The sequence below is a fragment of the Nicotiana sylvestris genome, chromosome 1, assembly GCF_000393655.2.
Source record: "Nicotiana sylvestris chromosome 1, ASM39365v2, whole genome shotgun sequence".
Taxonomy (NCBI): Eukaryota; Viridiplantae; Streptophyta; class Magnoliopsida; order Solanales; family Solanaceae; genus Nicotiana; species Nicotiana sylvestris.
Window position 1 is genome coordinate 107,658,210 of NC_091057.1, and position 72,089 is coordinate 107,730,298.

General features: G+C 38.7%; 5 protein-coding genes across 5 annotated transcripts; all 5 read left to right on the forward strand.

The window, feature by feature from the left end:
• Positions 1-18,233: 18,233 nt before the first annotated feature.
• LOC104210397 (uncharacterized) lies at positions 18,234-20,998 on the forward strand. Its single transcript, XM_009759292.2, has one exon. The coding sequence runs from the start codon at positions 18,581-18,583 to the stop codon at positions 20,738-20,740; it is 2,160 nt and encodes a 719-aa protein (XP_009757594.1). The 5' UTR covers positions 18,234-18,580; the 3' UTR covers positions 20,741-20,998.
• A 4,738-nt stretch (positions 20,999-25,736) lies between these two features.
• LOC104210400 (protein PELPK1-like) lies at positions 25,737-26,438 on the forward strand. Its single transcript, XM_070151408.1, has one exon. It carries the CDS (start codon positions 25,737-25,739, stop codon positions 26,436-26,438), a length of 702 nt encoding a protein of 233 aa, XP_070007509.1.
• A 13,747-nt stretch (positions 26,439-40,185) lies between these two features.
• Positions 40,186-43,062, forward strand: LOC104210399 (GDSL esterase/lipase At4g16230-like). The gene is made up of 5 exons (XM_009759296.2): positions 40,186-40,950; positions 41,044-41,171; positions 41,637-41,882; positions 41,976-42,231; positions 42,697-43,062. Exons 1-5 carry the CDS (start codon positions 40,716-40,718, stop codon positions 42,921-42,923), a joined length of 1,092 nt encoding a protein of 363 aa, XP_009757598.1. The 5' UTR covers positions 40,186-40,715; the 3' UTR covers positions 42,924-43,062.
• Positions 43,063-48,134: 5,072 nt separating this feature from the next.
• Positions 48,135-48,959, forward strand: LOC138872989 (protein PELPK1-like). The gene has a single exon (XM_070151413.1). The coding sequence runs from the start codon at positions 48,135-48,137 to the stop codon at positions 48,957-48,959; it is 825 nt and encodes a 274-aa protein (XP_070007514.1).
• Positions 48,960-51,094: 2,135 nt separating this feature from the next.
• Positions 51,095-52,386, forward strand: LOC104210398 (protein PELPK1). Its single transcript, XM_070159976.1, has one exon. The coding sequence runs from the start codon at positions 51,148-51,150 to the stop codon at positions 52,144-52,146; it is 999 nt and encodes a 332-aa protein (XP_070016077.1). The 5' UTR covers positions 51,095-51,147; the 3' UTR covers positions 52,147-52,386.
• The last annotated feature ends 19,703 nt before the right edge of the window (positions 52,387-72,089 follow it).

Sequence of the window (72,089 nt, forward strand, 5' to 3'; positions counted from 1 at the left end):
CTAAGGACACATAAATAGGGATCATCATACTGCCGATCACGGATACGCTCCAATAAGGAAGAACTAGTGACTGTGTAAGATAATACACGACTGGGCTCAGAAATATCTAACCTCACGAACTAATTGGCCAAAGCCTGAACATCCAAACCAAGCGGTCTCTCACCGACCGGAATATAAGCAAGGTTGCCCATACTAGCTGACATCCTACTCAAAGCATCGGCCACCATATTGGCCTTTCCCGGATGATATAAGATGGTGATATCATAATCCTTTAATAGCTCAAACCACCTTTTTTGCCTCAAATTTAGCTCCTTTTGCTTGAACAAATACTGCAGACTCTTGTGATCCGTGAACACCTCACATGCCACGCTAAAAATAATGCCTCTAAATCTTCAACGCGTGAACGATGGCTGCAAACTCCAAATCATGAACCGAATAGTTCTTCTCGTGAATCTTTAACTGTCGTGAAGCTTAGTCAATGACCTTTCCATCCTGCATCAACACCGCACCAAGTTCAATATGAGATCCATCACAATAAACTATATAAGGCCCTGAACCTGTGGGCAAAACCAACACCGGTGCCATAGTCAGAGCTGTCTTGAGCTTCTGAAAGCTCGCTTCAAACTTGTCCGACCATCCGAACTAGGCACCCTTCTGGGTCAACCTGGTCATCAGAGCTGCGATAGACGAGAACCCTTCCACAAACCGATGATAGTAGCCTACCAATCCCAAGAAACTCCGGATCTCTGTAGCTGATACTGGTCTAGGCCAGTTCTTGACTGCCTCAATCATCTTCGGATCAACCTGAATACCCTCTGCTGATACAATATGACCTAGGAATGCAACTGAACTCAGCTAGAACTCACACTTCGAAAACATAGCATACAGCTGACTATCCCTTAAAGTCTGAAGAACCACTCTAAGATGCTGCTCATGCTCGTCCCGGCAAGGGATAACATCAAAACAACAACAATATCCCGGCAAGGGATACATTCTTTTCTTTTTTTCACTTTTACTTCACAACTCACTTTACAACTTGAGCCAATGCTCTAATTGGATTCAATTTACCTCTTACACTTTCACATTTCATTATACGACTTGAGCCAACGCTCCTCAATATTCAAATGCCACAATTACTTCCACAAACTTTGCTAACAATAGAGATCATCACCAAAGCATGAACAATACAACGAAGTTATAAAAATTACAATATAAGACTCACAGGCATACTTGACACCAACGTATAGATACTCGTCACCACGCCTATACGTCGTACTCGACAAACAGCATGTAGCAAATAGGACTCGACTCCTAATACTTTAAGCTAAGGTTAGGACAAACACTTACCTCGATGCTACGAACACAATTCACGTCTTAATTATCGATTTACCCCTTGATTCCACCACCAATTCGCTCGTATCTAGCCACAAGTTACTTAATTACATCAATAAAGTCTAAATGAATCAACTCCAATGCATGAAAATGAGTTTTCCAAAGTTTTACCCAAAAAGTCAAAAATCGCCCTCGGGCCCACATGCTCAAAACCCGAGGTTCAAACCAAAACCCGATTACACATTCCCCCACGAACCCAAATATATAATTTGTTTTGAAACCGGACCTCAAATCGAGGTATAAATCCCCATTTTTTGAAAAATCTAGGTACTACCCAATACACCCAATTTCCCCCATGAAAATCATTGATTTTGAGTTGAAATCATGTTAAAAGATGTTAATGATTGAAGAAAATGAGTTAAAATTGGCTTACAATCGATTTGGAAGAAAAGTTGTCTTTAAAAAATCACCCAAGAGTGTTTTGGTTTTGAAAGAGTGTGAGAAATGGGAGTTTTTCGGCTAAGTAAAAATTGCAGGTTGAAGATATGGGGATTGCGAACCCGACCTCTGTTAGGTTCGCATTTACGAAAAAGGGCTCGCATTTGCGAGCTGGGAATTACTATCCATATGTCGCATTTGCGACAACTGGTCTCAAGCTGGAGGATCGCATTTGCGATCAAAATCCTCGCAATTGCGAAGAAAGGCTGGCCTGGGCTACTTTCGCAATTATGACCACACCCTCTCATTTGCGATATCGCATTTGCGATATCGCATTTGCGAAATGCGATATCGCATTTGCGAGCCAGGCTTCGGAGGCCTGCACAAAAATGGTTGAAGCCTGCAATTCCTTAAGTCCAAAAATTCACCCTGTGGCCTATCCAAAACTCACCCGAGCCCTCAGGGCTCCAAACCAAACATGCACACCAACCTAAAAACATCATACAGCCTCGCTCGTGCATTCAAATAACTAAAATAACATCAAAAACTATGAATTTAGCATCAAAATCATGAAATTTTCTTAAGAACTTCAAATTTTCAATTTTCTAAAAAACGATCTGATTCACGTCGTTTCAAGTCCGTTTCTTACCAAATTTTACAGACTTATCTTAAATCATATATAGGACCTACACCAGGAGCCGGAACCAAAATATGGGCTCGATACCATCAAGTTCTAATCACAATTCATTTCCAAATCTCATAAATAATTTCAGAAAATAATTTTCTTTAAAAATTCATTTCTCAGGCTTAGGACCTCGGAATTCGATTCTGGGCATACGCCCAAGTCCCATATTTTCCTACGGACCCTCCGGGACTGTCAAATCAAGGGTCCGGGTCTGTTTACCCAAAATGTTGACCGAAGTCAAATTAATTCATTTTATAGTCAAAATTTATCATTTTTCACAGATTTTTACATAATGGCTTTCCAGCTACGTGCACGGACTACGCATGCAAATCCAGGTGATGTTGAACGAGGTTTTTTTAAGTCCTTGAAACGCAGAATTTACTTTTAAAACAAGTGATGACCTTTTGGGTCATCACAGTGGAATACTTTACTCTTCTCATGTCTATCTCTTATTACTGATTCTCATATTGTGGTATCATTATTCATGAATAAGGTTGGGTTGTCACGACCCCAAATACCTAGTCGTGTGATGGCACCTATCACATTACCAGGCAAGCCAACCCAAACCATTAACTACAACAAATTCCTTTATAAAACTATTTTTCTAACACAGGTTTAAAGCCTCAATTTTTATACAATGTTAAACCAACACAGCCAACATCTGGTGTCACAAGTCTAGAGCCTCTAACATATACAAATCTGACTGTCTGATACAAAACAAGTCTAAAATGCGAAAAAACAATGATAGAGGAAGAAAACAGGACTGCGGACACCATGCAGCTACCTTGCAATTTTCGGCAAACTCTGGATAAGTTGAGGACCCTCACTCTGCCGCTCGAGCACCTGGATCTGCACACAAGGTGTAGGGAGTAATGTGAGTACGTCAACTCAGTAAGTAACTAAAGTAAATAAGATCTGAAAGCAGTGACGAGTAGTTAAAATCATATAAAGGAGTAAACAACAAGATAATAGATCAAACTCTACAGTTTAAAACAAGTTTTGTAATAAAATCTCCAGTTTCATTTGGAATACTTGAAATCATTTACTTAGCAATTCATCAACAGAGGCTTATTTTAAAAAGATGAGTGAAAGTAGTGAAAATATCATAAATGGGCCCCTCGGGCAAGATATCACTCAGAATATGGCCTCTCGGGTAGCCTCTCAGTCACTCGTGACTCAGCTCTCGCCACTCAGTACTCACACTGAGCACTCAGGCTCATTAATATCTCATAATAGTAATAATCATAGTAACTATTGCGTCGTGCAACTCAATCCATAGTTTATAGTCGACTACGTTCACTGGGGGTGTACAGACTTCGAAGGGGCTCCTACAGCCCAAACGTCATATCGCTGCGGTGCGCAGCCCAATCCAATATATATAACGATGCGGCGTGCAGCCCGATCCATATAAGTATTGCTGCGGCTTGCATCCCGATTCATAATTCATACATATATAAATATCCTCACCTTTAGGTTCTCAACCTCTCTCAGTAATTAACCTCACAGCATCTCGGGCACAACAGTAGAAATTAGGGAACTCAGTCCAAACAATCCTCACATTTAAGAAGTGGAGTGATAAAACCAGTTTTGAACAATAAACAGGTAAAACATGACTGAGGATATGCATTCAAACATTTAGAGTGAGGAAAAATAGTAAAAATGCCCCTAAGGGTCTCAACAGGTCGGCACAAGGCCCCAAACACGGCATACAACCCATAATACAGTATAATGACTAAAGTGTGGAATATCATAAGGTTTCAAATCAAATATGCGGCTTAATAGTCGCTACGGGGTGGACCAAGTCACAATCCCTACCGGTGCACACCCACACGCTCGTCACCTAGCATGTGCGTCACCGCATTTATCAAAACAATTCGAATATCGGGGTTTTGTACCCTCAGTTCCAGATTTACAATGGTTACTTACCTCAAACCGGTCCAAACTCTAGCATGCGATGCCTTTGCCCCTCGAATCGGCCTCCACTCGTGTCGAATCTATCCAAAATTAGAATCACAGCGTCAATATATGCTAAGGGAACAAAGCCCAAGCAAAAATATTCAATTTACAACACAAGTTCCGAAATTACCAAAACTCGACCCCCGAGCCCACGTCTCGGATTCTGGTAAAAATCACATCAATGGATTCCTTATCACTCCCCGAGTTCATTCATACCAAAAGTATCAAAATCCAACCACAAATGGCCCCTCAAATCCCAAACTCTAGGTCTCCAATTTCAAGCCCTAGTTCTTCAATTGTAGGCTTAATTTCCATGATTAGTTAGGTAGATTTCACATTAGAATCGAGTTTTAAGTCCATGAATCTTACCTCCAAGTCATTCCCCTTGAATCCCTCTTCAATCCTCTTCAAAAAGCTCCAAAAACGCTCAAAAATGGTGGAAATAAACCCCAAAATCGCAGACAAGACGACTATTTAAACATTCTGCCCAGGCCTCATTTCCTTCTTCGCGAACGCGGTCAACGCCTCGCGTTCGCGAAGCACAAAATAACTTTTACCAAAAACTCTTCTTTGCGATCGCAACCTGCCCATTGCGAACGTGATGGCTCCTCAGTTTGACCCTTCGCGATCACGTTACCTCTCTCGCGAACGCGATGAATAAAACACCTCAAGCCCAACTGACCAAATTCCTCTACGCGAACACGGAGCTTCCCTCGCGAACGTGATACATAAATATCCAGCCCTTCACGAATGTGGAGCCTTCCTCGCGAACGCAAAGGCCAAAATCTCAACCTTCTCCAGCTAACCCTTCTCGAACGCGAGGACCTACTCGCGAACCCGAAGGTCTAATTCTCTGCAACACTTCAGCAGTTTTTCTGCAATTCCAAACATCATGAAATGGTCCGATTGACCACCCGAAACTCACCCGAGGCCCCCGGGACCTCAACCAAACATACCAACATATCCCATAACCTCATTCAAACTTGTTCCAACCTTCGAAACGCTCAAAACAATATCAAAACACCAAATTCGCATCGGATTCAAGCCTAAGAATTCCAAAATCTTCTAAATTACGCTTTTGATAAAAAAAAAACAAACAAACCACATCCGAATAACCTGAAATTTTGAACAACAATCCCAAATGGTGCAACGGAACAATTGAAACTCACGGAATTCCATTTCGACCCCTAAATCAAAATCTCACCTATCAACTGTAAATTGCCAAAAATCCAATTTCGCCAATTCAAGCCTAAATCTACTCCGGACCTCCAAAACTCATTCTGATCACGCTCCTAAGTCCCAAATCACCTCCCAAAGCTATCTGAACCATCAGAACTCACATCTGAGCCCTCTAACACATAAGTCAACATCCGGTTGATTATTCCAACTTAAGCTTCCTCAAAAGAGACTAAGTGTCTCAAACCTTACCAAATCCTTTTCGAACCTGAGCCAACCAACCCGATCACATATAGAACCGATAAACAAAGCAATAAGAAGCAGAAATTGGGGAAACGGAGCTGTAACTCATGAGACGACTGTCCAACTCGTCACATCCTCCCCAACTTAAACAAATGTTCGTCCTCGAACGAGTCAAGAAACATACCCGAAGCCTCAAACAGGTGAGGATATCTGCTCCGCATCTCTTGCTCCGTCTCCCAGGTAGCCTCCTCCATGGGCCGACCTCTCCATAGTACTTTCACTAAAGCTATATCATTTGATCTCAACTTTCGAACCTGACACTCCAATATAGTTGTTGGCTCCACATCATAAGTCAAATCACCATCCAACTGAACCGTGATGAAATCAGAACATGAGACGGATTCCCAATATACTTTAGGAGCATAGAAACATGAAATACCGGATGCATACTCAACAAGCTGGGTGGCAAAGCAAGCTCATAAGCCACCTCCCCAATCCTCTGAAGCACCTCAAAAGGTCCAATGAACCGAGGACTCAATTTACCCTTCTTTCCAAATCTCATAACACCCTTCATGGGCAAAACCTTCAACAGAACCTTCTCACCAACCATGAAGGACACATCTTGAACCTTCCTGTCAGCATAACTCTTTTATCTCGACTGTGCTGTACGAAGCCTCTCCTAAATTACTTTCACCTTTTCTAGAGAATCTTGTACCAAGTCTGTCCCCAATAGCCTAGCCTTACCCGGCTCGAACCAACCGACTGGAGATCTACACTGCCTCCCATACAGAGCCTCATATGGAGCTATCTGAATACTCGACTAGTAGTTGTTGTTGTAAGCAAACTTTGCAAATGGTAGAAACTGATCCCATGACCCTCCGAAATCAATGACACAAGCACGAAACATGTCCTCCAATATCTGAATAGTGCGCTCGGACTGCCCGTCCGTCAGAGGGTGAAAAGTTGTGCTCAACTCCACCTGAGTACCCAACTCTCGCTGCACAGACCTCCAAAACTGCGAAGTAAGCTGAGTGCCCCTATCTGAAATGATGGAAACTAGGACACCATGCAAACGAACAATCTCTCGGATATAGATCTCTGCCAACTGCTTTGAAGAATAGGTAGTACATACAGGAATGAAGTGTAAGGACTTGGTCAGCCGATCCACAACCACCCAAATAGTATCAAACTTCTTCAAAGTCTATGGAAGTCCAACTACAAAGTCCATAGTGATCCGCTCCCACTTCCACTCTGGAATATCCATCCACTGTAGCAAGCCACCCGGTCTCTGGTGCTCATATTTCACCTGCTAACAATTGAGACACCGAGCTACAAATCCCACAATATCCTTCTTCATTCTTCTCCACCAATAATTCTATCCCAGATCCTGATACATCTTCGCGGCACCCGGATGAATGAAATACCGCGAGCTGTAGGCCTCCTCCAGAATCAACTCCTGAAGCCCATCCATATTGGGCACATATATTTGGCCCTACATCCTCAACACCCCATCATCACCAATAGTCACATCTCTGGCATCATCGTGCTGAACTCTGTCCTTAAGTACAATCAAATACGGATCATCATACTGGCGTTCTCTGATGCAATCATATAAGGAAGACTAAGAAACCACACAAGCCAATACCCGACTGGGATCCGAAATATCTAATCTCATGAACCGATTGGCCAAGGCCTGAACATCAACTGCAAGAGGTTTCTTCCCAACTGGAATATATGCGAAACTCCCCATACTCACCGCATTTCGGCTCAAGGCATCGGCCACCACATTGGCCTTCCCCGGATGGTACAATATAGTGATATCATAATCCTTAAGCAACTCCAACCACCTCTGCTGCCTCAAATTGAGATCCTTCTGTTTGAACAAGTGCTGGAGGCTACGATGATCAGTAAACACCTCACAAAACACACCATACAAGTAATGCCTCCAAATCTACAACGCGTGAACTCTGGCAGCTAACTCTAAATCATGAACGGGGTAGTTCTTCTCATGGGGCTTCAACTGACGAGAAGCATAAGTAATAACTCTACGCTCCTGCATCAATACACAACCAAACCAACTCTCGAAGCATCACAATACACGGTATATGAACCTGAAGCTTATGGAAAAACTAATATTGGAGCTGTGGTCAGAGCTATCTTGAGCTTTTGAAAGATCTCCTCACACTCGTCCGACCATACAAATGAAGCACCCTTCTAAGTCAACTTGGTCAAGGGCGATGCCATAGACGAGAATCCCTAAACAAACCGACAATAATAGCCTGTCAAACCAAGAAAATTGCGAATCTCTATGGCTGAGGACGGTCTGGGCCAACTCTGAATTGCCTCTATCTTCTTCGGATCAACCTGAATACCATCGCTGGACACCACGTGCCCCAAGAAAGCCACTGAACTGAGCCAAACCTCACACTTGGAGAATTTTGCATAAAGTTTCTCCTCCCTCAATCTTTACAACACAACTCTCAAATGCTCCGCGTGCTCCTCTTGACTACGCGAATACACCAAAATATCATCAATGAAGACTATGAAAAACGAGCCGAGATAAGGCCGGAACACGTTGTTCATCAAATGCATGAACGTTGTTGGGGTATTGGTCAGCCCAAAAGACATCACTAAGAACTCATAATGACCATATCGGGTCCTGAAAGTTGTCTTAAGAATATCCGTGTCCTTGATCTTTAACTAGTGATAACCTGAATGGAGATCAATCTTGGAAAACACTCTCGCTCCCTGAAGTTGGTCGAATAAATCATCAATACGAGGCAAAGGATACTTGTTCTTAACTGTTACTTTGTTCAATTGCCTATAATCAATGCATATCCTCATAGTGTCATCCTTCTTCTACACAAATAGGACTCACACACCCCAAGGTGAAACACTGGGCTGAATATCGAGGAGTTCCCGAAGTTGCTTCTTTTACTCCTTCAACTCTGTTGGTGCCATATGATACGGCGGAATAGAAATAGGCTGAGTGCCCAGCACCAGGTCAATACCAAAATCAATATCACTGTCCGGTGGCATGCCCGACAGGTCTGCAGGAAACACATCGGGAAAATCCCTAACAACTGGAACAGAATCAATACTGGGAGTCTCTGCACTGACATCCCTCACAAAAGCTAGATACGAAAGACAACCCTTCCCAACCATACGTTGGGCTTTCAAGAATGAGATTACTCTACTGGGAACATAATTAGTCAAACCTCGACACTCAATCTGTGGCACACCCGGTATAGCCAATGTCACTATCTTAGCATGACAGTCTAGAATAGCATGACACGGAGATAACCAATCCATGCCTAAAATAACATCAAAATCCACCATACATAATAGTAAAAGATCCACTCGTGTCTCCAGACATCCCAATAGTCACCACACATGACTAGTACACACGGTCTACAACAACAGTATCGCCCACTAGGGTAGATACATGAACAGGTGAAACAAAACCCTCACAGGGCGTACCCAAATAACGAGCAAAGGATGATGACACATAAGATAAGGTGGAACCGGATCAAATAATACAGAGGCATCTCTGTGGCAGACTGAAACAATACCTGAAATCACAGCATCTGAAGCAGCAACATCTGGTCTACTTGGGAGGGCATAGAAATGAGCCTGACCACCACCTGATCGACCTTCCCCTCTAGGGCGACCCCTTGATGACTGACCTCCAACCCTAGCTAGTTGGGTGGGTGGTGAAGTGACTAGATCAGAAGTCGAGGGCTAACCCCTCTGCTGAGAAACACCATTATAAAGATGAGGACACTGCCTCCTCATATGCCCAAACTCTCCATACTCATTACAACTCCCCGGTGCTGGAGATGGGGACTGAAGGGAACCCCTGGCACCTGAATGATCAGTAGAAGGACCTGGCATGGAAGAACCCTGAACCGATGGAGCACGGGATGAACTCTGGGCTAGAAGAGCACTGAGTGATGAATGGCTCTGATGAGAACTGTGAGGTCCATGACCCAATGATGCCCACGATAACTGGGCGAGCTGACTGAGCCTACCTGAATGGACGGCCTCTGCCCTGCTAGAACTGACCCCTTGAAGGAGCACTACTAAAGCTACTAGATCCCCGAGGCCTCTTGGCCTCCTTCTCCTCTCGCTCCTGGTGGCGAACCGACTCAATCTCACGGGCGATGTCAACAACCTCCTCGAAAGTAGAATTTGTCACCCTCTCCCTAGTCATGAGAATTCGAAGCTCATATGTGAGGCCATCAACAAACCTCCTGATCCTCTCTCGATTTGTGGGAACCAACCAGGTCGCATGATGAGCTAACTCAGAGAACCGCATCTCATACTGCGTCACAGTCATCTCTCCATGACGCAACTGCTCGAACTGCCTGCGCAGCTCCTCTCAGCGAGACTGTGGCACATACTTCTCCTGAAAGAGAACAGAGAACTGATGTCAGGTAAGGGGCGCTGCACCAACAGGCCTACACCTCTCATATGCCTCCCACCAAGTGAAGGCAGCCCTAGAAAACTGAAAGGTAGTGAATACTACACCACTGGTCTCTAGAATACCCGTTGTACGAAGCATCCTCTGACACTTATCCAAGAAACTCTAGGCATTCTCGCCTTCTGCACTGCTGAAAGTCAGAGGCTGAAGTTAGTCAAACCTCTCTAGTCAACGCTACTCGTCATCCGGCATAATTGGAACCACATACTCCTGATCTGGTGCAATCGGCTGGACTGGAGGTGCCACCGGTGTCTGAAGTCCCTTCACAACCTGCTAAGGTATGCGAGCAACGGGAGTCTGGGTGCCTCCCTCGGCCTGAGAAGTAGCTGCGACCATAGTAACTGAGATCGCCTGAGCCAGACCGGTACACACTGATAAAATCTGAGCTAAAGCCTCATGAAGGCCTGGAATCACAATGGGCACAACTGGTGCCTGAACTGGTGTTGTTGTAGCGTCCAGAACTGGGACCAGATCCTGAACTGGGGCAGCTGGTGGATCTGCAGGTGATGCCCTAGATACTCTACCCCTACCTCGGCCTCGACCGCGTCCTCGGCCTCTAGTGGCCCCTGCTGGTGGTACTGGTGGTCGTCCATCCTGCATTAGCATGTGTCCTCACCATCTGTGAGAGAATGGAATAACAGAAATTTAGTACTCGGATCAACAGATTCGCACGACAAGAATTCCAAGAATGTGAAGTTTTTCCTAAAGGTTCTGCAGCCTCCCGAGGATAAGTACAGACGTCTCCATACCAATCCGCGAGACTCTACTAAACCGGCTCATGACTCGCGAGAACTATGTAATCTAGGATCTGATACCAACTTGTCACGACCCCAAATACTCGGTCGTGATGGCGCCTATCACATTACTAGGCAAGCCAACCCAAACCATTAACTACAACAAATTCCTTTTATAAAACCATTTTTCTAACACAAGTTTAAAGCCTCAATGTTTCATAAAAAGTGCATAAACAGCCAAAAGGTGTGGAAATCAATACAATGTTAAACCAACACAGCCTAAACATCTAGTGTTATAAGTCTAGAGCCTCTAACATATACAAATATGACTGTCTGATACAAAAAAAGTCTAAAATGCGGTAAAACAAGGATAGAGGAAGAAAGCAGGGCTGCGAACGCCATGCAGTTACCTTGCAATCTCCGGCAAACTCTAGATAAGCTGAGGACCCTCACTCTGTTGCTCGGGCACCTGGATCTACACACAAGGTGCAGGGAGTAACGTGAGTATGACAACTCAGTAAGTAACTAAAGTAAATAAGGTGTGAAAGTAGTGACGAGCAGATAAAATCATATAAAGGAGTAAACAACAGGATAATGGATCAAACTCTATAGTTTAAAACAAGTTTCGTCATAAAATCTCCAGTTTCATTTGGAATACTTGAAATCATTTACTTAGCAATTCATCAACAGAGGCTTATTTTAAAAAGATGAGTGAAAGTAGTGAAAATATCATAAATGGGCCCCTCGGGCAAGATATCACTCAGAATATGGCCTCTCGGATAGCCTTTTAGTCACTTATGACTCAGCTCTCGCCATTCAGTACTCACACTCAGCACTCAGGCTCATTAATATCTCATAATAGTAATAAGCATAGTAACCGTTGCGGCATGTAGCCCAATCTATAGTTTATAGTCGAATCCGCTCACTGGGGTGTACATACTCCGGAGGGGCTCCTATAGCCCAAGCATCAGATCGCTGTGGCGCGTATCCCGATCCAATATATATATCGCTACGGCGTGCTGCTCGATCCATATAAGTATCGCTAGCCCGATCCATAATTCATACATATATAAATATCCTCACCTTTAGGTTCTCAACCTCTCTCAGTCATTAACCTCACAGTCTCTCGGGCATAACAGTAGAAATTAGGGAACTCAGTCCAAACAATCCTCACATTTAAGAAGTAGAGTGATAAAACCAGTTTTGAACAATAAACAGGTAAAACATGACTGAGGATATGCTTTCAAACAAGTAAAGTGAGGAAAAACAGTAAAAATTCCCCTAAGGGTTTCAACATGTCGGCACAAGGCCCCAAACATGGCATACAGCCCATAATGCAGTATAATGACTAAAGTACTGAATATCATAAGGTTTCAAATCAAATACGTAGCTTAATAGTTGCTACGGGATGGACCAAGTCACAATACCTATCGGTACACGCCCACACGCTCGTCACCTAGCATGTGCGTCACCGCATTTATCAAAACAATTCGAATACCGGGGTTTTGTACCCTCAGTTCCAGATTTACAATGGTTAGTTACCTCAAACGAGTCCAAACTCTAGCCTGCGATGCCTTTGCCCTCGAATCGGCCTCCACTCGCGTCAAATCTATCCAAAATCAGAATCACAACGTCAAAATATGCTAAGGGAACGAAGTCCAATCAAAAATATTCAATTTAAAACACAAATTCCGAAATTACCAAAACCTGACCCCAGGCCCACGTATCGGATTCTGGTAAAAATCACATCATTGGATTCCTTATAACTCCCCGAGTTCATTCATACCAAAAGCATCAAAATCCAACCACAAATGACCCCTAAAATCCCAAACTCTAAGTCTCCAATTTTAAGCCCTAGTTCTTCAATTTTAGGCTTAATTTCAATGATTAGTTAGGTAGATTTCACATTAGAATCGAGTTTTAAGTCCATGAATCTTACCTCCAAGTCATTCCCCTTGAATCCCTCTTCAATCCTTTTCAAAAATCTCCAAAACGCTCAAAAATGGTGGAAATAAACCCCAAAATCGCGGACAAGAGGACTATTTAAACATTTTGCCCAGGCCTCATTTCCTTCTTCGTGAACGCGGTCAACGCCTCGCGTTTGCGAAGCACAAAATAACTTTGACCAGAAATTCTTCTTCGCGATCGTGACCTGCCCATCGCGAATGCGATGGCTCCTCAGCTTGACCCTTCACGATCATGTTACCTCTCTCGCGAACACAATGAATAAAACACCTCAAGCCCAGCTAACCAAATTCCTCTACGTGAACGCGGAGCTTCCCTCGCGAACGTGATGCATAAACATCCAGCCCTTCGCAAATGCGGAGCCTTCCTCACGAACGCGAAGGCTAAAATCTCATCCTTCTCCAGCTAACCCTTCGCGAACGTGAGGACCTACTCGAGAATGCGAAGGTCTAATTCTCTGCAACACTTCAGCAGTTTTTCTGCAATTCCAAACATCATGAAATGGTTCGATTGACCACCCGAAACTCACCCGAGGCCCCAAGGACCTCAACCAAACATACCAACATATCCCATAACCTCATTCAAACTTGTTCCAACCTTCAGAATGCTCAAAACAACATCAAAACACCAAATTCGCATAAGTCAATATTCAGTTTATGTTTCCAACTTAAGCTTCCTCAAAAGAGACTAAGTGTCTCAAACCTTACCAAATCCTTTCCGAACCCGAGCCAACCAACCCGATCACATATAGAACCGATAAACAAAGCAATAAGAAGCATAAATGGAGGAAATAGAATGGTAACTCATGATACAATTGGTCGGGTCGTCACATGGGTAGAAGACATCAAGTAGGCTTGCTTGACCGGAGTATCTCGGTTGAGCGCCGGTCGCGCTCCCCGAGGTTGATGCGTGACAAGTTCCCAAAGTATCCTAGGATTTGATGGGATATTTGGAAAATTCTATCATAGTTGTTAGGATATTATCAAGGATGATTTATTGTTAATGGTTATTGATTTTTTTGCAAGGTACTCAAATTCTAAGATCAATCACTCATACTAACTTGGTCTTAATTCCTAAAGTGGACTATCATCAAACTTTCACTGAATTAAGACTAATTAGTTTGAGTAATTTCTTAGTAAAATTTATCTCCAAACCGATGAACTAAAGACTTTGTCATTTTATGTACAAATTGGTGTCTCCTAATCAAACATGCTTAATCAAAGGAAGATCAATCACTAAGAATATTATGTTGACTCAAGACATGGTCAATAATATCACAAGACCTTCCCCACATGGAAATGTAGTTATTAAACTGGATATGACTAAAGCCTATGATAGAGTATCATGGGAATATCTGTGCAAAATTCTCAAACATTTTGGATTTTCTGAAAAATGGATTAACGGTGTTTGCAGTCTCATCAACAATATCTGGTACTCAGTTAATATTAATGGAGTCATACATGGATTTTTTAACTCCAGCAGAGGCATAAAACAGGGAGATCCCCTTTTTCCTTCTTTATTTGTCATAGGAGCTGAACTTTTCACAAAAATGATGAATTCTCTAATACATAATAACTTTGTCCCTTTCACAATTGATATTAATGGACCTAACATATCTCATTTATATTATGCAGATGATATTATTTTGTTCTCCTCATGTGATCCTCAGTCAATTAGACTCTTGATGTATAAGCTTGGAAAGTATAAATAAATCTCTCGACAACTGATTAACAAAAGCAAGTCTGACTTTTATGTTCCCTGTGGAGATGATGATCCTAGGATATCCTCGATCAGAGATATCACTAGCTTTAACCAGTCTCAATTTCCTATGCAATATCTAAGATGCCCATTTACTTTGGGATGAAAAAATTATTTATTTCAATAATATGGTGACTAAGGTAGCTAAGAGACTACAAGGATGGCAATGAAGATTGTTGTCCTATGGTGGAAAAGTTGTCCTGATTAAACCTGTCCTTCATGCTTTACCTATCCACCTACTATCATTTATCCATCTGACAAAGACTACTCTAGAACAAATAAAAAAGAGGCTTTAAACCTTCATCGATGCGAACACACTGGCAGGGGGAGCAGCAGGGAAAGCGAGACTCCACACCCTTCTCCGGAGGAAGGCATTTTTTACGTGAAGTTGGCGAATGGGCCAATTTTGTGAGATGGCAACTGCTAGATAATTGTTGATTTCTTCTAGGATATAGATGGGGATAGAAAGAAGAAACATTGGTGTGCCTAGTCTGATCTGTGCTTACCAACTAATGAGGGTGGTGCTGATTTCAGGTCCCTAAATGACATTTGTAATACTTTATCTGCTAAATTATGATGGAATTTTAGAGCTTAAAGCTCTTCTTGGAAGCCAAATATTGTAAGAGGTACCATCCGGTTGCAAAGAAGTGGTCCTCTAGCCCATCACATATATGAAAACGGTTGATGGACAACAAACACATTGTCGAGACTTGTATTCTATGGAATATTAGAAAAGGATATGTCTCCTTCTTGTGGGACAACTGGACGGGTCTTGGCCCTATTTCTAACCTTGTGCAGAACTAAAAAACTCCTAAGAAAGTTTCAGTAAATGACTTCTACATAAGTAATAATTGAAAGCAGTATAAACTTAGAAGAACCCTCCCTCGGAATGTGGTCAATTATATTTTGAATATTGACTTCTCCCCAGATAAGAGAGACTAACCTATTTGGACCCCTGAGGCATCAGGAAAATTCAGTACCATCTAGTAAGAAAGAAGGACATTAGTACTTTATCTTACTCTAAGAATTGGCACAAAAAAGTTCCTTTTAAGATCTCTTTCTTTATGACGAGGGCTCTTTAGAACAAAATCCCCACTGATGATGCAGTTAAGAGAGTTGGGATCTATCTTTCATCTATTTGTAGTTGTTGCACTAGTCACAAGATTGAAACCACAGTACATCTCTTGATTGAAGGGCAGATTCCTTCATAGGTTTGGAACTTCTTTTGTAATACTTGTGGTATAAAATATGTTCATGGCCAGCTTAGGATGTCTACTATGAACTGGTAAACTACTAAAGGAAAACAAATGAGAATCACACTTGCATGTTACAGTGTCTACCAACTGCTATTTGTTGGAAAATTTGGAAAAACAGATGAAAGACTAGGTTTGATGATAAAAGGATGTCATCCTCGTATATCATTAATCAAGTCAATAATCTCATCTCTTTGATCTTCAAAGTTTAATTTTCTTACTTACAACTTCCCAATTCTTGGCTAGCAAAGCGTAATCTGATTGAGAATGGCTTAAACTATTTGGTAGTTTAGACATGTCCAAAATTTATTTAACTAAATATCGATGGATGCAGTTAAAGTAATCGTGGATCCTCTGGTGGTGGTGGAATTATCAGAGATCATAGTGGATCTATGATTCACGCCTTTGTAGAATATGATAGGGCAGTGTAGTAACAACACTGTTGAAGCCAATGCTATGCTGAAAGAAATGAAAATTTGCTTAAGTGCTGGCCTATCTAATATAGTGGTAGAATATGACTCTCTTTTGCTCATAAATATCATCAATGAAAAGCTTGATCCACCATGGCAAATCAATCAAATCATTGAGCAGATTATTAATATATATAATGCTGGAAATTTTACCTTCATGCATTTCTTTAGAGAAGGTAATTGTACCGGTGACTTACTAGCCAATATGAGAGAAGAATCCAAAACTTTTTCTATCATCAATGAAGCTACTTTCCTGCCTCCTAAAGTTAGAGCTTCAATGAAGCTTGAATTTGATGAGCTCCCAAATTTCAGATACAGGAAGATGAAGAACATGTTCATTTATGATGTTAGCTGATTTTTTGATCTTGTTTTGCTGGTTCCTAATATGTATATAATATACTGTTGCCTTGATGTTTTTCAATCCATCCGTAACGGTGATACTCAATAGCTAACATATCATTTTTATGTGCAAATGACTACTAAGGTGAAAATATCCAACCTTCAGAATATTTAGGAGGCTAAGGTCTATGTCCTCCTCCATGTAATTATTATTTTTGATAAATATACATATTAGGAGTCTTTCCTAAATTCCTCCATCATGTGAATGAACCTATATTTAAAAAAAAAACAACTAGGGAAAAGAAGAGAGGAAAAGGAAATAATTTTCTCTTTCTTTCTTTTGGTTTGCAAATGAAAGAGGAAGGATAATTGGAACAAGAAACAATTCTCTTCATAAACACAGAATCTCAATGCTTATTTGATCACGTGGAGAATTTAAAATTGATAGATTACATAATTCAAAAGAAAAATACTTTTGACATGAAACTATGAAAGACAAACCTATGCAAAGTATTAAAATTACTCTTTTGAAATGAGTGGTTGTGAGAGCTACACACATCTTAATTTTTTCTTTTAATATATAACAATTAGCTTTTATATCAAGAAAGTTCAACAAGTGATATCCTTAAGATACAGCAGGAAGCAGAGATTAAGGACCTGTTTGGTCATAAATTTTGTCAAAATTTATTTGGATTTTTTTGGCAAATACATATTTGTTTATAAATATTATCCATATTTTGGCAAATTCCCAAAACCCAAATCCCAAAACCAACTGAAGAGCGGGTTTTGACCCAAAATATTACTATTACATTTTTAAAAAATTGCCCAAACTTTTGTATTTTATAAAAGAGCCCACCATTTATTATTTTGTAACAATATTGTTTTGTCTTCTCGATCATCTAATAGTGCATTATGTAGTTCATTATAAAAATAATAATTTTGCACCAAATTTATTTATGTTCAGAACTATGGTTTGCTATAATATAATGAATGTTATTGATGAAAGTAGTATTGAGTATTTGTGATAGTTTTTAGAACTTGTGGGTATAAGTCATGTTTCATGTTTTTCCAAAACAAAAATAGTGAAATATGTTTAGAAAATTATGTTCAAAATAATTTTCAAACCAAATTTTACCCAAATTAAACTTTTTTAAATAAATTTGTAAATTTATGACCAAACGCTAGGTAAATTCAAAAAAGAGAAATGAAGTACATATTTTTAAGACATTATTAAAAAGGGAAGTACTGTATATCTTACGAAATGAGAGGGATGGAGTAAAAAATTGTCCTTTTTGCTTCGACTCTTTAGCTGCCAAGTGTACAACGCTCATAGTTGAAGTGTAATTATGTTGTAAGACAAAACTTCATCAAACTCACTTTACTTTTCAACAGTAACTATCTAGTGCATGAATGCCAAGTGCGAATCTTACAAAGAAATCTTGTAACTATACTTCTCATTTCCATGAATCTAAACAGTTATCCCCGAAATCCCATTCAAAAATATCATAACAGATTAGCTACTATGAGGAACAAACAAATCCACGTTTTACCACAGTAATATCATTAAAGTTACCTTCTTACCCCCTCATCTACCCCAAATTTCCTCCTTAAAACACGTGCTATTATGTCATTTTACATCTAACTCCTGTCCTTCTTCGTCGGAGTTTGTAGTACAACACTTCCCTTTCTCTCTCTTCACTTCATTTTCTTCTTTCCAAAAAAAACTAAGTTGAAAAAAATAATCCAAAATGGAACATCCATTTTTCATCAACGGCGCCGGAAACACGCCGAGAGCGGAGGCGTTACGGTGGCTATCAATAGCCGAGAAGCTATTAACTAACCGTGACCTAGTCGGGTCCAAATCATTCGCGACCCGAGCACGTGAATCCGACCCGACCCTTTTACCCGCTGACCAAGTCCTCGCCATAGTCGATACCCTAATCGCCGGCGACAAGCGGATCAACAACCAGCACCTTGATTACTACTCCATTCTCCAAATCCCTTTAAACCAAACACATGATTCTGAGCTCGTAGCTAATCAGTACCGTCGGCTCGCTCTCCTTTTAAACCCTCAGAAGAATAGTTTCCCTTTCTCAGATCATGCTTTCCGGCTCGTACTTGATGCTTGGTCTGTTCTTTCGAATGCGTTCAGGAGAAGTGTTTATGATAAAGAAATTGGGTTTTTTATTAACCTTAATCCTGTTGCTACTTCTCCTCCGCCTAATAATAACCCCATTGGTTTCATGCAGCAACCAAGTTCTGTGCTTTTTCAACAGGCACAGTCACATCCAGTGAGTTCAAGCAGAGAGCAGCAGCGGACAGTGGCATTTCTTCAAGACCCACAAATGCAGCAGCAGTCAGTGAGTTCTGTGTCCAGCTTGAGTAGTAGAGAGCAGCAACAGACTGTAACATTTCTGGGCAGAAACCAAACACAGCAGCCAGTAGTAAGCTCTACTATGCTAAGTCCAGACAGAGAACAACAAAACCCTTTTACCTTTGGGTCAAGAGGGCAACAGCAGCAAGTAGCTTCTGTGGAGTCAAAAAGAGGGCAACAGCAGCAAGCAGCTTCTGTAGAGTCAAGAAGAGGGCAACAGCAACAAGTAGCTTCTGTAGAGTCAAGAAGAGGGCAGCAGCAGCAAGTAGCTTCTGTAGAACAGCAGCAAGGTAATAAACAGGCGCCACAAAGAAATGAGGGTTTGATGGGTAACAACCAAAATTACTCTGCTACTACTACAAGTAAAAATGTGAACTTTGAGGCTTTGTTTGGGAATAGTCAAAATAATTCTGCTAGTACTAGTAATGTGAACAATGAGGGTTTGTTTGGGAACAATCAGAATCAGCCTGCTAGTAATAGTAACAATGTGAACAATGACGGTTTGTTTGGGAATAATCAAAATCACTCTGCTAGTACTAGTAAAAATGTGAACTTTGAGGGTTTGTTTGGGAACAATCAAAATCATTCTGTTAGTACTAGTAACAACAATGTGAACACTGAGAGTTTGTTAGGGAACAATCAAAATCGTTCTGCTAGTACTAGTAACAACAATGTGAAGGGAAAAGAGGGGGGTGTAGGTGCGTCGAGTCATGTTGTTCCTAGTTTCTGGACTGCATGTCCTTATTGTTATGTGATGTATGAGTATCCTTTAGAGTATGTGGATTGTACTTTGAGGTGTCAAAAGTGCAAGAGGGCGTTTCAGGCTGTAAAGATTGCGTCGCCTCCGCCAATTATAGAGGGAAAAGAAGCTTATTTCTGTTGTTGGGGATTTATGCCTTTAGGATTTTCCTTGGACACTTTTAAGAAATATAAAGGTAATATCTCGAGCTGGACTCCTTTTGCACCTGTGTTTAATAAACATGGGGGTGTAAGAAAGCCCCCCGCTCCGAGGGTTTATATCGATGATGTTGTTGAGGATGTGTTTTTGGAATTATCTGAGTCGAGCGAGGAGTCAGATGAGGATTGGAGGGGTGATAAGAAGAAGAAGAAGGCGAACAGTGGGAAGAAAAAGAGTAGAAGGACGAGGAGAAAAAAAGCCAAGATACAGCAATCTGATAAGGGAAAGAATGTTGTAGGGAATGCTGGTGACAATGTGCAAGATATTTCAGCAGCTCAAGGGTGTGCAGAAAAGCCCAATGTTACGGCAGCTCAGTCGAGCAAGAGAAGTATTGCAAGTAACACAAGAAGGCAAGCTGGGAGGGTTACAAAAGACGTTGGAAAGTTGGATTTGAATGTGGAGTTCAGTAATGAGGTTGAAGAGCCTCCTGCACCTGGGGTGGGCCAAGGGAATGGAGATGGAACGGGAGAGGATGGCAACATTGAAGGAATTGAGTTTTTTGAAGGTCTTGATGAATTCCTAAGCAGTCTTCCTATACTCAATGCTGTGGGTGATGATAAGGTCAAGGCTGCCTAGCGAAGTAAGGCACTTCTTTTGTTCTAGTTGTAGCTTCCTTTTGTTTTTTGTATGTTCTAGTAAGAATGAAAAGCTACTTGGGCATTGGCCTTGATGTTTTCGTTGTAATGTTAATGTATTGCTAGTTTGCTGAAGTAGCTGCAATAATTAGCTTATTGCTCCGATCTCCATGCTGCATCACAGCATCAGTAATCTTGGTTTTCTTTTCGTACAGCTAAATCATTTGTCTTCAACGTCCTACATTTCTATCTTTTAAGATATCGAATGGGTCCTCCAGAGGGAGCCTTGTTTACCTGCTTCTTCTTTTTTTCCGGTTTTGCAGCACAAGTTTTACTGTCTTGAAGTCTGTTAACTTGAAACCAAGTATTTATCTACTTATTTCAGGAAACTGATAGCTGTTAAGTTCCCTTGTTGCTTGTTTGGAGCAAAAAGTCCAGGATCTTAACCTTGGCTACGATTCAGGGATTCTTATAGTTTTGATTTTTTTTCCCTTGTTAAAAATACGTTAACAAATTTAAATCGGTTAAGAGGATTATTGATTTTCAAATGCTAAGCTTCCATTTAAATAAAAGAACTCTTATTTTCCGCATACACTTTTATAAGTTTTTGCCCCTCTCTTCATACATGATTACTAGTCTTGATTTGAGATCTTTTAAAAGCTTTGACAACAAAAAAAGGTTAGGCAAAAATGGCCATGGGGATAGATCTGGAAAACTAAGGCTCCATTCAAAGTGCAATATTTCTCTTGGTTGGCAGCAAATGAGGTTTTTTTGACACATGACAATTTACAAAGAAGAGGGTTTCACATAACTAACAGGTGCTATCTGTGTGAGAAGGAATGAAGAAAATTCTCATACCTTCATACGTTCTTCACTCACCTCCCAAGTGTCGCACATGTTCCTAAATATATATTCAAGGTAAGGACTAAAAAGGACTTGCTGACTAGCTGGAGTATAAGGGTTTGAGCACGAAGAAGAAGAAGAAGATATGGTCAATAGTACCTGCTAGTATCTGGTGGACTGTGTTGGAAAAATGTTTTGAAAACAGATAAGAGCCTATTAGCATAATTAAGACAATTCTTTTATGTTTGTTATGTTGCTGGTGTATATAGACAATGCTGAAACCTGACAGCATGTGAGTCTTTATTAGCTCCCTTCAGGATTTGTGGGAGACTGGCTCATAAAGCTTTTGTTTTATATATGTCAGCACTCTCTTAATACTGGTTTTAAGTTAATGTGATCTTTTAGTAGCTAGTTCATCTTATTGTTTTCATTCTCCACTGCATTTTAAACCATGTTCGAGATTGACTTGTGGTTTTGAAATTTGTTTCAAGTTCTTGATTTCATTCTTCTTTCCATCCAAACTTTGGTTCTTGAAGTGGGTAACATGAGGTTGAGCTGAATGATAGTCCCCAACCACCATTAGATAACTTCAACCTAAATTACAAACACTTCAAATTAGCATTTCTTTGAAGAGAATGCACAGAGGGAAGGTAGTATTGTATTTTCCACATCCAGTTCACTCCTCTCTGCCGTGCTTTTATTTCTTAGAAACAAGAATAAAGGAAACTTCAGTCTAACTTATCAGTTTAAAATGCCAGCATTTGAGGATAGTTAAAGGGATCCTTTAACTACTAATATTGCTGCAATTTTTGCTTATGCAGTAATAGTGTTTTCATGTATTCATCCAAAAAAAGAAAAAAAGGTGTTGATGTGTGTGAGAGGCGGTGTCTCCTTCTACTGAGCTAGGTCCAATCATATCCTTCTTCCTTCTCCTAACCATAAGTCATTGCTGCAGAGGTTATTGAAGCCACTGAATTGTTTTACAGCCATATCGAATGCAGAGGTGTAAGTTGTCTACCGTCTGACTGTTTGAATGTCTGTTCTTAGCAGTAGCCTTCTTGATTTGGGTTTTTTCCAAAACTCTGCATCTGCTTCATTACTTGTGAGCTAACAGTGACAGTACAGATTTTATTTCTTGCCTAGCTTGGGGTAACTCCTTTGCAGAGATGGCGGGTTTCTTGGTACTAGGTAAAAGCTGATCAATTCAAGCTACAATCATCTAGCTACGGATGTGGCTCTGGCAATGAATCCTATTTCACTAAATGCTGCTTCATATACAGCATAGGATTAGCCTTTTATGAATTCTGAATGACTTGGTATTATTCCTTGTTTACGTCGGGATGAATTATGCAGGGTTCCCAGTAAAATTCTTCGTAGCTCACGAGGAAATGATGATCTTGAACTTCCATAGATGTGTTTTTGAGCTTCTGTCATTTTCTGCCCTGGAAGGCATTCCTTGGTGTGATACATTTTCATTGCATAATTGATGGTGTTGCTTGAATAAGTTTATCAGGTACCTTTTTGTTTTGTTACTTTTGACACTTGAAACTTTGTATGTTCTGTATGTGCTCATACTGGTGCATGGTAACGTTGATGTCTTCCAACGTTTGAATGCCATTCTTCTAAAGCTTTGGAATCTTTTAAAATGGTTGGTTGTATTTCAGGAATTGATTTGGCCCAAATTTTTTTGTATATGCTGGGGAACTTTGTGAATAATTGTCCTCTATTGGGAAGGTCTCTTTTTGATGAGTGGCCGTCGCTTGCCAGAATTTGTATTAGGTGCCAGTATTCATTTGCATCTGACATTATATTATGCCAGCTCTTGTAGTTTCACCCTTTATCAACAACAGCAATAAAAAATCCAGTGTAATCCCACAAATGGCGTTTGGGAAGAGTAGTGTGTGTATGCAGACTTTATCCCTACCTTGTGAAGATGTTCCTGATCCCCTCGGCTCAAGGTGTTTCACCCTTTACCACAAAAAAAATAAAATTGAATTGGTTAGTTCTGCCAGCATATTCAACTTGAGGCCAATATATTCATGTTATTTTAAGTTTACGTCCTATTGACAAGGGTTACGTTTTTGTGATTTTTAAATATTGACTGGCTTTACAATTACCTAAAATTTCAAGGAGTGCAAATTGCTTCTGATCTGTAATGGAGGTGCTTAAGTCTTTAGGTGTGGTTTGGTAGTTCAAGTGATTGGTCGGAATAGGCACATCAAAATTCTAGTTGAATCTTTTTGCATTCAACCCAAAACCTTAACGCATTAGGTGGAGTATGCTAGGTCATCATAAACATCATTGTAAATCCTGACGCAACCAATGAATGACAAGTGTAATTTAACACAATCCCGCATATGTAACTTGATTCTACTCTATGGTTTAAAGGTGGATTAAAGATCTTTTTGGCTGCTTTTTATAAGTTCTTCTGCGAAGGCTGAAGAGTAGATCTGAAGCGGAGAGAGAGATGAGGGAAGCCTAGAGTGGCTTGACGGGCCGATGTTAGAAGGATATATGTCCAAAACGATAGAGTAGATAGAGAAACAAATATGAAGACGAATTTACAAAAGGTCACCAGAGTTTGGATATGATGCCATATGAAAGAATGTGAGTTTCCAACCCAAAATTTTAAGTCAATGAGGTGAAGTGGTCCAAGACATTATATATTTTTATTTACATAATTATATCTTCAACACATCTCCTCACATATGGGCTTGATTCTTTTTTAAGGAGCCAAATATGTGAACTTTTTCTTACAATAGGTAGCAATGAGACTTGAACCAAGGGCCTCTCCTAGTTTTGATATCATATTAAATAGGGTAATCATCTGATCTAAAAGCATAAGCATGATGCACTTTTATTTACTTAATTATATTTTAATAACCGTTACCTTTTGAATTATTTCCCCCCTTTTTCATTTCTTTGACTACTGAAGCAGCATACATATTTCTATTTCCAGGAAAGAATCAACTGTTTGTTGGTGAAGTTGTTAATAGTCCCATGGCTTAAATGTCAAAGGCCTGAAGGGGAGTTGATACTTGAGAGTGGCTAAAATGAATATATAGACTGTATCTTTGAGGATGGGGATAAATTAAAATCCGGTAACTTTGGAGCTGAATCTCTTCGAATACCCTGTTTATGTTTTTTGTATCAAATTGTAATACTCTCACTGTTCCCTTTGCTGAAAGGCTAAATGTAATATGTCTGTCAAGTGTGAGCTTTCTATTTGCCAACTGTAAGAAACAAGAGAATTTTCTGCTATCTATTTTTACCCGTCTCAATGTCGAGGCTAATTTTTATATGCAATGCAACTTTCCCTTGATCATGATTAATATGCTATTATTTCAGCTATTGCATTTTTTTTTTCATTTCCTGGAAACATGTATAAACTTTCAAAGTGTTTGATTTGAACTCAACCAGTAATTTTATGCGGAGTAAGAAAGAATAATTTATGCCAAGTTTACACTGTTATGGTAAGTTTGTGTTTGTAAAACCAAGTTCCTTTGTCCCTTTGCTTTAGATTTGTTAGGCTTGAAGTGTTTATAATACTTACAATTCTAATAGCTGGTAGGGAAAACAATAACAGGTAATATGTGACTAATCTGGCAAGTATTCGATTTCCCCCCATAGTACTTGTCATCCATTTCCTCATGTTGGATCCTCTAATGGTCATATTAACTGTTACAAAGTTACTCCTTTAGCTGGATAAAACAAGCTGAAGCAGTTTCTTTCTGTTTTGACATTTGTAATTTCCGTCCATGTCCTCCATTGATAGAGCCATTAGGTTCATACCAAGATGAAAAATTGGCAGTAAATGTGAGCCCAGGACATTTCTCTTTTTAACGAAATGAAAACAGCTAAGCTGAGAGATGTTATCAGGTTGCCAGCTTACTATATGTGTTTGTGACAGGTTCAGGCTATTAGTATGTTATTAGGTAATCCAATAAATTGACTTTTTAAAGTACCAGACCTGAAGCCAAGTGGATGGGAAGTTCAACTACTTAGGTCCTTACGTAACAAACAAATTCTTGAAACTATTGTTATGCATGTATTTAAAACCTATATATAGCAATAGACTTAAAGTGAATAGCACATATCCGAGTTTCATTGATTCCATACACATTTCTCTTTAAGCTTCTAGGATTTGCAGAAATATGGCTCACCATTACCAGCTATCCTCCCTCTTACTGCTTGCATTTCTCAACTTGTGCTTCATCCATGGCCCGATAACTGGAGCAACCGCACGTCGTCTTCTAGAGACGCCCCTCCCCGAGATTCCTAAACTAGAGTTCCCTAAAGTTCCAACCTTGCCAAAGCTTGAGATCCCAACTGTGCCGAAGCCTGAGCTTCCAACCATACCAAAGCCTGAAATACCAGCTGTTCCAAAGCCTGAGATTCCTATTATGCCAAAACCTGAAGTACCAACTGTGCCAAAGCCCGAGCTACCATCTATCCCTAAGCCTGAGTTACCAACTTTACCAAAGCCTGAGATCCCAGCTGTGCCCAAGCCTAAGTTACCAGTTGCCCCAAAACCTGAGCTTCCTGCTGTGCCAAAGCCTGAGATCCCAGCAATGCCAAAACCCGAGCTTCCTCCCCTGAAAAAGCCAGAAATCCCAACAGTGCCAAAGACCGAGGTTCCTCCAGCTATGAAAAATCCTGAAGTTCCAACTTTGCCAAAGCCCGAGGCACCAATTGTGCCAAAGCCAGAAATCCCGGAACTACCAAAGCCAAAACTACCAGAGCTTCCAAAGCCAGAAGTCCCAGCTATGCCAAAGCCTGAAATCCCAGAAATTCCTAAACCAAAAGAGATATCTTTTCCTTCACTTTCTCCACCACACAAACCCGCTACTCCTTGAGTAATTATAATACTGCTCGCTCTATTAGAAGGTACCCAACTGTGTTTTGAGATTTCCATCTTGGTCTATGAAGTTTGCTGCGTGGGCATGGCATGGAGATAGTTTGGCAGAACATATTGGATGCTTTCTCTAGGAGTAGAAATTATGATTCTTTTATAGTAGTATTTCAATTGGATGTACCATGTTAGTCGTGTTATTATGCTATATGAGTGTTTTATGTACTTTCTATGCAGTGAAATAAACCTATGATATATATCACTTTCTAGAGTTACTTTGATTTAGTTCCTATCGCTGGCCATATCTGATTTTGCTCATTCCTTTTTTTTTTCCCCCCGACTCTTTTCCTCTTCGTTTTTCTTACAACATATTACCACTTTCTTCCATCACATTTCAAGAGATGGAAAGGATGAATACGCATACTTAAGCACCGGTAGAATAATCTGTTCTACAAATAGCTCACATTTTAGTGTATTTTAGAACAAAATTGAAGATTTAACTATTTGTTGCTTTCTGTTTCATTCATCCTAATGCACATTGGATTCTGTTACCACAATCTCGCCTGCTATAAAAGAAACATAAAAATAATGGGAGTGCTTGGTTCCTCTCAAGAGGGAGATTGTGCTTTTGGATCGATTGATAGTTTTGAACATATGAACTAGCTAAAATTTCTCTTAACACTTGTATTGCGTGACCATCTCATGCTCTAACACCATGTTGAATTGTGTGACCATCAATTCCTACTTAAACTATTTCGTATCTCCAAAATATGCCCTAAATTATATTGTCCTTCATATTAAAAACTCGTCATTGCTTATTTTTAGAGGTGCGTCTAGTACACACTCATATTTATCTAAAAAACGTGCCACCTAGCATTACACATTGCTCATTAACTTAACTTAAAACCTGCCTAAACTATTACTTTTTTATCGGTTACCTACTTAAACTATCTGGTGTCTCCCTTGAACTATTCCCCTATATATTAAAATCATATTTTGGACTCTTAAAGGTGGGTCTGTCTAACTATATTAACTTATGGTTTGTACGAAATTTTTTATGTAGTTTATTCCAGATGTATTACTTTCGGATGACTAACTAATTCTAGGAATTTTGGCCTAAATAATATCTAATGTACTGTGTTAATTTTAGGTTTAATTGTGATTGTGCTTTATGCTAGACTCCAATTGAATAAGTCCTTATTAATATTCACTTTGCGGCTCTTAAAAATATACATAAAAGGCATATAGTGTTGCATTTCTTAAAAATCGTCTTATATTACATTAAAAAAACTAGACAAAAATAAAATTTTGCAAATAAAAAATTAATTGGCTAGTAATTACATTCTCTAACCTCAGATTACACAAAGAAGGTTCAAGAGATTCAACTTTATTCTCTACAAAGCGATGAGTTTAATAAGAAGATTCAAATTGGTGTTCTTTCAACTATATGTATAAGACATAAAAGAAGACTAAAACAAGAAATAGAATAAATTATTTTAGAGGAAACAAGAGAGGGAGAAATTTTTTCCGAGGAAACCCATATGGAGAACTGAAGAAAAAAGGTTAAAAATGAATAAGAAGGTGAAAAAATAAGGAAGAATGGTGAAAAGATGAGGAACAAAGGTGGATATAATTGAAATAAGGAGAATATTCATAAAATAAATAAATTTGAAAGAGGGTTAGGTTAATTAGCCATTATATTGAAAGAATTACAAGAAAATACACATGACTTCACACCATAACAAAAAATGACTCATGTTTTTAAGTTTTACCCAACCTAGCCTATATTGCACATATTTTGAAAGCACTAGCAAATTTAAAACTTGTGTTCTTACAACCATTGCTTTTAAAGCTATGAAGTTAAATATGTGTTCTCACAACCATTGTTTTCACTCACTCTTCTTCTCACATCTTCTACATATGCTTCAAAGGGTTGTCCGTCATTGGTGTTTCTTACACTGTATCACCTAGTTGCAATGTAAGAAAAATGAAGAGTAGAATTGTTACAACCCATGTTTTTGTACCTAAAATTACGTCGTGAGTCAATTGATGTAAGCTCAAAAAGGATGAAATCCTTTTACAAGGATAAGAAAGGTTTGCCGAAGTGTTAAGCAAGTTAAGATGAATATGAGACTTGTTAATCATGATTTAAATGAGTTTAAAGACATGATATGACTATATATGATGTTTGTATATGAAGTATAAAGTTTGAGAAAAATCGAATTTAAGTTGCGGAAAAACCGACTAAGGATTTGTATTGTAATGAAGCTTTTTGAGTAATAAATTTTTTGTGCTATATGAGGTCTTTTTGGTACATATTATATACCAAATTGAAGGTCTTGGAATTTAGTTTCCAACGCTCTTAACCGTTTACTCATACGACACCTGGATAAAAAGTATAAACGTTGGAAGACGAGCCAATTATAGGGTGCCAAGTAGTACCTTTTGACTTTTCAACAAAATGGAGATTATCTTCTTTATCTCGTCTCTTTCTGCATATTTTCAGAGAGCACGACCAAATAAGACCCCTAACATCACCCTTAAGCTCTCTACAAGGGCTTCAAACGATACCATCATCCCGGGCACGAAATCAAGAAGCAACAACACTAGAACGATCCTCACAGCGTAAGTATTGCTATATTGTCTCTCTTTTTCTTTGTAGTTTGAGTTTTGAAAGGTATTTAATAGTTTATAAAATTCTTAATTTCTGGTTTTAAGCTCTTAAATATCAAGTAAGGTTGATTAATTCATTTCATAATAGTTAGAATTCACTGGACGGTGATCGGAAGCCGTGAGTTCGAGTTATTTGATTTGTAATGGACTGTTTTGTGGGCTGTTTCGTGTAGCTTTTGGGCTGTATATTTTGCTGCCATTTAATGGAGTTTTTGGAGGATAAATGGTGTGGAGAAACACTACTTAATGGCGAAATGATGGATTAGTCATTCTTTGTATTTTCGGGGTGTTGGACACTACTATAGTCGTCGTTTTTGGTATAAATTGATTGGGGTGTGTTGGGCTGTTGTAATCTAAATATAACATGGATTTCGACTTGAATCCACCATAGGAGGTAATTATATTGTGTTCCTACAGGCGCTTAAGGTTATCTTGGCATTGGTTAAGTTAAATGGATGAACTAGACATGAACTAGTGTATAAAGTTGCTAATTACGAATAATTGGAGTTGTGGATCACTTTCTTTGTTATGGATATATGGTATAAGGCTGGAATTATTGATGAATGACTTCATTATCATGTTAACGATACTATTAAGTTAAATTAAAAAGTCTATAAGGGATGATATAGGGTATACGAATTCCAATTGGAGCTTGTCGCTCATCGTAAAATAGTTATGACTTGTTGTTATTTCATGGTGTCTTGTTATTGATAATTATGTATTGTTGTATTTATTTGGAAATTGTTGTTGGGATATGATATTAGAGGCTCTTGTTGCAGGGGAGATGCTGCCCGAATTTATATAAACGAGCGACAAGTTTAAGTTGCAGACTTAGCCTTTATTCAACACATATTTTGAATCTCCTTATGCAATGGTAGATTGAGTTGAGTTGTTTGAAGAGTAGTTTGGGAGGTATTAAGGACTCACCATGGTTAAGGTATGTTAAGGCACTTCCCTCTTTCTTTTGGCATGATCTAAAGTGAAATGAATACGCTATTTCATAACGGATCTACTCCTAGAAACTAAGGTTGTCCATGTTGTTCTTTCCTTATAAAGTTATTTTAATAAAGTATGTATGATCCTTGAATCCTATAGAAGCTCATATTGATGGTATGATTTCCATAATGTTAATCGAAGGTGCAACGACCTTAAGTCACTCCAAAAGGTTTAGAACGTGATTCAATGAGTCTAGCATGCATTATATATAGTATTTATTTTACTCTATCGAGTCGTGCTATAGTAGGATGGGTATGACACCTATTGTGCAACCACTGATCAGTTGGATTTACCGAGTTCCACGTGACCGGGTACTATTCTACCGAGCCTTATGATGGCCGAGTACGTTTTCACCGAGTCCTCTTTGAGGTCGGGTACGATATGATGATGATGATGATGCCTACAAAGGCGTATGTTTTTAGAAGTTTATGTATATATATGTGTTATGCATTTCATGTCAGTAGCCCCCAGAGGCACGCAGATGTTACAGGTCGTATCTTTTCTATCTCTCTTTATATTATTGTTCTTGTTTATGCTTTCTTGCCTTACATACTCGGTACTTTATTGTACCGACATCCCTTTTTCCTGGGGACGCTGCGTTTCATGCATCCAGGTCCCAATTGGTAGGTTGACATTCCTCCTAGTAGGTTATCATCTCAGCGGAGGTGTTTGTGCACTCCACTTGCTCCGGAGTTGCCTATTTGGTCAGTATGCTTTGGATATGTATTGATTGATATGGCGGGGCCCTGTCCTGACCTTTATGATTTTATGTACTCTTAGAGGCCTGTAGACAGAGATCAGGTTATGGATACTTATATGTCCTTATTGGCCTATGTGTTGAGTTTACAAATGGTCATGTCGGCCTTATAGGCCCGTATTTCACATGTATGAGTTTCTACATCATATTGGGTTGTCCTATGTCTAGTATTCCTTTATGTTTTATTCTTATTATCTCATGACGGGTTTCTGGCTCATTTACTCAAGATAGTATAATAAGAAAGATATGTTATGTTGGTACTCAGTTGAATAAGGCACCGGGTGCCCGTCGCGGCCCTTCGGTTTGGGTCGTGACAAAAGTGGAATCAGAGCAGTTCTGTCCTAGGGAGTCTACAAGTCGTGTCTAGTAGAGTCTTGTTTATGGGTGTGTTGTGCACCACACTTATCAGCAGGAGGCTACATGGCATTTAGGATTGTCACTCTTTCTTCTTGTTCTAGATCATGTGATAGAGCTCAGTTGTAAGAAATCAAACTTCTAAATTTTTTTTAATTCATAATACAGTGATACCTACATCCAGTAAGATAATTGGTAAGAGATTGAATTTTGATGCGAAAGAGTTGTGTAAGAGGAACTCTATTTTGCATCATGCTTATGATGACTAAATATGAGGTCTTCAGCAGATCATATGTGTACTAAGATGTGTAAGCTTCTTGATAAGGAACCCTAAGACAAGAATATCTATCTACTCGTATGGTAAAAATGAATAAGTGAATCGAAAAGTAGACACAAGTTTCAGCAAGTAAAACAAGCAAGATGACGAAGGGTACGAGGTACCTAGTTAATGAAGATTATCAGTATTTACAATTCAGGCAGAGAAATGTAAGTATTGGTGTTACCTTCAATATTAATGGTGATATATACAATTGACCACACACATCTCAGTTGTGCCCTATGGGAGCTAACAAATATAGTTTAAAAGAATAAGGTGATATCAAGATTCAATTCGGGTTAGAGTAATCCAAAATTATGGATGGATTGTTATCATTAACTAATGTATCCGAAGGATAGTGCAAATATGGTAATATATCTCCTTGTGAGACACCTAGATGGTGAACTTTAGAATAGTACAATCAGATATGAATACTAGATTATTCAAAAAATTTAGAAGATATGACAAATATTTACCTTAGTATGACTCCAGCCCCGAGTAAGAAAAAAAAAAGAGAATGTTAGGCATTCTGATGAGCCAGTGAGATGAAGAAAGGGGAGCTAAGGGAAAGAATATTTTGTGAGAGTTTTCAGAATAAAGAGATAGATAAAGATATTATCCGGAGAATAAGAAGAGAGTAAATGAAGCATCATGAGTAAGATGTGATAAATGGATGATAACGATAAATCAACATATGACACGATGACAGAGTCCATAGTCAAGTGAAGGCAAATACAAGAGGTGACAGGTCTTGAGGCAATAAAAGAGTATAAGCCATAAAGTCATATCTTTATTTCGAGAAATAAGTTGGTGACTTCAACGTGATTACCAGGAGGAAAGGTTAGACCCCAGAGTAGTAGAAATCAGTATGGACTGGTGAACAAGATAAACTGAATGTGAATTAGGGACTGAAGGATTTTATAATAGCTGGTATCATGGGAATTTCAGAGATAACATTCTGACAACTATAGAATGGACAACAAAAGAATAACCTTTAAGATTCATTTAGGAAGATGCTTCCCTAAAGCAAGCACGTGGAGCAGAGTTAAGCTTAAGGGACTAAGGGGTCGTTTGGTAGAGTGTATAAGAATAATGCTGAATACGGTGTATTAGTAATGCAGGGATTAGTAATGCATATGTTAGTAATGCAAGCATTAGTTATACAGAGATTATTTTTTATACATTGTTTGGTGTGATGTATTAAAAACTAAAATGCATTGCATAATTTTTTAAAAAATTAGTTGTTTACAAAAATGTCCTCTATATTCTTTAGTTTTAAGAGACTTTAAGGACAATTTGGTCTTTAGACATACTAATGCATGCATTGATAGCCTTGGTATTACTAATACCATGGTTTTGCTATGCATTAGCTATACACAGGATAATACTAAATAGGATGTATAACTAATGCTTGTATTAGTTATACATAGGATGAAAAAGTGTACCAAGCAAGGTATTACTAATACACAAAACTAATGCAAGCATTATTTTGTGTTATGCACTCTACCAAACGACCTCTAAGTGTTCCAGTTACCCTAAGTGTCACCCTTGTGCGTAATAAATTTGATTATCCCCGGTATATAGGGGTTACCGCAAGGTGAGTAAGATGTTAGTAAAGATGTGAAAAAATGGCAAGATGAAGAGGTAACTATGGAATAGTAAATGAGGAATGAGGTAAAAGTGTGAAAGGGATGAGATAGAATCTATTCAGATCCTATAGATATAATATGACTCCATAACATTATGCAAACATGATGCCGGAGAGAAGCAGTAAGGGTTGCACGATGATGTTGATAATCAAATGAACACTTGATGCATAAGGAGCCAGCACGAGAGGTGACTTAAGACAAAGTAATTAACCAAAGAGAGATTACATGGAATATAGATATGAGATTGGATCAACGAGTAGTTTGTAGTTGATTCAGGAAGAGCCTAGTTATGGCTAGACAAGAGGGTATAAGCAAATCAACAGATCATGCAAGATAAATGTAGTGAATCCTAATCTAGTAAATTCAGTCTCGCAGATATGATGTCGTAACCTTGAGAAATATTCATATAGGAGTTGGGTTACTAAAGGTACCGTATAAGTGTTACGGAAATAATGGAGAGTGTCACTAAGGAGACAATCAAAATCTGAGTTTAGAAGTAACCCTACGAGCACAAGGGCACGAAGGTATGTAACTAAGGGTGTTTGTAGGTGAGTAAGAACATCGAAAATTCCTTCGGGTATACATTATAACAAGATCGTAACTTTACAAGATCTAGAAGGTCTTCTTAAGTACTACAAAGAAATACTAGCTGAGGAAATAAGGAAGAAGGCTTCAACTTAAGCATAATGACATAAAGAAGATATGGTCAAGTAACAACAGTCCCACTACAACATTGTATGCACTCAATACGAAAGTGTCACCTATCGTGAATAATGAACGGGAAGTCAAAAGTGCTATTTGAGATTATATGAGTTACAGCAAATTCAAGTATTCGTGGGCAATAAGATAGGCCAATTATTCATGTAACAAGTGACGTAACAGCCATGAAAAGTGATTGCTTACATTTAAATAAAGTTGAGAAGGCACGAAATGAATTATTCAATCAATGACCCAGAGTTGGTTAAGTTGTGAACGCACTTAAGATTTCAGATTTATATCCATGACATTTATACAACTATAGGAGACTCTAGTATAAGTAAAAGAAAGAATTAAGTCCACGTCACCAGCAAAGACTTGAATTGTTAGAAGATTATATCATGGATGCTACATAGAGTCCATGAAAGGCTAATATAATAGCTAATACATTAAGCTAAAAATTGGAAGATAGCCTAAGCTTAATTAAAGGCTGATAAGGAAGAGGAAACTCGAAAGTTACATCACGAGTCCGATTGTTCGACCCAGATGATTATAGAAATCGTGACTCAAACCATAGAAGGAGCACTTTTAATAGCAGAGGTATAAGAGAGTTAGTACAACAATGATATTCTATAAAAGCTCTACGATAAAGAAATTAGAAGAGTATCAGTCTCATAAGACGTTAATATGAAGCTCCAACTAGATTGTGTATACATCAGGGTTGCAAGTACTATAGTGAGATTTAAGGTATGGATGTGAATTCCAAAAATGTAGAAGGAAGGTTATGAAATCGATAGAAGATACGGTGCGAGATTTAAAGGTAAGTATGGTAAATATGAGTGAGAAAGTGACAATAATAGGCAAGGTCTCAGGATTAAACCCGTCAAAACAAGATAGTTAATGCTTTCCATGAGCTATAGAAAGCTCGGTACACTCTGAATGAACTCAGAGGAGTCTAAGAATAAGAGCAATTAGAAGAGATGGAATACTGCCCTAGTAGTAGAATAAGGGTGTAATTGTGATAGTTAAGAGAATGACGTTTGGGCCTTCGATTGAGTAATGATTTAAAGAAAAGGGATTTCATGGATGGCACGGTATTAGAATGTTCCCCATAAGATGAATAGTTGGGATGTTATGAAAATGCAGTTATTGAAGTATAGTATCGTCCCTAGGTGCATTAAGAAAATCACTTCAGATGTTCCCCGATGAGACGCGAGCCTTAGTGATAATATATTACATTCGAGGCGATGGTTGGAGTTAGTGAAAGACTATGATGTTTATATCTTATATCATCCAGGGAACGCGAATGTAGTAGTCAACGCCCTCAATCGTAGATCTATGTTTGGCCTATCATATTTACAGACATAGAAAGGTGAGATAGCTTGTGAGATTCATCGGCTAGCTAATCTTGGAATTCGATTACTAGATACAGGTGGTACCAGAGTTACTACTTAGGACATGGAAACCTCCTCTTTAGTAACTGAAGTGAAGGAATGTCAGTATGAAGATCATGTGCTAGATCATTAAAGAGATACAACCCCTCAAAAGGAGAAGACACTATTTGAGATTGCATAAGATGGAGTCCTTAGATATCGAGGTCGATTATATGTTCCTAATGTGGTAGGGTGAGATGGAGTACTCAGATATCAAGGTCGATTATATGTTCCTAATATGGCAGGGTTGCGCCGACAGGTTATGGGACAAGCAATGAGGAAGTAACCTAGAGTTGTGTAGCACACCTCAGTAATAATATCAAGGCTATAAAACAAAATATAGCAGTAGTCGTACATTCAAAAAAGTACCAAGCAAAGAGCTTAAATATACCTATATATGCCCAGAGGGACATCATGTCATAGTTCTATATATGTATTCACAAAGTAAAGCCAGGAGATTGGCAAAAAGATGGACAGTCATATAGGATACATCATAGAAGGTAGTCGAAGTTGAGAGATTGGAAGAACTCCGGCCATAATTCGCGAGGTGAGAATAGGCCTAAAGGGGGGAATGCCCTAGTTTTTAAATTTATTCAGAGAACAATTACCTAGATGACAAAGGACAATATTAAATTATTCTTAAGAGTCATATGGTATGAGAATGAGAAGCGGATCAGACAACATTCGAGGACGAATATTTCAAAGGGGGGAATAATGTTACAACCCATGTTTTTGTACCTGAAAGTACGTCGTGAGTTAATTGATGTAAGCTCAAAAGGATGAAATCCTTCTACAAGGATAAGAAAGGTTTGTCGAAGTGTTAAGCAAGTTAAGATGAATATGAGACTTGTTAATCATAATTTAAATGTGTTTAAAGGCATGATATGACTATATATGATGTTTGTATATGAAGTATAAAGTTTGAGAAAAATCGAATTTAAGTTGCGAAAAAACCGACTTTATGATTTGCCTTGTAATGAAGCTTTTTGAGTAATACATTTCGTGTGCTATATGAGGTCTTTTTGGTACATATTATATACCAAATTGAAGGCCTTGGAATGTAGTTTCCAATGCTCTTAACCGTTTACTCATACGACACCCGGATAAAAGTTATAAGTGTTGGAAGACGAGCCAATTATAGGGTGCCAAATAGTACCTTTTGACTTTTCAACAAAATGGAGATTATCTCCTTTATCTCGTCTCTTTCTGCATATTTCCAGAGAGTACGAACAAATAAGACCCATAACATCACCCTTAAGCTCTCTACAAGGGTTTCAAACAATACCATCATCCCGGGCACGAAATCAAGAAGCAACAACACTAGAACGATCCCCACTGCGTAAGTATTGCTATATTGCATCTCTTTTCTTTGTAGTTTGAGTTTTGAAAGGTATTTAATAGTTAAGAAAATTCTTAATTTCTGGTTTTAAGCTCTTAAATATCAAGTAAGGTTGATTAATTCATTTCATAATAGTTAGAACTCACGGTACGGTGATCGAAAGCCGTGAGTTCGAGTTATTTGATTTGTAATGGACTGTTTTGTGGGCTGTTTCGTGTAGCTTTTGGGCTGTATATTTTTCTGATATTTAATGAAGTTTTCGGGGGATAAATGGTGTGGAGAAACACCACTTAATGGCGAAATGATGGATTAGTCATTCTTTGTAATATTTTCGGGGTGTTGGACACTATTATAGTCGTCGTTTTTGGTATGAATTGATTGGGGTGTGTTGGGCTGTTGTAATCTAAATATAATATGGATTTTGACTTGAATCCACTGTAGGAGGTATTATATTGTGTTCTTACATGCGCTTAAGGTTATCTTGGCATTGGTTAAGTTAAATGGATGAACTAGTGTATAAAGTTGCTAATTAAGAATAATTGGAGTTGTGGATCATTTTTTTTGTTATAGATATATGGTATAAGGCTGGAATTATTGATGAATGACTTCATTATCATGTTAATGATACTATTAAGTTAAATTAAAAAGTCTATAAGGGATGATATAGGGTATACGATTTCCAATTGGAGCTTGTCGTTCGTCGTAAAATAGTTATGACTTGTTGTTGTTTTATGGTATCTTATTATTAATAATTATGTATTGCTGGATTTATCTGGTAATTGTTGTTGGGATATGATATTGGAGGAGGCTCTTGTTGTAGGGGAGATGGTGGCCGAATTTATATAAACGACCTACAAGTTTAAGTTGCAGACTTAGCCTTTATTCAACACAGATTTTGAATCTCCGGATGCAATGGTAGATTGAGTTGAGTTGTTTGAAGAGTAGCTTGGGAGGTATTAAGTACTCGCCATGGTTAAGGTATGTTAAGGCACTTCCCTCTTTCTTTTGGCATGATCTAAAGTGAAATGAATATGCTATTTCATAACGGATCTATTCCTAGAAACTAAGGTTGCCCATGTTGTTCTTTCCTTATAAAGTTATTTTAAGAAAGTATGTATGATCCTTGAATCCTATAGAAGCTCATATTGATGGTATGATGTCCATAATGTTAATCGAAGGTGCAACGACCTTAAGTCACTTCAAAAGGTTTGGAACGTGATTCAATGAGCCTAGCATGCATAATATATAGTATCTATTTTACTCTACCGGAACGCGCTATAGTAGGACGGGTACGACACCTATTGTGCAACCACTGATCAGTTGGATTTACCGAGCTCCACGTGGCCGGGTACGATTCTACCGAGCCTTATGATGGTCAGGTACGTTTTTACCGAGTCCTCTTCGAGGCCGGGTACGATATGATGATGATGATGCCTACAGAGGCATATATTTTTAAAAGTTTATGTATATATATGTGTTATGCATTTCATTGTCAGTATCCCCCAGAGGCACGCAGATGTTACAGGTCGTATCTCTTCTATCTCTCTTTATATTATTGTTCTTGTTTATGTTTTCCTGCCTTACATACTCGGTACTTTATTTGTACTGACGTACCTTTTGCCTGGGGACGTTGCGTTTCATGCCCGCAGGTCCCAATTGATAGGTTGACATTCCTCCTAGTAGGCTATCAGCTCAGCGGAGGTGTTTGTGCACTCCACTTGCTCCGGAGTTGCCTATTTGGTCAGTATGATTTGGATATGTATTGATTGATATGGCGAGGTCATGCCTTGACCTTTATGATTTTATGTACTCTTAGAGGCTTGTAGACAGAAGTCAGGTTTATGGATACTTGTATGGCCTTATTGGCCTATGTGTTGAGTTTACAAATGGGCATGTCGGCCTTATAGGCCCGTATATCACATGTATGAGTTTCTACATCATATTGGGTTGTCATATGTCTAGTATTCCTTTATGTTTTATTCTTGTTATCGCATGACGGGTTTCTGGCTCATTTACTCAAGATAGTATAATAGGAAAGATATGTTAAGTTGGTACTCGGTTTAATAAGGCACCGGGTGCCCGTCGCGGCCCTTCGATTTGGGTCGTGACAGAAGTCCACCATTGAAGGCCATTTAAAGCTTTGCTTTCGAAAATAGGATTTTTTGAGTTTGTTAGTTGTTTGGATTCAGCGTTGTTCCAATTGATTGAAAATATCAAAAGGAGTTCAAAATTTAAATTTGAAGTGATTTGGAGTAGATTTGAGCAAGATTTGAGTTGAATTTTAGAAAAGACGCAAGGAACAAGATGAAATCAGTTTTTTGTATAATTATGTATAATCTTGTATAATAGTGTATATGAGTGTATAAACACATCTTATACACCTTTATACAAGGGTCTGTAAACGAACTTCTTCCACGATTTTCAGTTGCAATTCTTGTTCAAAATCAATCCAAATGTCCATTAAATGACTTCAAATTTTATATACAACCTCCTTATACTATTTCTAATAAGTCTAGATAACACCCACTCCAAATTTCTCACAAAATCAAATTCGAAATTTAAACCCACATGTTTAAGCTTGTTAAAAATTTAATTTTCACCATCCAAATGGATTTGGTTTGTTGAACTAATATTTGAGTCACAGTTACTGATTCGAAAATTAACTTAAAAGCATGAGCAATCTTTTTTAAAAATTAAATAGTAATTTTTAGTACCTATTGGAGTTGAATGTTGAATCTTAGCCTATTATTTTTGGGCTAGTTGGTTGTAAATTGAAATATGGGCTATAAAATTGAAAAATAGGGAGCTCAGATGTTCTTATGTAAAATTTTCTCCATTATATTCTGTAGGTGGACCATTTTGAAGGTTTTTTTCAGCTGACACACGCTTCCAAGCGAGTTACTATACATGTTATGCCATGTAAGTAATTAGGGGGTTAAAATATGAAGGGTAATATGGTTTAGGGGGTTTTGGAGTCACCGAATAATTTAAATAGAAAACTGATAAAAACATAATAGTTTAAGGAGTTTTTGGGTCTTAACTATTAACTCTTAAATTTAGGGTTAGATAAATGTGAACAAAAAGTATAATGATGATCAAATAGATACTTTCACCATTTTGCGAAAGTGATAATGTGAAGCTCTATTTAAAATGAACATTAAGCATATGCCTCAGAGATTCATACCAAGTTGCTTAAACGGTATCGATCCACTTGACTTAATGCAGTTGTACAAAATGAAGACATTTTTCTCTTAAGATTTTCAAGATTCTGCTGTTAATAATAATTGTACGAATAAAAAACATGAGTTGGTGTCAACTTGGTGGAATTTGTAAGTCAAAAGTATTACTATCCATACTGTAAAATTAAGTGACTGCATTCAATTGCACGTAGTGTGCCATCCAATTGGTTCAGAATCTGAAGGTTGGCAGTTGCATAATTTATTTTCTTACCACCAACAAAAATTATGAATTTCCGAACTTGGACAGAAATCCACTAGTAGAAGTAATATTTATTGGTTCTGTTTCTCTTTTGGGGATTGCATTCTGGCTCAAGATTGGCTCCAACATATCAGAAATTTCTCTGATTGGTAGTGCTAATTCTGCTAGGCATTTAATGAGTTCTTCTCCACCAACTTTCACACTGCTTGTTATATCTATTTCAAGCTCCGTTTTCTATACTTTTATCATATTGTTGAGTTAAGCCTAGCTGTGAGGAGAATGTCCCTTTTCAGTTAATTCGTCCCCAACTATGACCAAATGTCTCTTGAAGCTTCCCTTAATTTAATTCTTTATTTCTAGCCCATCCTAATTTCATAGGTTTAGTTTTAATATATGAGCTATAAGCTGCTCTTCTTTTAATTGTTTGCTGGCCCATCCTAAGTTCATAAGTAATATAGTGACTATAGTCATGTCCACTGAAATTGTGAGCTAAAAGCTTATTTGCTTTTAATTCTCTGCAATTTTTCCTCTTTCTATTGGTGGGTGTGTGTGTGTGTCTTTGATTTGCCTTGTTGGTCCATTAAACAGAACTTGCTTTCTCCTACTGAAAGAAGCCTCCACATTCTTGAAATGGGAAATCCATCATATTATAGGTTGGCCATTTTGGGAGTTTTGCTTCAGAACTTGACCATCTGTTTGGCAGAAAATGTCCCTGCTAATTTTGTCTTTGGAGATTCATTGGTTGATGTGGGTAACAATAACTATATTACTTCTCTTTCAAAAGCAAATTTCTACCCAAATGGTATTGATTTTGGTGCCCCAACGGGAAGATATACAAATGGAAGAACTATAGTGGACATTTTAGGCAAGTTTAATCTTGCTCAAAATCTCTCCCTTTATTTAGTAGTATTATTTTCTTCTTCTTATTTTGGATGATTTTATTTGAATGGATTTGCAGGTGAGGAAGTGGGGTTTAATTTGACTCCTCCATACTTAGCACCAACAACATGTGGACCAGTGATTCTGCAAGGTGTCAATTATGCTTCTGGAGGAGGAGGCATTCTTAATGAATCTGGCCAAATTTTTGTAAGTCCTTAATTTTCCCCGATTTTCTATTGGTTGTTTAGCTTCGAATTTTTCCTTATTATTCTCAATGCTTTTGTATACCTCTGTATCTAACACTTGCAAAACGTGCGTTTTGAAATGTTAGGCATGTATTGTTTAATTGAATGGCCGTTTGATTCAAGGGATTATGTGGGTTATTTCCGTATAAGGGATTAAATTTATTTGTATTTGATTGGAGGTATTATTTTATATCAAAATCTTGGTATAACTTATCTCGCAATACAAGAATATGTAAAAAAAATTGTTTTGTGAAGAATCTGCATTGAGTAGTCATATAATCATGTTAGGTCTGTTATGCACGAGTATGTCAAGTCAAAAGGAGGATTATGTAACATCAGATGGGAGTGCTCCAAGATTTGTTTTTATTTTTGTGTGTTTGATTGGATATTGATTAAAATGGGTTTTTTTTTTTCTAAATATTGGTAGGGTGGAAGGATCAACATGGATGCTCAATTAGACAATTTTGCAAATACTAGACAGGACATAATCACAAGAATAGGAGAGCCAGCGGCGATAAAGTTGATTGAGAATTCACTCTTCTCAGTAACTATGGGATCAAATGACCTCATCAACAATTATCTCACGCCTGTTCTCTCTACAGCTGAGCAACTAACTGTACCTCCTATGAAATTTGTGGGAGCAGTGATATCCAAATACAGAATTCAACTAACGGTAAATTGTGAATTTATTAATGTTGACTACTACAAGTGCTATAACACAAAGTAGAATGCTGACATGATGATTCTTGTTCAAAACCATATGCAGAGACTTTATAATTTGGGTGCCAGGAAAGTAATAGTGGTGAATGTTGGGCCTATTGGGTGTATCCCCTACCAAAGGGAAATAAATCTATCAGCTGGAGATAACTGCGTAAATTTCCCAAATGTGCTTGCGCAATTATACAACACCCAATTGAGAGGGCTTGTGAGTGAACTAAGTTCCAAACTTACTGGATCAAAGTTTGTCTATGCAGATGCCTACGGAATCGTCCAAGACATCATTCAGAATTACACATCTTATGGTGAGTTCTACTATCAAAGATTAATTAGAAACCCCTATGTTTTATCGTGTCTTCAATAATATGTGGATCGTGAAATCAGGCCTGCCCTAGGTAAAACACCTACTCGCACCAAGTCCCGATGCACTAAGCTCCCGCTATACGCGGGGTCCGGGGAAGGAAAGAACCAAAAGGGTTTATTGTACGTAGCCTAACCCTGCATTTGTGCAAGAGACTGCATCCCCGGCTTGCACCAAGTGAATGCACTTAAAACTGAAGTAATGTTCTAGCATAGGGCATGACTTGAACACTAGCTCATTTATTAGTTTGGTGCAGCACGTGACCCCAACTAGGCTGAAGTGATTTAATTAGACAACAGAATAGTTTTACCCAAACTCTAGCCCCATTTCTCCGGAGATATCAAGATATTAGGTCATAATTTTCAAGATTCAGGTAATATAATTTGATGGTGGATATTGTTATATGTAGGATTTGAGAATGCAGATTCAGCTTGCTGTTCTGGTGGTGGAAGATTTGGGGGAATAATTCCATGTGGTCCTTCATCTAAAATATGTGCAAATAGAAGCAAGTTTGTGTTCTGGGATCCATACCATCCAACTGATGCAGCTAATGTCATCATAGCAAAACGCCTGCTGGACGGAAACTCTCCTGATATTTCGCCTATGAATGTCAGGCAGCTCCTTGCATCCTCCTAATTTCAAAATGACTACGTTATTTTGTTTCTCTATATTCATAGGGAATTAAACACTTATACAGAGGAAAATTCGTCATGCACTGTACTGGTCTACTGCCAAATAAGTAGTGAATGAAATTATTTATGATTTTTCTCTTACATATCTTTTGTATTCTGCTTTCACATAGTACCCGTAATTACTAATAAAGTATAGAAAATGTCAAATGAGAAGGCAAGGCAGTGATCATAAGACCACCAAAATTTTGCATTTGTGATACTTGCTAGATTCGGATGGTAGCCTATTGAGCATTACACGATTTTGCAGACAAATTGTTTTAACTAACTGATTCCGGCCAATGAAATGTTCAAACTTTTGACAATCAGATGAAGGAGATGCCGTGCAAACATGACTAGTCTGTAATGATCCAGCCGGTTGTGTTGAACATTTGTATTCCGTTCAATGGTTTGAGGTCATGAGTAGCTTCATGTGGTGTATGTTGACTTATGTGTATCATCGATTTTAGTTTTCGAGTGATTCGGGATTGATTTGGAAGAATGATTCTCAATTTTGAAGCTTTAAGTTGAAAGGGTTAATCGAGTTTGACTTTTGTGAAATTAACATCGGATCGGAGTTTTTATGGTTTCATTAGGTCCGGATGGATGGTGATTTTGGACGCCCGGATTTGTATTTAGATATTTCTAGAAGGTTTTGGCACTATTTCGCGAAAGTTGGCAATTTGAAGGTCAAGAAAGTTCAAAGGTTTGACCAGGAGTTGACTTCGGAGTTATTGGGCTCGGATTGTTATTCCGGAAGTTGGAATATGTTCGTTGTGTCATTTGAAACTTGTGTGCAATATTTGAGCTGGTTTCGAGTTGTTTAGAGGTGTTCAGTGTAAGTTTGAAATTTGAAAATTTGAAAAAATCACCTCTTACTAAGTCTAGGGTTCAAAATATGAAAGAATGAGCTAAAATCCCGAAATTCCAAATCTTAACCTAGTTGCAGATATTGCATTTACGACAAAAAATCTGCAATGCGACCACAGGTTCAAAACTGTGGGCTCGCAATTGCGACCAGAAGTTCGCAAATGAGGTAGTTCGCAATTGCAACAAAAAGTTTGCAATTGTTTAGTACCAGAACCAGCAATTCCAAACTTCACCGAAATGATCCTAAACCACCCCGAAATTCATCTGGAACCTCCCGAACACAAACCATATATGCATTTCAATCATAAAACATGCTATGGGCCTTATTGCACACTCAAAATACTGAAAAGAGGTCGTCTTGACCCGATATTGACCATGGTCAATGTTACACCCCATGTTTTCGTACATGAGGGTATTCGTAAGTCAATTGATGCAAGCTCAGAAATGAAATCAACTTTGAAAGTACATAAAGTAAGTTAATCATGTTACAATGGAGGTTACAAATATTTAAGATCATGAATACCAAGTACCAAGAGGGTTTGAAGGCTTAGAACCTAAATGAATTGAAGAAAATAGGTTTCGTCGAAAGTCGACAAGTTGGGAATATTGTAACATGTACTTTTGCGGCGAGAATACAGTATTTAAAATTATAAGGAGATTATTTTATGAGTTATTTTAGTCGTATGATAAACGTGTGTTATGATTTGAAGTCAAGCGAGTTGTGGAACAAAAGTTGAAAAAGGTCATCACAAGTTACATTGATAAATGTGTTGAAACTTAGGTCAAATATAACTGCGATTTTATCCCAATATACTTAGAGTTATAGGGTGTTCCACCCATTAAATTGAATCTCTATGAGTCTATTTTCTCACGTATTAAATTGTTTATAAATACAATATCGGAGTAGAGAGATATATGCAATTTTGCGAGACTGCGCAGGATGCTAGGTGACAAGTAGGTGTGTCACCTACTTGGTTAAATGAGAATCCAAAAAGAGGCAATTTCGGGTCAGCCAAATAACCCATTTAAGGGCTTATCTCCTGAAATATAAACTTCATTATATATCATAAATAACCAGACCTCAACCCCTGCAAACTTCTTCCCAAAAATTACCTACAAACCCTAATTGATTTTCTCTTCCTTTCAAGTTCTAATTGGGAGTAAAACCTAGAGTTTGAAGAACCAAGATAAGGGCTGAGTTATCCAATAAATATGGTAAGTTTACTGCTCTCTTTCATCCATTTTTTCTGTTGTAAGTTCATGGTATGTCGTTCTATACTTGTAAGAACTCACGGGATGGTGATCGGAAGCCATGAGTTCGAGTTATTCACTTGTAGCGGATTGTTTTGTGGATTATTTTGTGTTGCTGTTGGGCTGCATGTTTTACTACTATTTTGTGGAGTTTTGGAGGAGGAAGGTTGTGGAGAAACACCATATAGATGTAGGGTGATGGGCTGGTCGTTTGTCGTAACATTTCCGGGTCGTTTGACACTAGTACGGTGGTCGTTTTGTGTATGAAAAGGTTGGAGTGTATTGGGCTGTTTTGTAGTATTTGATGGTGTAATATAAGGTTGGAAAATAATGTATATATGTTTTTATTGTGTTGTTGGAGTTATCTTGAATTTGGAGGAAGTAAGGATTATAGGGGAGATGCTGCCCGTTTTTATACAAAATAAGCTTGTCGTCCATTGTGCGATAGTTATACCTATCATAACTTGATTATAGTATTATTATCATTGTTGTAGATTAAGGTGCGAAGAGGCGAGTTCAACTTGGTGATTGGAAAGATTGTGATAAAGTATGTTAAGGCACTTACTTATTTTTTTTTGGCATGATCTAAAGCGACAGGAACATAAACGATACGCTAATTCATAACGGATCTACTCCTAGGAACTAAAGTTGTCCATGTTGTTCTTTTCTTATAAAATTATTCTAAGCAAGTGTGTATGACCTTAAATCCTACTGAGGTTCATATTGAGGGTATGGATGTCCATAATGTTAACTAAAGGTGCAACGACCTTAAGTCACTTCGAAAGGTTTAGAACGTGATTCCATGAGTCAAGCATGCATTATATATAGTATATATTTTACTCTACCAATCCGCGCTATAGTCGGTCGGGTACGACACTTATTGTGCAACCACTGATCAGTTGGGTTTAACGAGCTCCACGTGGCCGGGTACGATTCTACCAAGCCTTATGACGGCCGGGTACATTTTTACCGAGTCCTCTTTGAGGCCGGGTACGATATGATGATGATGACGCCCACAGAGTCAAATATTTTTTAAAGTTTATGTATATATATATGTATTATGTGTTTCATATCAGTAGCCCCCAGAGGCACTCAGATGTTACAGATTGTATCTCCTCTATCTCTCTTTATATTACTGTTCTTGTTTATGCTTTCCTGCCTTACATACTCGGTACTTTATTTGTACTGACATCCTTTTTGCCTGGGGACACTGCGTTTCATGCCCGCAGGTCCCGATTGATAGGTTGACAGTCCTCCAAGTAGGCTATCAGCTCAGCGGAAGTATTAGTACACTCCACTTGTTCCGGAGTTGCCTATTTGGTCAGTATGCTTTGGATATGTATTGATTGGTATGGCGGGGCCCTGTCCCGACCTTTATGTTGTGTATGTACTCTTAGAGGCTTGTAGACAGATGTCATGTATATGAAAATTGTATGGCCTTGTCGGCCCATGTTCAGTGTATGAGTGATCATTTTGGTCTTATTTGCACGTATTTCACATGTATAAGTTCTTATGTCTAGCGTTAACTTATGTTTTATTCTGTTTATCTCATGACGACCCTTTTGGGACATTTACCCATGATAGTACGATAAGAAAGATATGTTATGTTGGTACCCGGTTGAGTAAGGTATCGGGTGTCCGTCGTAGCCCTTTGGTTTGGGTCGTGACAGTCAAACTTCAAATTTCTTAACTTAACTAGTTTCTCCACCAATGATCCAAAAAATACCCACACCCCTTAGGACCCCGTCAAATCATACCAGCAAGTCCCAAAATATAACACGGACCTACTCGAGGCGTCAAATCCCACAACATAACATTAAAACCACAAATGACACCTCAGCACAAACCGTACGAGAGGGTAAAATTTCATTTATTTAATCCTATTTTCAGTAATCATGACCTTTTGAATCTATCTTTTTCCCTTCTCAGCAGCTCATACTTCAGGGTAGCTGCATCGACTATATAGATTGTATCTTTAAGCAGTGCACTCATGGTTGTGGGAAGAACACTAGAGTGATAATCTTGTCTCTATTACAAATCGGGAACTTTGTAGCTGAATCTCTTCTAATACCCTGTTTATGTATTTGTGTCAATTTACTTGTAAAAAAATCTCATTGTTTCTTTGCTGAAAGGCTACATGTGATATAACTGTCAAGCACGAGATCCTTTTACCAATTATAATTGCTGTCTACTTTCTATACAGCCGCCTCATTGTTATTTTACCTGGCTCCAGATCGAGGCCAATGCTATATGCAATGCAACTATTCATGTTGCATCCTCTAATGGTCATATTAACCCCGTTAAAGCATTATTACTCCCTTTAGCTCGATAGAAAATGTGAAGCAATACCTTTCTGTTTGACATTTGTAATTAGGGGTTGCAAAATGGTTAAAAGAAAACAGTTAACCACCCATATATATTATCCACTAGAAAATGGGTTGGATAATGAAGTTTTTAAAAACGGGTTAAATACGGATAAGAAACATATTATCCATTTAGAAAATGGATAACCAATGGGTAACCAATTGATATTCAATAGGTCTAACTTTTACATTTGTAAAGCCTCAAATTGGGGGTTCCTCAAGTTAGGGAGACTAAAAATTCTCTCAAAAGTGATCATATGCAAGAAGTCATGGATAATATGGTTAACCATATTATCCACCGGCTAATCCGTTTTTATCCGTATTAAAAATGGGTCGGATTGGATAATTGATCCATTTTTCATTACCCGTTCTTTTCTCTTTATAAAGAAATAAGAACAGCTAAGCTGAGAATTGTTATCAGGTTGCCAGCATACCAGATGTTTGTGACAGGTTCAGACTATTAGTATGTTAATTAGGTAATCCAATAAATTGACTTTTTAAGGTACCAGACATGAAGCCAAATGGATGGGAAGTTCAACTACATAGGTCCTTACGTAACAAACAAAATCTTTACACTAATGTTTTGCTTGCACTAAAAACCTATATATAGCAATAGACTTAAAGCCAATAACACATATCTGAGTTTCATTGATTCTATAAGCATTCTTCTTTAAGCTTCTAGGATTTGCAGAAAAATGGCTCACCATTACCAGCTATCCTCCCTCTTACTGCTTGCATTTCTCAACTTGTGCTTCATCCATGGCCCGATAACTGGAGCAACTGCACGTCGTCTTCTAGAGATGCCCCTCCCCGAGATTCCTAAACCAGAGTTCCCTAAAGTTCCAACCTTGCCAAAGCTTGAGATCCCAACTGTGCCGAAGCCTGAGCTTCCAACCATACCAAAGCCTGAAATACCAGCTGTTCCAAAGCCAGAGATTCCTATTATCCCAAAACCTGAAGTAACAACTGTGCCAAAGCCCGAGCTACCATCTATCCCGAAGCCTGAGTTACCAACGTTACCAAAGCCTGAGATCCCAGCTGTGCCCAAGCCTAAGTTACCAGTTGCCCCAAAACCTGAGCTTCCTGCTGTGTCAAAGCCTGAGATCCCAGCAATGCCAAAACCCGAGCTTCCTCCCCTAAAAAAGCCAGAAATCCCAACAGTGCCAAAGACTGAGGTTCCTCCAGCTATGAAAAAGCCTGAAGTTCCAGCTTTGCCAAAGCCCGAGGTACCAATTGTGCCAAAGCCAGAAATCCCAACAGTGCCAAAGACCGAGGTTCCTCCAGCTGTGAAAAAGCCTGAAGTTCCAGCTTTGCCAAAGCCCGAGGTACCAATTGTGCCAAAGCCAGAAATCCCGGAACTACCAAAGACAAAAATCCCGGAGCTACCAAAGCCAAAACTACCAGAGCTTCCAAAGCTAGAAGTCCCAGCTATGCCAAAGCCTGAAATCCCAGAACTGCCTAAACCAAAAGAGATATCTTTTCCTTCACTTTCTCCACCACACAAACCCGCTACTCCTTGAGTAATTATAATACTGTTCACTCTATTAGAAGGTACCCAACTGTGTTTTGAGATTTCCATCTTGGTCCATGAAGTTTGCTGCGTGGACATGACATGGAGATAGTTTGGCACAACATATTGGATACTTTCTCTAGGGAGTAGAAATTATGATTCTTTTATAATATTTGTATTGGATGTACCATGTTTATCGTGTCATTATATACTATATGAGTGTTTTATGAACTTTTTATACAGTGTTATAAAGCTATAATCTATGTCACTTTCTAGAGTCACTTTTATTTAGTTCCTACCGTTGGCTATCTGATTTTGCTCAATCGTTTTCCCCCCTACTCCCCTTCGTTTATTTAAAACCTATTACCACTTTCTTCCTTCACAAAGAGATGGAAAGGATGATTTAACATATTTAAGCGCCGGTAGAATAATCAGTGATCTCAAATGCAAGAACTAAAGTGAATATTCAAGCATTTGTTGCTTTCTGTCTCATTCATCCTAATGCACAACGGATTCAGTTACCACAATTTTGCATGCTCTAAAAGAAACATAAAAGACAATGGGGATACCTGGTTCCTCTCAAGAGGGAGATTGTGCTTGTGGAGCAATGGATAGTTATGGACATATAAACTAGCTAAAATTTCTCTAACACATTCCTTATTACAAAAAAATCTCTTAACACTTTATTGTGCGACTATCTCATCTAATATTCAAGTTATTCCCCAACATTATGGAAATTTTTTTAATAATAGGTGGTGGTTTGTTTTGAATCTAGGACTCTATCTGCTCTAATTCATGTTGAATTGTGACTATTTCATCTAAAAACATAAATTGTTAGGAAGGGTACATTTTCATTTACTTAATCAAATCTTCAATAATTGTGACCTTTTGAATTATCTTTTTTTTTTCCTTTTTCATATCTCCAGCACTAAACCAATATACATATTTCTATTTCTAGTAAACAATCAATCTCTTTCGGTGAACTTCCTAACCTTTCCCACGGATTAAAGACAAAAGCTGAAGCAGAGCTCAGACGATCAGGGTAGCTACAACGACTATATATATATAGACTGTACCTTTGAGCAGTACACTCATGGTTATGAGAAGAACTCTAGAGTGTATAATGTTGTCTCCATTAGAAATCGGGAACTGTGTAGCTGAATCTCTTCTAATACCCTGTTTATGTTTTTGTCTGAATTTACTTGTATTAACAATCTCATTGTTTCTTTGATGAAAGGCTGAATGTGATATAACTGTCAAGCGCGAGATCCGTTTACTAATTGTAAAAGAACCTTCTGCCGTCTGCTTTCTGTATTGCTGCCTCATTGTTATTTTACCTGGCTCAATATCGAAACCAATGCTATAGTATATGCAATGCAACTATTCACGAGTCTGGATTTGATATGCTATTGTTTCAGCTATTGTCTATTTTCATTTCCTGGAAAATCGTATAAACTGTCAAAAGTCTATCATTTGAATTTTGAACCAAAAGAATAATCGGATTATGCTAAGTCTACGCCATTGTGGTAAGTTTGTACTCTGTAAAACCAAGTTCCTTTTTCCCTCTGTTTTAATCCGTTAGGCTTGAGTGTCATTCTTTTGCCTACCTTTGTACTTACAATTCTAATATTAGCTAGTTTAGAAAATAGAATAACGGGTAATATGTGACTAATGAGGTAAGTTTACCATTTTCCCCACTTCTGGTCGTCCATTTCATCATGTTTGCATCCTCTAATGGTCATATTAACCGTTAAAACATTACTCCCTTGAGAAGCAATACCTTTTTGTTTGACATTTGTAATTTCTGTCAATTTCCTCAGGTGATAGAGCCATTAGGTACATACCAAAATGAAGATTTACAGTAAATGTGAAACAATGACTTTTCTCTTTCTAGAGAAATAAGTACAGCTAAACTGGGAATTGGTATCAGGTTGCCAGCATACCATATATTTGTGACAGGTTCTGACTTTTAATATGTTATTAGGTAATCCACATTGACTTTTTGAGGTACCAGAGATTAAGCCAAGTGGATGAGAAGTTCAACTACTTATTAGGTCCTTACGTAACAAACAAAATCATGAAGCAATTGCTGCATGCATTTTAAAACCTATATATAGCAATAGACTTAAAGCCAATAACACATCCCAGTTTCATTAACTCTACACTTTCTTCTTCAAGCTTCTAGGATCTGCAGAAAAATGGCTCACCATTACCAGCTATCCTCCCTCTTACTACTTGCATTTCTCAACTTGTGCTTCATGCATGGCCCCATAATTGGTGCAACTGCACGGCGCCTACTAGAGACACCCCTCCCTGAGATTCCTAAACCAGAATTACCAAAAGTTCCAACCTTGCCAAAGCCTGAGATCCCAACTGTGCCGAAACCTGAGATTCCAGCCATACCAAAGCCTGAGATCCCAACTGTGCCGAAACCTGAGCTTCCAACCATCCCAAAGCCTGAAATACCAGCTGTCCCAAAGCCTGAAATGCCAGCTGTCCCAAAGCCTGAGATTCCTATTATGCCAAAACCTGAAGTACCAACTGTGCCAAAGCCCGAGCTACCATCCATCCCGAAGCCTGAGTTACCAACTATGCCAAAGCCTGAAGTACCAATTGTGCCAAAGGCCAAGCTACCAACTGTCCCAAAGCCTGAGTTACCAACTTTACCAAAGCCTGAAGTACCAACTGTGCCAAAGTCTGAGCTACCAACCATCCAAAAGCCTGAAGTACCAACTGTGCCAAAGCCTGAGCTACCAACCATCCAAAAACCTGAGTTACCAACTTTGCCAAAGCCTGAAGTACCTACTATGCCTAAGCCCGAGATACCAGCTGCCCCAAAGCCTCCAACTTTGCCAAAGCATGAGATCCCAGCTGTGCCAAAACCCGAGCTTCCTGCTATGCCAAAGCCTGAAATTCCAGCAATGCCAAAACCCGAGTTTCCTCCCTTGAAAAAGCCAGAAATCCCAGCAGTGCCAAAGACGGAGGTTCCTCCAACTATAAGAAAGCCTGAAGTTCCAGCTTTGCCAAAACCAGAAATCCCAGAGCTGCCAAAGCCAAAACTCCCAGAGCTTCCAAAGCCTAAAATCCCCGAACTTCCTAAACCAGAAGTTCCAGCTATGCCAAAGCCTAAAATCCCCGAACTGCCTAAACTAACTTTTCCTTCACTTTCTCCATCATACAAACCCTCTACTCCTTGAGTAATTACGTTCACTCTATTAAAAAGTACCCAAATTGAAGCTTTGAGATTGCTATCTCAGTCTATGAAGTTTGCTGCATGGGCCATGACGTGGAGAAAGTTTGGAAGAGCATACTGGATACTTTCTGCTAGGTGTAGAATATGAATTCATTTGTCGTATTTGATGTGCCATGTTTCGCCGGTCATTATATTGTATACGAGTGTTTTATGTTCTTTTTATATAAAGATATGATCTATTTCACAGTTTGGACTTACTTTGATTTAGTTCCTTTCGTTGGCCATCTCTGATTTCAATCATTGTTTGTCTGACTTTTCCCACTTCTGTTTTTCTCTAACCTATACTTTTTTCCATTCTCATTTGACATTATGATGTATTTTAGAACTAAACCGGAGATTTAGGATGTGTTTGGTATAACGGAAAATGTTATTCAAGAAAATATTTTTTTGGAAAACAAGTAGTAATCTTATTCATTTTCCGGTATTTGATATACAAATTAAGGAAAATAACGTTTCAAGAGTATTCATAATTAATTTAGATACAATAAATATGAAGCCATAAATTTTCGAACCAACAACCTTCTGAACCTACAAATTTCATAAACTTCCGAACCGCTAAACTTTCGAAACTGCGAACTTTCGAACCCGTAAATTTTATAAATATTTCTAAACCCGTAAACATCCAAACACATAAACCTCCAAACTCATAACTTTGGAACTTGTAAAATTTCGAACCTATAATCCGAAAGATGAAAAAAGTAAAACTGAAAATATATTAAAAAAATATTTTTTCCGGGGAGGAGGGGGTGGGGTACTGAAAAAAAAACAAAAATTTAAAAATTACAAAAAATAGAAATTTGAAATTTAAAAAAAAAAAAAAATGCACGCACGAAGGGGGTGGGATAGCAGGGTGTGTGGTGACGGAAAAAAAACTGAAATTTAAAAAAAAAAGAGCCTTTTGGAGAGGGGGTTGGGTGCGTAGAGGGGAAGGTTGAGAAGGAGTTTTGGAAAATGTTTTTCCTTGTGTTGATAAGGAAAACATTTTACTCCAATGGGTTCAAAAGGAAAATATTTTTCAAAACATTTAAGCCAACCAAACATGAAAAAATTGGAAAATATTTTTCGGAAAATATTTACTTCGTACCAAACACACCATTAGTCTTTTGTTGCTTTCTTTTTTTCATCCTGATGCACATTGGATTCAGTTACCGCAATTTCACATTTCTCTAAAAGAAAGATTAGAAACAATATTGGGGTACGTACTTGGTTCTTCTCAAGAGGGAGGGTTGTGTTTGTTGACTGATTGATAGCTTGGTACATTTGAACTAACAAAAAAAAAAGCATAAGAAACCAAAGAATTTGATCTTTCTTTATGCTCAGAATTCTGCAATAGGAAAGTTTCTATTTCCAGGAATAAATTAATCAATCGGTATTTGATGGTCAAATCTCTATAAGAATTAGGAATTCTGGTGATTGAGACTTCCCTTGTCTTTTATTTGTTCATTGATATTAAATTTGCATTACTGCAAATCCCTTATGTTTTCAGTGTTGACAGCAAAAATATGATAAAACTTGCAAGTGTGAGCTTCGCCAATTTTCTTATTGTGCCGATTATCCTTCAATTCCCAAGTTACTTCGAGGCTCCGTTCGTACTAGGACGTCTCAGAAATGTTACTAGCATTAGCATCCAAAGGTGTGGCCTAGTGGTCAATGAAATGAGTGAGAACCATAAGATCTTAGGTTCAAATCCCAATGGATGCAAAAAAACACTAGGTGATTGTCACACCTCCTTTTTTCACTTACACCACGTAAGGGAGTATAAAGGAATTTTTCCAATTAAAAGACAATCGAAACGGGATTTATATTAAGAAATTCAGAGTTGCCACTTGGGAGATTTATGGTGTCCTAAGTCACCGGTTCGAATCCCGAGTCGAGGAAAAGGTTGACTCTGTAATACAGTCCGCGAACCAGAAATCCGGGTAAGGAATTCTGTTAACCCGGGAGAAGGTGTTAGGCATTCCCGAGTTCCGTGGTTCTAGCACGGTCTCCTAACTGCTATATTCAGCTTATTTATCTGATTTTAATCAATTATGAAACTATGTGCCGATTTTAGCTTTTTAACCGCTTTTATTCAATTTTTAAGGAAGATTGAACGTCGTTCAAAACATGTCTTTGGATCGCACTACATGAAATGCACCGCAATCCGCGACATATTTTATTCAACGTTGTTGGGATTTGGATTTGAGTCACATGAAATGCACACCCGAAATTAGTAATTAAAGAAAATCAATTTAAGGAACGCTCCTAAAGCAAACTACAAAATTCAATTTTCAATAGCAACATTTGTGAGAGCCACGTGTCACGGAAATTATTGTGGAAGGAACAAAATAAATTAGTATCGGAAACGTGGGCTAGTTTGTAGCCTTACTGACAGTTAGGCCAAACCAATTAGGCGAACAAAACAGTCATTGAGCCGGAGAGTTTTAAACTCGTGTGGCCCATTCATCAGTTACCATTACAGTAGCCTAAATATCAAGAGCTCTAATTGTTCGATTCATTTTAAAGCTTAAAATACCACTAATGTAACTCAAATAGCAACACAATCAGGATCCTAAAAGTTATTGATGCTTTAACAGAAATAAATATAAGCATGTATCACAACTAGTGAACAAATGGAATTAAGAACTCTAAATATATGGCTCTAGGACCAAAACATCTAAGCAAAATTTCAGCATAGACTCACATTCATAAAGAGAAAGAAGAAATTGCAGGGGATAAGATAAGCAACGAATCTAATCTTTTCATTTCTGAAACATAATTAGGCAAAAAATCTCCAAAACATGAAGCATGGGAATTTACCTCTAAACCAAAATTCAGAGAAGTCTTTCGAATGAACTGAGATCAGAACCGTTATCGACAAACTTGTACGACACCTCGGCTTCGCAGACGGACAACTCGGATGAACCTATATCGAGACTACTGTTTCATCGACTTTTCGAACACCACTCGTCACCTCCCTTTCACTCCTGATCTTTCACTGATGTTGCCCTCCCGTTGCAGCTATGTGTGTGTGTGTGTGTTGTAATGGGAAGCTACGACGATGGAGGGCTTTCTTGGTCAAGGAGGTATGTCATGGTTGAAGAAAGAATACAGAGAGGGATGAAGGGTGGTATGACGACGTGAGTAAGGAGATGTTGGTGGTCTTTTCAACTCGTTTTTTGGCGAACTCGTCACTGTTCTGTTGAAGAAGGCCGATCAGCAATGAAGGGGTCGTTTGTGTTGGTTGAAGAAGAAGCTTAGGTCCCTAAGGTTTTGGTGGTGTTCACTAGAGAAGAAGAAGAAAGCTAAGAGGCACTGTTTATGGCTGCTTCCTTGTTCATGGTTGCTCAAGGAAATTAAAACGAAAAGGGGGGTCTATTTTTGGTTCTCTGTTGCAGAAGAAGAACAATGGCAATGGGTCGTTTGGAGAAGACAACCCCCGGGGGGGGTCCTACGCAGCTTTTCCTTTTTAGCTTTTTGTCCCCGTCGTTTTTTGTTTTTGAAGAGAATTAAAACGGGGAGGGGGGGTCTATTATTTCGTTGGAGAAATTTCAGAACGGGGGAGGTTGAAGAAGATGACGTGAAGAGGGTCGGGGTCGTTCCGCGCAGCTTTCTTGTGTATTGTTTTGTTCGTTTCCCCCTTTCGTTTTTTGCTTTTATTTTATTTATATAGTCTAGGTTTTTGGTAGGGTTTTAGGTTAAGGGGTATGGGCCTAAGAATTATGGGCTTGGAAATTGTGTGCTAGGTCCAAAATTAGGCCTAAAGATGGGTTGCTCGAGCCCAATTTCTATTCTTTCGCTGCGAACGAGATTAATAATACGGGCCCATTTGTTAATTATTTCTACTATTCAAATAATTATTAAAATAAAACTAACCATTAAAACAAATCTATTTTTGGTATTTTCAAATATCATATTAAAATAAAAATATGATACTGTTTTTGCATATATTTTCTAAAGATTTGTTTAGATTAAAAATGACTACAAAACATTAATGAACCTATTTTTGTGATTTTTTGTTTTCTTTTAATAAAATTAAAGTAAAAGGGTCAAAATTACTTAAAATATCTATATTATGCCTAAATTAAATATTTTACGCTAATATATAAAAAATCTTGGGGAGGGTCAAAAATCACATGTCTACAACTGCCCATCTTTGACTGGAAACGTACAGAGTTTTCAGACAAAGACTGACTAGACAGGTTTTTGACCCGACCCTTATTTGGAGAGACTAAAGCTAAAAGAGAAGGGAGTATGACCGAGCCCTGGTATCTGGGCTGCCTACATATCCTTGGCTATAAAGGAATCAGGCCACGTGTAGTTCAGAGACGAGTGAGGTGATGGAGTATACCGAGGTGGAGAGCCGGTCGAGGTGCCGTTCCGTCGAGGTTCCGGTCCACAGTCCTGCTATTACATCAAAATCAAAATATGAAAAAGACTAGCTAAGCCTATCAACTACGAGTTACAAGATTCTTATTTATAAGTCTTCTGAAACTTGATCTTGAGTCTTGAATGGTTCTTCATGCAGACTTTAGATTTGAACCTTGGCGTTTGTTAGCTGCAGGTGCTAGCTCATTCTTCTACAGCTTTTGGGTCAGGACCGGACATGTAGTGCTTGTGACTTCCACCACGTCTTAAGAAATTCACATCTTTCATCAACTTCTACATTTGGATTCACTTCTTGCCTTTCTCTCTTTTCTTTATTGTGACTAACTTCTGTTGATCACCTCAAACTGTTGACTCGCACTCTTTCCGCGAGATTCTTTGGTTGCTGACTTGAATTGCAATTTGAGATGCTTTTCCTTTTCTTCAGGTAGACGCCTGACTGTTGAACTCGAACCATCTTCTCTTGTTACTTGACACTGTTTTCCTTTGCACCTTGAACCATTTTCCCTTGAAACTTGAACTGGCTTCCTTCGAAACTGCTTTCCCTTGAAACTCGAGTTGTCTTCCTTCGACACTGCTTTCCCTAGAAACTTAAGTTGTTTCCCCTTGTTCTCCAGGTGTGCGCCTGATTACAATAAAATAGATAAAACAAAGAAATTTTCTGCCCCAGTTTGCACTAGGAAGATTTGTGGGTTGTTAGCAAAATTGTAAACCACTTGTACTATTGATGCAGTGATGAAATTAAACTAAATAATAGACTAGGAAAACTATAAATTAAGCTTGACTAAAGTAAAAACTGACCCTATTCTCTAGGCAGGGCCCCTGACTGCTAACTTGAAATGTATTCCCTGCTCTCCAGGCGGGCTCCTGACCGCTGAACTTGACATATATTCCCTGCTCTCCAGGCGGGCTCCTGACTGCTAAACTTGAATGTATTCCTTTCTCTCCAGGCGGGCTCCTGACTGCTAACTTGAAATGTATTCCCTGCTCTCCAGGCGGGCTCCTGACTTCAACAAAATAGACAAAACAAAGAAAATATTCTGCCCCGGTTTGGTGGCTGGGCACAGATGTAAGTGTAAAATGGATCACATTACCAAATATCAATAAGAACTTGAAAGCTAAAACTTGAATTGTACTCCCTTGTTCTCCAGGCGGGCTCCTGATTGCTGACTTGAAAAGTATTTCCTGCTTTCCAGGTGGGCTCCTGACTTCAACTTGAAAGTGCTCCCTGCTCTCCAGGCGGGCTCCTGACTTCAAGATAGACAAAACAAAGAATTTGAAAGCTAAAGTTTAAATTGTACTCCCTTGTTCTTCAGGCGGGCTCCTGACTGCTGACTTGAAAGTATTCCCTGCTTTCCAGGCGGGCTCCTGACTTCAACTTAAAAGTGCTCCCTGCTCTCCAGGCGGGCTCCTGACTTCAAGATAGACAAAACAAAGAACATTTTCTGCCCCAGTTTGGTGGCTGGGGACAGATGTGATTATAGAACTAAATCATATTACCAAGTATTACTAAGGATTTGAAAGCTAGGTCCCATTATTCAGGGGGGTCCTAACAACTCTTAACTAAACGACAATTTTAAATCTAAGTTATATCTTCTACATGTGTGACTTCTGCTAAATCTTGCTATCTAAGAGAATCTTTAAACTACTCCTCATTATCCAGGAAGGTCCTGAAAATCAAATGTCAAATTTTATCTTAAGGGTGACAACTTTCATGTCTGAATCGTACTACTCTACATCAGAGTTTACGCTAAATGTCATTATCTAATCGAAATTTTAAAGCAAAGTCCCATTATTCAGGAGGGTCCTGGAGACTCCTAATTAAATCCTATCTCGAACATGCAAACTTCTAAGCTAACTTATATTCTTTTGGGATACATTTATGCAAGATTATGTTATTTCTGAACTTCAAACTAGGTCTCATTTTCCAGGAGGGTTCTGAAAATTAAAAATCAAACCTGTTCGGTGACTGCCTTTCTTTATGGAGGGTTTCTCCGAAACATCCGATTTTCTGCCCCTGTTTCAATCAAAAATAAATCTTGTTAGTTTAAAATGTGGTGGTTGGTTTGTGGCCTTGACTTTGAGGGCGATTGCTCCTTCACTTCCTATGATAACTGATTTCCCCTCGAGGACCTTGCTTGCTTATGGACTAGCCACTTTCTTTGTCATCCTTATCACAGAAAATGCCCCCTTCTCCGTTCAGACCCAATTCCTTCTATCTGTTGCACTGCTCATGAACTGACATTTACCAACCTTTGTGTTTTACTGAAAATACCTTTGATCCGTCCACCTAACACCCTCCATCTGTTGCATCGTGCTCTTGTGTTGACATGTACTGCATCTTTGTGTTTCTCATGAATTCCAAAGCACGACAATTGCTACCCACTCATCGTGCATGTTGTTTTTCTTGACTTAAACCACTGGCCCTGGCCTTGAGGTCTATTGCTCCTTCACTTGCCACGATAACTTTGATTTATGCTAGGAGGACCTCGCTTGTCACTGATTAAACACCTTTTGTCGATCTTACCATAGAAAATACCTTTGATCCGTTCACCAAACCCTTCCATCTTGTTGCATTGTTTATGAATTGATATGTACAAAACCGTCATGTTTCACCGAAAATACCTTTGATCTGTTCACCTAACACCCTCCATCTGTTGCATTGTTCCTGAATTGATGTGTACCAAACCTTTGTATTTCATAAGGATCCCAAAGCATGTTGATTATTACCAGCTCAATGTGTTTGTTGTTCTTTCCTGACTTATGACATTTTGATGTACTGGCCAAAACCCGTTTTGTGCAATTGAAAAGCTGGTGGCAAATTTTGAAGTCATTTCTCACTTATTTTGACCCAACAGACTCAGGAAGAGGAAGTAAACAAGACAAAAGGAATAGAGTAATGGGCAAAGGAAAGAGATGATTCCTAACAAGAAAACTACAAAGTAGAAACCTATCAGATGTGGTTACCAACTCCAATGACCATGACATGCACATATTGATTAAGTGGCCTAATCTGTCAAACAAGTCTGATGTTCAACTCTTGTTATACCCCTGAACCATGAAACTGGACTTCAATGCTCCGATTATCCAATCTGATTCACAATCCTTATTCGACTTGTAGTGCCCGAAGGGTTTTCACCATCAAGCCTCTCTCATTCTGTTCTTTCTCTCAACTTACCGTCGCCTTATGGTGTCCGCAAGGGTTTTCACCAATAAGACTCTCTCATTTTTGGATTTCTCTCAGCTCCTGTCGCCCTACGGTGCCCATGAGGGTTTTCACCAATAAGACTCTCTCATTATCATTATTTTTCTGCTTGGGCCAAAGTATTGCCTCTGATATGAATTACCTCCTCTTGCTTGACTTGGCTTCTCTCGGAGACTGATCGGAAGGTCTTTCTTTGGACCGTAATGTGGGCTTTTGGATAGGGTTAAAAAGAAAGGATATTAAAGGCTCAAAATGATTCACATGGGTTCAAAATTACAACTTTCGAAATTAGATTTCTTACAACAACCACAACTTCTGCCCCAGTTTCTTGCTTGGGGACTTTTGGATTTTTATTTTGATGAGACCGAACTGTGAGGCTGCCTACATATCCTTGAAAGGAATCAGGTCGAACGTAGTTCATGACATAGGAATTGCTCTGTTGTTGTGATTTTTCTTTTCTTTTTCTTCTTTTCTTTTCTTTTCTTTCTTCCTTTTTCTCTTTTTGTTGTTTTGTTGTTTTTTCTTTCTTCTTTTCCTCTTTTTTTCTTTTTCTTCTTTTATCTTTTGCTTTTCTCTTTTTCTTTTTATTATTTTTCTTCTTCTTTTCTCTTTCCTTCTTTTTTCTTTTTTTTCTTTTTCTTTCTTTCTTTATCTTTCCTTTTCTTTCTTCCTTTTCTTATCTTTCATGTTTGTGTTTCTGATATTCGCTACTGATTCCGAAAGAGGGGTATGAAAGAAATTAAATAAGGCTCAAAAGGGGTGACGAGGGATAAAGTGTTTAGATAGCGGAACAAAATGTCTTTATCATTTCAACCTTCAAAATCTGCCAAGTACAAACAACACAATTAAACAAATCAAGGAAAACATTCGTAACATCTTTTGGTTGCGCCAGACTTGATGACCGTACCCACACATTCACCTTCTACATTTGTTATATACAAAGCACCATTGGACAACACTCTCACTCTCATTACTGCGAACGACCCCCTACAAATTCGGGACAAACTTGCCGTTATCTTCACCTGATGCAACATGATGCATTTCAATAGTGTATTTTTATGTTCTCTCTACCCCAGTTCACACAACTCGGGCTTGAAGTGATCTCAAAATGCCTCTACTTATTTCCCTTAAATGTCCCTAAATCTTCTACATTGTTTCGTTGCTTCGTGCATAAACTGACTTTTAAAACCAAGCTGAGAATTACGAGTGCATGTCATGTCACTAGAGTCAACATGAAAAGACTATAAAAGGAAAAGAGAACTAAACAAAGATAACTAAAAATATCAGAAAACAGAAAATTGCATTAAACAGATGGTGAAAGGGTTTGGACAACAAAACAAACAAACTAAACTGGGGTCACAAACCTGTAACAAACCTAGACAACACTAAACGAGCTACTACGACTAAACAAACTAGGCAAAATAAAAGGATAGAAGGGTTTGAGTCACAAGACAATATCCGGATTACAACCCTGAAAATAACTCGGACAACAGAAATGACAACAAAATAAACCACCAAAACTTCTCCCTGGCTAACCAAGACAGGAGCGTCTTTCCAATTGCCAAGCTCGGCATCTTAGCCACTAAATTCTGCATCAACATTACTAAGACCTTCACAAACTTCCATCACATTGTTCTTAACAAATCGCTTTTGGGTTCCCTTTGCTGGCTCGTTCTTAAGATCAACCTCTGATAGCACTGAAAACTTTGCAGCGCGTGGACCTTCGAGGATCTCAGAAGAATTTTCATATTCCTTTTCAAAACAAATCATACTCATCATATGCGTCTCATTACGAACATGCGATGGACTTTGGCTAGTGTCTACTACATCTGGATTTTGCACGACAATGTCACCTGCATCAATAAGCTTCTGAATTGCTTTCTTCAAATTCCAACACTTCTATATGTCATGCCCCGTGCATCTGAGCAATATGTGCACCTTTGAGAAAAATCAAACTTCTTTGACAGAGGGTTTGGCATTTTTATATGAATCGGCTTCAACATGTCCAATTGCTTCAACTTTTGGAACAAACTGGCATATGACACTCCCAATGGGGTGAAAGCCTTTTCTTTTTTCAGCAACCTCTCATTCTTAAATGCTTGATTGAGCCAGAAACCTAATCCAGGGGGTTTTCGGTAGGCTCGTGGGGATGGATAGGCATTGTATGGAGCTGGGTACTGAGAGAGTGATGTACGATTTTGGGAGTTTCGTGGAGAGAAGTGGCATTGGGGAGGATCATCTAGTGCACAAGGATATCCACGGGGATGTCGAGGCTAGAAGTGTTAATCGGGAAAGCCCATCGGATCATCTTTTCTGTTTCTCTTTCTTCCACCCAACTTACTGGGGTGTTCTGAATGTCTTTCGAACAACTCATGATTTTGCCTGACTTGATTCCCTCTTCTACTAGCTCCCCCATTTTTAACACATCTTTGAAAAGCTTTCCCAAGGCCGGGATCAAATGACTGAAGTAGGTGGGCCCCTGGGCTTTTAGGAAGAGCTCAACCATTTCTTCTTCCCCAATCAGGGTATTGACTCGAGCAGCCTGCTCCTTCCATCTGAGTCCAAATTCTCTAACGCTTTCCTCCGGCTTCTTTTCCATTTTAGATAGGGAAGAGCGGTCTGGGGTAACACCTGATCAGTATTGAAAGTATCGAACAAAATCTTGAGTCATGTCACCCAACGTAGGCCACTTACCAACATCTTGACAATTATGTCATTCCAATGCTGCCCCAATCAGGCTCTCACTGAAGTGCACCATCAACAAATCATCTTTCTTGCCAACACTTCTCATTTTATTGCAATAATCCCTCAAATGGGCTATCGTATCCCCACACCCATCATACAAGTTAAACTTTGGTACTTTAAACCTCGCAGGCAGATGAACGTCGGGGGACATAGACAATTCTTTGTAAGACATGCTACCCTGGTCTCCCATTTTTTGCTTGTTCTTTAAGGACTGTTATATGCCTTTCGGCCTCCTGGGTATCCCATCTCGCCCTTTTCTTCCTGTGAACTTTTCATTTTCAACATGAGGTTCATCCCGCGGGCCCTGGTTGTATGAGTTAGGAACCTTGTGGGCAACCTTTGAGGGGTAATATTGGGCATCGTGAGCTTTGAGTGGGTATTCATTGTCGGGGATAGTAGATGTGACAGGAGGGTGATTTTGGGGAGAGGTAATTGGAGGATGAGTGATGAAGCTACTAAGACGGTTGGGAAAGCTGTGATAAGCGGGTAGATCTGGAGAGTCTGGAGGATCATCTAGCATTGTGTCCGAAGTTTGGGTAAGAGCAGTATCTAGGAAGCTAGGTGGTGGCGGGGGTGGTGCCTTCCCAGTCATCCAAGCCTGATACATGTCAGCCATGTGTTGTTTTAACATCTTTACCTCTTCAACCAACCCATTGTCCTATTCAACCAACTGCTTTCGAGCGCCGGTGTCAACCAAATCAGTTCTGTTGTTGTCTGCCATTGCCTTTTGACTTTATGTTGTAGAGAAGAGTTACCACTTTAAAAACCACAAACCAACCACCCTTCTGCTATGAATATAACAAAATGAAGCCATCACGTTAGCGTTAGGGCATTTAACATAAGATAATCTCAATTTACGTACAATGCACCTAACCACAGTTATCGGTTCTAAAATGACTTCGAGGGCACAAAGGTCAGTTGGCATCATCCCAATTTGTTCATTTTAACCTTCTCTTTTCTTTGTCTTTCTAGCACTTCTTGGCTTGCCCATTTTCCTTCATTTTTCTTTTTTTTTATTATCAGTCTTTTCTTTCTCTCATATCTCACATCCCACAATTGCACCTCTTTTTTTTGTTTCCTTCTTTTTTTTTCTTTTTCCTTTTTTCTTTTCTTTTAACAGTAAAAAAATAATTCGATCGAACCCTATTAGGTTGCCTGCGTATCATGACGCCGCATGAATCAGATCTTTGCGTAGTTCTAGGAGATCGGGAGTAAAGTAAACAAACTAACGTTTCCATTTTTCTTTTCTTTTCTTTCTTTTTTTTTTCTTTCTTTTTTAAAACATGTACTCTATGAGAAATTATCAAGGACAAATCCTAAAAGAGAAAAATATTTTTTGGTTCTTCTTTTTTTTTTGAAGGAAATCTAAGGAATAAACCCCAGAAAGACATTTTGAATCCTCATTTGATATCCTGACGCAAGATCTCGAAGCAATCAATGAAAAAGATAAAACAGAATGTTTTTGGATTTCAATTTTGATTGCCTAAAGGAAAAATTCCAATGATAAACAAAAGATAAAGTATTTTTTTTATGTACAATATCCTAAAGTTCTAATGAAAATAAAAGAATGTTTTTTTTTCATTTTTCACTAATTTCCTGAAGAAACACCTCAAAAGAAAGTCTTTTTGGATTTTGGAATTAACACCTTAAAGAAAGCTTTTAAAGAAGTACTAAAAGAATTTTTTTTCATTTCTAGAATTAGTATTCTAAAGAAAATTTATAACGAAATATAAAATGTAACATCTTTTTTTTTATTTTACTTGTAACACATTTTCAAATGCAAAATAAGAAATACAGTAACAAAAGACTATACAAACTCAATTAGACAATACAAACTCTAACATCACCTAAAAGACTAAATACTACTACACAGGACTAGAAAAATAAAACAAAAATAATTGACTCAAAAACATAAAATGGCTCCTCGAGCAGCTCATGAATGCAGTGATCTTGGGGTATCTGTCATGTTCAAACTTCGGTAAATAAATCCACACCTGTATGAAAAAGCTTTAAATCAACACTATGTGAGACAATAACACTCCCTACGGGACACATGGAAGACTTGGTTGAGGCTATTTTTGCAAACTGACTTATTTGGCCAAAAGGTGGCTAGAAGTGCAAAATTTGATTATGACCCCGCAAAGCCAAGAACCTAAGATTTACTAGAAAAACCGGACCCTATGTGGGTTGCCTACGTATCACGCCCCGAAAGACGAGGATCAGGTATGCGTAGTTTGGGCAAATTGGATACGGGCGAGAATAATAAAAAAACTAACATATAGAGAACACATTTTTTCTTTTCTTTTTCTTTTTCGAAAAATGATGAAACATATAAAATCTTTTTGAATTTTCTTTTCTTTTTTTTTGATTTTTTTTTTTTTGAAAAATGATAAAAAGTGCAAAATCTTTTTGAAGTTTCCATGCTCTTTTTCTTAATAAAATGTAACAAAAAATATAATTGGGCCCTACTCGCTTCACCCTCTTTTTTTCCTTTTTTTTTTCTTTCTTCTTTCTTTTTCCATTGTTTTTTTTCTCTTCATTTCTTCATTTACCTTCAGCTATCATTAGTTCGCCAAATGACCCTTTTACCCTTGAATAAATGCAACATATAGCACATAAGATGCATCAGGATGGTCTTTTATTTTTGGGTACACCTGTCCTAGACGGACTCAACCCTTGTGTTGAGTCCCCTAAGTCAAATGCACGTGATGCAACAAACATTCCTACTAGGGATCCGGCATGAGGTCTTGTTATACTAGATTTAAAACCTGGGTTTATTGTTCTAGACCTGGCTTACCCGAGGGGACAACTCGAGCCGGGGGGGGGGGGGCAGCGTACCAGGAATACAGAAGCTTCACTGGCTTTGCAACTTGTCTGAACCTCGTTCTAAATTTGGAATATGACTCTAACAGAAAAGTAGTCACACGAAGTGCACACTTCTTCATGATTTAGAAGACTCAGAGAGAAGAGGAATTTCGCAACAATTTATATACAGTTCACGGAATATCAAAGCGGTAAAAACAATCAATTAGCACATTAGGCCCAAATCATGTAACAAAATCAGATAATGGATAAAGCCAACTATAACAATTATTCTAAGCTCGAATTCTTGAACCCTGAACCAGAGATTCTGGGTTCGATTCCCCAGCAGAGTCGCCAGAGCTGTCACACCTCCTTTTTTCACTTACACCACGTAAGGGAGTATAAAGGAATTTTTCCAATTAAAAGACAATCGAAACGGGATTTATATTAAGAAATTCAGAGTTGCCACTTGGGAGATTTATGGTGTCCCAAGTCACCGGTTCGAATCCCGAGTCGAGGAAAAGGTTGACTCTGTAATACAGTCCGCGAACCAGAAATCCAGGTAAGGAATTCTGTTAATCCGGGAGAAGCTGTTAGGCATTCCCGAGTTCCGTGGTTCTAGCACGGTCGCCTAACTGTTATATTCAACTTATTTATCTGATTTAAATCAATTATGAAACTATGTGCCGATTTTAGCTTTATAACCGCTTTATTTTTAAGGAAGATTGAACGTCGTTCAAAACATGTCTTTGGATCGCGCCACATGAAATGCACCCGCAATCGACATATTTTATTCAACATTGTTGGGATTTGGATTTGGGTCACATGAAATGCACACCCGAAATTGGTAATTAAAGAAAATCAATTTAAGGAACGCTCCTAAAGCAAACTACGGAGATTCAACTTTCAATAGCAACATCTGTGAGAGCCACGTGTCACGGAAATTATTGTGGAAGGGACAAAATAAATTAGTGTCGGAAACGTGGGCTAGTTTGTAGCCTTACTGACAGTTGGGCCAAACCAATTAGGCGAACAAAACAGTCATTGAGCCGGAGAGTTTTGAACTCGTGTGGCCCATTCATCATCTACCATTACAGTAGCCTAAATATCAAGAGCTCTAATTGTTCGATTCATTTTAAAACTTAAAATACCACTAATGTAACTCAAATAGCAACAAAATCAGGACCCTAAAAGTTATTGATGCTTTAACAGAAATAAATATAAGCATGCATCACAACTAGTGAACAAATGGAATTAAGAACTCTAAATATATGGCTCTAGGACCAAAACATCTAAGCAAAATTTTAGCATAGACTCATATTCATAAAGAGAAAGTAGAAATTGCAGGGGATAAGATAAGCAACGAATCTAATCTTTTCATTTCTGAAACTTAATTAGGCAAAAAATCTCCAAAACATGAAGCATGGGAATTTACCTCTAAACCAAAATTCAGAGAAGTCTTTCGAATGAACTAAGATCGGAACCGTCATCGACAAACTTGTACGACACCTCGGCTTCACAGACGGACAGCTCGGACGAACCTATATCGAGACTACTGTTTCATCGACTTTTCGAACACCACTCGTCACCTCCTTTTCACTGCTGCTACCCTCCCGTTGCAGCTATGTGCGTGTGTGTTGTAGATGGGAAGCTACGACAATGGAGGGCTTTCTTGGTCAAGGAGGTGTGTTATGGTTGAAGAAGGAATACAGAGAGGGCTGACGGGTGGTATGACGACGTGAGTAAGGAGCTGTTGGTGGTCTTTTCAACTCGTTTTTGGCGAGCTCGTCGCTGTTCTATTGAAGAAGGCCGATCAGCAATGAAGGGGTCGTTTGTGTTGGTTGAAGAAGAAGCTTAGGTCCCTAAGGTTTTGGTGGTGTTCACTGGAGAAGAAGAAGAAGAAAGCTAAGAGGCACTATTTGTGGCTGCTTCCTTGTTCATGGTTGCTCAAGGAAATTAAAACGAAAGTGGGGGGGGGGGTCTATTTTTGGTTCTCTGTTGCAGAAGAAGAACAATGGCAATGGGTCGTTTGGAGAAGACAACCCCCGGGGGGGAGGGGTCCTGCGCAGCTTTTCCTTTTTAGCTTTTTGTCCACGTCGTTTTCTGTTTTTGAAGAGAATTAAAACGGGGGAGGGAGGAGGTCTATTATTTCATTGGAGAAATTTCAGAACGGGGGAGGTTGAAGAAGATGACGTGAAGGGGGTCCGGGTCATTCTGTGCAGCTTTCTTGTGTATTGTTTTGTCCGTTTCCCCCTTTCGTTTTTTGCTTTTCTTTTTTTTATATAGTCTAGGTTTTTGATAGGGTTTTAGGTTAAGGGGTATGGGCCTAAGAATTATGAGCTTGGCAATTATGGGCTAGGTCCAAAATTAGGCCTAAAGATGGGTTGCTCGAGCCCAAGCTCTATTCTTTCGCTGCGAACGAGATTAAAAATACGGGCCCATTTGTTAATTATTCCTACTATTCAAATAATTATTAAAATAAAACTAACCATTAAAATAAATCTATTTTTGGTATTTTCAAATATCATATTAAAATAAAAATACGATACTATTTTTGCATATATATTTTAAAGATTGTTTTATATTAAAAATGACTACAAAACATTAATGAACTTATTTTTGTGAGTTTTTGTTTTCTTGTAATAAAATTAAAGTAAAAGAATCAAAATTACTTAAAATATTTATATTATGCCTAAATTAAATATTTTACGCTAATATATAAAAAATCTTGGGGAGGGTCAAATATCACATGTCTACAGTGATTTCTTTCCATCTATCAAAGCATTGGTGGATGGTGTAACCTAGTGGTCAATGAAATAAGTGAGAACCATGAGGTGTCAGGTTCAAATCCCACCAAAGACAAAAAATACTAGGTGATTTCTTCTCATCTATCCAAACCTCGGTGGATAGAGTTACTATGAAGTTTTAAAATGCATCAGAGAAAAAGATGATTTTATTCATGAATAACAAGCTCTTTATATAGAGCAGATACAAACGGAAATATATTAAAGGTGGAACAAACTGATATGATAAGATTCTGTGCAGTAGGATACACTAGAATATAGGAAACTAACAAAATCCTAAACCTGAAAAATAGGAAGCTAATAACAAACTCCTAAACTGAAGGATATCAGTTGTTATCCTTTAATACGCCCCCGCAAGTTAGGGGTGACTGGAATAAGCCCCAACTTGTGAAAATTGCGTAGAAAAGTGGTACGCAGAAGAGGCTTCGTGAGGATGTCGGCAACTTGATCAGCAGAGTGAAGGTGACGAACCTCAAGTGCTTTATGTTAAACTTGCCCGCGAACAAAATGGAAATCAATATCTACATGTTTCATCCTACTGTGAAAAACTGGATTAGCACAAATGTAGGTGGTACTAACATTGTCACAGAGGACTGTTGGTGGAGCAGACAATGGGAAATGAAGCTCATGGAGCAAATTCGTGAGCCAATTAACTTCAGAAACAACGGCAGTAACAGCTCGGTACTCAGCTTCTGTGGATGAGCGTGAAACCGACCTTTGCTTTTTGGAAGACCAAGAGATTGGTGAGTTTCCAAGGTAGACAACATAACCTGTTGTTGATGTTCTGTCTTGTGGATTTCCAGCCCAATCAGAGTCAGAATAAGTAAGTAAACGATCTGTTGGTTGTCGACATAGCTTAACTCCCATTGTGCTGGTGTGTTTCAGGTAGCGCAACAACCGTTTGATAGCTTTCCAGTGAGACACTTTTGGATAATGCATAAACTGAGACAACTTGCTAACAGCAAACCCGATGTCAGGCATAGTGAAGGATAGGTAGTGAAGCTTACCAATGATTCTTCTGTAAAGTGAAATGTCAACAACAGAATCGGCTTCAGAATCAGCGAAGGAGCAGGTTGATGTCATCGGTGTTGGGACACCCTTACATTCAACCATGTGCAATTCATCCAGAAGATCTATGACATATTTGTGTTGAGACAAATATATGGCAGCTGGCGTTGATATTACTTCAACACCCAAAAAATAATGCACTAGCCCAAGATCTTTTAGAGAGAATCGTTGAGAAAGAGTATCAATGATGGACCTGATACTTCTTCCAATATTACCCGTAATAATTATGTCATCAACATATATGAGAATGTAGACAGTAACCTCTACAATGTGAAGGATAAACAAAGATGAGTCAGATTTGGATTTAACAAACCCAATACTTGTCAAACAGTTGGTGAGCTCGGTGTACCACGCCCTAGGAGCCTGCTTAAGTCCGTATATTGCTTTTTTTAGCTTGCAAACATATGTTGAATGTTTAGAGGACTCGAAACTAGGAGGTTATTTCATGTACACTTTTTCTTCAAGTCTGCCTTGTAAGAAGGCATTATTGACATCCAACTGATGAATAGGCCATGAGCGTTGGGTAGCAATTGCAAGGACCAAACTGACTATTGCGGGCTTGACAGCGGGGTTGAATGTAGAATGATAATCCAACCCAGGCCTTTGCGTGAAACCTTTGGCTACTAGGTGAGCCTTATACCTGTCAATGCTTCCATCAGGTTTATGTTTAACTCTAAATAACCACTTACAATCTACAACAATCCGAGAGGGATCACTGGGAACTAAATCCCACGTCTGATTTCTGATTAGAGCATCATATTCTGCTTTCATTGCTTCTTTCCAATGGGGGTATAGTTGTTCTTGACGGTAGGAGCGGGGGATTGGTGGTGAGAGGTTGGTTTTGGCAAAAAAAGTCTTGGGTTTCAGGCTATTTTTTTTTGATCGGGTAACCATTGGATGAGGAAGGGTGGCTGGTTTTGTTTGCGATGGAGGAGAAAGAACGTGACAGGAAAGTTCTCTTTAGTGAGACGAGCAAGGCAATCCCGCAAGCTGAATACGCGAGTTTGAGACTTATTGGCATAAGCAGTATAGAGGGAATCCCATGCCGCTTTGGCAGTGGCTGCATGCAGTATGGAGGGAATCACATGCCGCTTTGGCAGTGGCTGCAACAGCTACAGTGGCAGCAAGAGTTGGATCAACTGACGCTAAAATAACGTTTTGGATCAACTGGTCTTAACGAAACCAATTAACGTAATCGGGTTTGGCAATTGTCTGGTTGTTTGTGGTGGTGGTCTGGATAGGAGAAGGGATAGTCCCATCTAGATGGCCATAGATATTGTGTCCTCTCATGAGCATGGACAAACTTGTGCCTTCCAGAGGGAGAAGTTATGGCTGTCAGCAAGTTTGATCGGAAGTTGGGTAATTGGGTTGAACTGAACAATAGAGGTGATGCTTGTTGCATCAGAATTGGTAATAGAGGGTGCCATTTGTGGTGGGTGGGTGGGTAACAAAAAGGTCAGAACTCCGTGAGGAGAAAGAAAGCTCTTGATACCATATGAAGTTTTAAAATGCACCAGAGAAAAGATAATTTTATTCATGAACAACAGGCTCTTTATATAGAGCAGATACAAACAAAATACATTAAAGGTGGAACAAACTGATATGATAAGATTATGCGAGTAGGATACACTAGAATATAGGAAACTAACAAAATCCTAAACCTGGAAAATAGGAAGCTAGTAACAAACTAACTGAAGGATATCAGTTGTTATCCTTTAATAGTTACTTGGTATCGCTAGTGGGAGGTGGCAAGGGAAAAAAATATTGTTACTGTTGAATTTGGCAAAGTCCCACATCGGTGGGTTAGCCATTTGGTTGGGAAATTTTCCCTATAAAAGAAGGCCTAATGTTTAGGATTTAAAGACACCTCTCATTTGCCTTCTCATCTGTTTAAGGCATTTGTATCTTCTCTCTTTAGTATTATTTCACTTGTATTTCTGGAGTGAAATAAAATATTGGTTGTGTCCGAGGAGTAGGCAAAATTAGCCGAACCTCGTAAATTCTTGTGTTTCCTTTATTGTTGCTTTATTGTTTTATTTATTATTTGGTGGCTGTCATAATTTTTGGTATAGTAGTTGTGACTTATTCACACTATATACATTTGGCTTCCGCAACAATTGGTATCAGAGCCAAGGTACTGTCTAAGTATGCTCTGTGGTTGCAGCATAGTCTGATCTTCCACATCAGAAAAGATTTATCTTGGTAACTGAGTCAAGGTTCTGTCTGAGTATGCTCTGTGGTTGCAGCTTAGTCTGATCTTCTACATCAGAAAGGAAATAATCTTGATTTGTGTCGTCAGCTATTAAATAATATTTGTGTCAAATATGGGAGACAATAAACAAGAAGAATCTACATCAAGTGTCAACAATACGTCATCATTGGCATCTTCGCTTATGACAAGAATTGTGTCAAATGCGAAATTTGCGGTAGAAATATTTGACGGGTCCGGACATTTTGGGATGTGGCAAGGCGAGGTTCTAGATGTCCTTTTTCAACAAGGGCTAGATCTGGCCATTGAAGAAAAGAAACCAGATGTTATTGGAGAAGAAGATTGGAGAATTATCAACCGTGTTGCTTGCGGTACCATTCGATCCTACCTTGCTAGAGAGCAGAAATATCCATACACAAAGGAAACTTCTGCAAGTAAATTATGGAAAGCACTGGAGGATAAATTTTTGAAGAAAAACAGTCAAAATAAATTGTACATGAAGAAGAGACTGTTTCACTTCACCTATGTTCCTGGTACCACGATGAATGAACATATCACCAGTTTCAATAAGTTGGTCACAGATTTGCAAAATATGGATACAACTTATGATGATGGTGACTTGGCCTTGATGTTGTTGGCGTCACTTCCTGATGAGTACGAGCACCTTGAAACTACTCTACTCCATGGAA

Excerpts from the sequence above, each read along its gene's own strand:
- LOC104210400 (XM_070151408.1), top strand. The coding sequence starts at position 25,737 with ATGGCTCACCATTACCAGCTATCCTCCCTCTTACTGCTTGCATTTCTC.
- LOC138872989 (XM_070151413.1), top strand. The coding sequence starts at position 48,135 with ATGGCTCACCATTACCAGCTATCCTCCCTCTTACTGCTTGCATTTCTC.
- LOC104210399 (XM_009759296.2), top strand. The coding sequence starts at position 40,716 with ATGGGAAATCCATCATATTATAGGTTGGCCATTTTGGGAGTTTTGCTT. Across the intron at positions 40,951-41,043 it reads AACTATAGTGGACATTTTAG|GTGAGGAAGTGGGGTTTAAT; the intron begins GCAAGTTTAATC and ends ATGGATTTGCAG. Across the intron at positions 42,232-42,696 it reads TCAGAATTACACATCTTATG|GATTTGAGAATGCAGATTCA; the intron begins GTGAGTTCTACT and ends TGTTATATGTAG.
- LOC104210397 (XM_009759292.2), top strand. The coding sequence starts at position 18,581 with ATGGAACATCCATTTTTCATCAACGGCGCCGGAAACACGCCGAGAGCG.
- LOC104210398 (XM_070159976.1), top strand. The coding sequence starts at position 51,148 with ATGGCTCACCATTACCAGCTATCCTCCCTCTTACTACTTGCATTTCTC.